The sequence below is a fragment of the Diplotaxodon limnothrissa genome, linkage group LG20, assembly GCF_057381915.1.
Source record: "Diplotaxodon limnothrissa isolate DT_005_m linkage group LG20, D_limnothrissa_male_GT1.1, whole genome shotgun sequence".
Taxonomy (NCBI): domain Eukaryota; kingdom Metazoa; phylum Chordata; class Actinopteri; order Cichliformes; family Cichlidae; genus Diplotaxodon; species Diplotaxodon limnothrissa.
In genome coordinates this window covers 32665849-32737937 of record NC_140615.1, presented here as the reverse complement: position 1 = coordinate 32737937, position 72089 = coordinate 32665849, and the positions used below count along the sequence as shown (strand labels likewise).

At 40.8% G+C, this 72089-nt stretch overlaps 1 protein-coding gene across 1 annotated transcript; it reads right to left on the bottom strand.

The window, feature by feature from the left end:
• Nucleotides 1-30077: 30077 nt before the first annotated feature.
• On the bottom strand, nt 30078-68655 carry tshz2 (teashirt zinc finger homeobox 2). The gene is made up of 3 exons (XM_085344194.1): nt 68464-68655; nt 68209-68377; nt 30078-33115 (listed from the first exon to the last, which is right to left on the bottom strand). Exons 2-3 carry the CDS (start codon nt 68246-68248, stop codon nt 30078-30080), a joined length of 3078 nt encoding a protein of 1025 aa, XP_085200320.1. The 5' UTR covers nt 68249-68377; nt 68464-68655.
• Nucleotides 68656-72089: the final 3434 nt, after the last annotated feature.

Here is a 72089-nt window from a genome sequence, read left to right as displayed (position 1 = left end):
TGCAGTTAATATTCCGAAAGCACAGTTTAAGCAAGAACATTAGAATTCAAGCATTTATGTGGCCCTTGCATCCGTGCATGTGTGACTTGCATGCAACGCCTCGGCATGATTTATGTCCCGAGCAGCTTTTTCTTGCATTGCAAATAGGTAGAGGCTCAGCGTCTCTTCTGCTGTTTTTGTATTTTCTAACATGACACATGAATCCCCGGTGGCCCTGAGAATCAGACAACCCAGGTGCAACACTAATATCCTCCCAGTATCCAAACATTTCCTTTAAAAGTAACTGGCACATTGGGGCCCATAAATTAGAAGTGAATGCTGCTCAAGATGTCTGGCTTCCAATAAGACCGTACCCAGAGCAATAAACTTTGACATTGCTGCTTGAAAAATGCCTGCCCTTTTTCATTGTCAAGTGTTACAAATTGATGAAATGAGTTCATCGATGTTCCCTGGTCATTATCTCTCCAGTGGCACTTTGTTTTACAGACAGTGGGAAAAGGGACAGTGCAGATTAGAGGCCCAGGCACAGTTTATCAAACAAAATCTAATATCATCCATAAGAGAGGAATCTGGAAATCAATACTTCATTACTAAATTGTTAGTGGGGATGAAGAGTAATTGTGTGAGTTCAGAGATGTGTCTCGGCGGCCGGGGCATAGGAAGTTCAATGTCACCCGGGAAGTGATAAGTAAAGGCACTGATGGGAAGAAACATTTCTGTAATGGGGGGTGCTGTAGGAGGGCAGTGGCCTGAGCACAGAACAGACAATAGACACTGGTTTGCCATTGATTGGCTCAGCTATAAAGATGGAATAGTTTAAAGAGCTGTAGAGAGATAGAGGGGGGAGACAGTGTGAGACAGGAAAAAAGAGTTAAATTGAGCACCACCTCCTGAATTTACCCTTGTCTTGTCACCAGTTTTTGTGCATTGCATAAAGTCTTCGGCTGTGGTCACTCCAATCAATCGTCCGGTACATTTGCATCCTGACAGAGATAAGTGCAATGATAAAACAGTTCCTCTGCAAAAATGGAAGACCGCTTGATGACACGGCCATTACTGCTGGCTGAAGGTTCGGCGCTGAAATGGCTTTGTGTTAATGAACGCTAATAAATATCTTTGATGAATAATCAAAGCCGTCGCAGTGGATTCTGTAATGTTTACAGTATTGTACATTCATCTGTTAGGTGTGATCTTAGCAGGGCCCTGTAGCTCCTCTTTTGTTCGCCATGTGTAAGGTCACATCAGTGGAATGAGCACATCACCTCTGTGCAGCCTGGCATGGCCTCATCCCTCTAAAAGCTTGTGTCTGGAGTCCCTCTGACCTGTTCCCCTGCCTCACCATGCTCAGCCATGCAAATCGGAGTGCCTTCAATTTCAACATTCATAAGCCAAAACCTGCAGCTTGCGTTTGAAGCCAGAGGGAGCTTAGAGGAAGCACAGCGCTTCCTGACATACAATAGGGGACTTTTATGTTTTGGCAAAAGGACAAAAAGCAAGGCAATGGTAGAGAAAGTCTTTGTTCTGTGCTAAACCAAACTGTTTACCTGTGTGTGTTTACATCATTTAGAGACACTTGGGGGTAATCTGAAAATGTCACTCAGTCTGTTCACCACTTTGTTCAGACATGGTCCTGAGAGGATGATTTTTGTCCAGCACCACAATGAGGTTGACATTTTTGTTTTGAGTGAAATATCTTGACATCTATTGGATACACTGACATTAAATTTGCTCCATATATTTCAGTTCTATCCATCCATTTTCTTCCATCTATAAAATTCAGGGTTGCAGGAAGGGGTTGGAGCCTATCCCAGTCGTCATAGGACCAGAGGCAGGATACACAACGACAGGTTGCCAGTCTGTCGCACATTGAGACAGACAAGCATTCACGCTCATACCTAAAGTCAATTTAAATATCACCAAATAATCCAAGGTGGGTTCTTTAAAATAGGTGGGTTCCCTATCAGAGAATCTGCAAAGAACCATGCACACTCCACACAGAAAGGCCCCAGGCTAGATCAGTACAGTGTTGCCAACTCCTCAGTAAGGAAAATCACTATTGGTTGTCCTAAAAGTCGCTAAATGACATCATCGTCTAATTTCCATAATTCGTCATGCTAATGTAATTGTAACCTACCTTGTTGGAGAGAGAAATAACATCGTGGAAGAGCCATAAATTGAGTAAAAAATGTCCTAAATGCATTTAGAGTTTATTTAGAACTACAAATTAAATTTCTTTTAGCAATTATTGTTTTTTTTTTAATGTCACAATTCCAACCCTGCTCCTTTACCCGGGCTTGGACCGGCAAAAGTGACCCAAAATAGGCACTCTGGTGGAGTTACTTTGTGTGTGTGTGTGTTTATAAGTAGTTTTAAACCTTGTGATCCACAAAACAGCATAAGAGTAAAAGAAGAACTGACTGCGTTACAGTCAGTGCGGGAGCAGCGGCTTCACTCATGCGCGATTCATTTGCAGTTTGGATGCTTAAACATCTTCTGCCCTGATAGCAGCTGGGGGAGGACTATCCTCCGCCCGTGAGCGCTTTGGAACGGGCGAGGTGCCCACAGCAGCACCCGCTGTTTGTTGAGAGTAAAAGCGATACGCGCTTTCACGTCAAAAAGCCGTCATAAATAAGTCTCCAATAACACCAGAAAAAGTCGCCAGATTTGTCGCTAGTGACTTTTTAGAAAAAAAAGTCGCTAAGGGGGTCTGAAAACTCGCTAAATATAGTGACAAAGTCGCTAAGTTGGCAACACTGGATCAGTAGCCGGGTGCTAACAGCATACCATTGTGTTACCCCAAATATCTGGTACCAAGTATATTTATTCTAGTTACCCCAATTATTGGCTGAAATATTGGCTAGCATATTTGATGAGTCAAACTTGTCCACTTCTTTGTTTCCTGGCAAAAATCTCAGCAAAAATAATGACATTCTCTAATAAGCTAATGCTAATATGCTAATAGGGTTAGCTTACACTATTAGCTATCTTGCACATTGTCACCTTGTATGCTTCCTATTTTAGAAGCCCCAGGGAGCTCTCGGCATAGCTTTAAGAGAGTTTAGTGTTTATCAAAAATGTGGACCAGGAAACCAAAATAATGACCTCAGAGACATCTTTATAACACAAAGGAGAGCGCTTCAGAATCAGGTGACAGTTCTCACGTTTGTCACAACTTCTTCAAAAGATATTTAAAAAATCTGATCGATTATTGATGAGGAGACACTCATTATAGCAGCTTTAGGTCTACAGACTCCTAAAACCTTTATTAAAAATGTAAATAATTATAATAAAGATAGGCTAATAACAATTAATATTGGAACAAAAAGTTTATTGTTACGCGTCTCATGTGGCGTAGATATCTACCACTGCAGATTCTACAGATGGAGTAGCTTTTCTAATTAACAAAAAACACCGCCTCGCTTACACATCAAAAACTAGTGGTGGGAGTGATATAACAAGCTGTTAGAATCCAGATACTCTCATTTCGTGAGCACATGTTTGACTGTTCAGCAAGTATACTGTTCCATTTTAAAAAAGAGGCTTCCCCCGTTGTTGACAGAGATAATCATTTTTTTATCGTGGTGCTTTGACGTCGGTGAAGTGAGGCTGACAGTCCAGTAACAGGGGCCGTTTGCTAATGATTTTTGAGCAGCCCCCAACTGAGTCCTAAATGTCTGCAATATCCATAAACAACTCTATTCTGTCCAATTAGGCAGACAGAGATGTACTGGGCTGTCAGACAGATTTGCATGGCTAAGCACCTGAGATCCAGAGGATGATGAGGGGGATGGTTCACCGGCCAGGGAAAGAATGTGCACAATGGATGACTTTCATTACAGCATTACCGCTTTACATACACACTCATCCAATTACTGCTTGGATTAATTGATCATCGTACTTTTCTTTCCCCAGCACCCTAGTCGGAGCTGGTGTGTTTTTCTCCCTTCTGTACCGACTACACAACCTGCTGCTTTTCTTCCTTTTGCTCTATAGCCCCTGTCCCAGGTTTATAGCCAGGGCTCTTCATAAAAAGTCTGAGGGGACATTTTGAGCAGGGTGGGAGGGTTGAGAGGGGGGGATTGTTAGAGGAAACCGTCACTGGCCACCACTGTGAGGATGGCCATTTGCAGGATCGCATACATTGGGAATAATTAGAATTTATGTGTGCTCGTCAATCCCGCCTCATCCTCTTCCCTGCTGTAGACCCATCAGTGGTCAGAAGGGTTCACCGGAGCATGACTCATCCCTGAGTGCGTTTGATCAGAATGAATTATGCCTTTTAGATTCATTATGGCACTTTATTTCTCCTCTCTGTCCTCCTCCCTTGTCCGTTCAGCACAGGGAATGAAATGTACAAGACAGGGTACATATTTTATTGTATGCATGCTGTCATGCACGCACGGTTAAGGATAAGAAGTAGACAGTGGTGGTTTAAGCTAGCTACCCAGTGCTGCACATTTTACAGAACACTTTTTCCAAAGAGGCAGTGCAGAAAAAGAAAAGCACCAGTATGGACATACTGGAATGTTTATAATATCAGCTCCCAAGCTTGGAACCTTAATGCATGAGAAACATTTGTCAGAGCAAAAAGATTTTCAAAGTGGCATCGCAAAACCACTTTAATATGACAAAAAATCTAATTGAACTCACGCTGTTTAGTGTACAGGACTATGACAAGTGCTAATGGGATCATTTAAGATCATTTAAAATACAAACGAGTCTTTTCTTTCTCTTCATTAATTACTGCTAATTATACGAACAGCTAGCCTTGTCGGGGCAGTGCATTTGGCTGTCTCCGAGTTGTGAACATCAGGTCTGAACAAGAGGATGTCCCATTTCCCTCCTGGATGGCTGGCTGATAATGTGTGGTGATAGTAAGATGAATAAACAACAGCATGCTAGGATCAGGCTGCATTCATAAGCGAGTCTCGTGTTGTTTTACTGGCCTAACTGTGTTTATCTGAATGATGTTTTTGCTCTTCTTTTGCCTTTTTCTTTTCTTTTTTGTAAAGAATTGTCTAACCTTATTTATTAAAATATGGAGCATGAAGTGCTCCCTTTTTCTTGACTGTGTTCTAGGGAATATTGATAGCACTAAGGGAGAGCACCTGGCTGGTATTCAGTGCAGGAGAAAAGCACTTGTTTCCTAATATGAACATTTTTAGTCCTTGTTTTGAAATGCGCTGCGTGAGATAAGGGTTTGTTTTTAAACACACGTTCTGTGAATTACAGCAAAGAAGTGAGAATTATTGGAGATATTTGAGTGAACTAAATATTTTAAGCTGCTTACGGTAATTTATTTTGAAAATCCTTTCTTTCAGTTATGTGCAAATCACAACTGTCCGTTCTCTGAATACGGTTGATGCAGCGATGCGTTGGAGATTTCAGCAGAATAAGTCTGCAATGTCGTTTAGAGTGAGCAGATTGCATCAACTCATTTTTGCATTTTTAATTGTTTTTTTCCTTCTTTTTTCCCCTGCCATGGTCCCATTCCCCTGCAGGGAAAGAGTCCTGTCGAACAGAAAGGTTAGTAATCTTTGTTGCAAGCAAGCTGCTGGATTTCAGATCTGTTAGTGGGTTGTTGTTTTTTTTATCCCTGTTAATAATGTAGTTTTCTATCCTAATTTATGTATGCACATAAGCTTTACATAACCAGATGTTGTTGTTGTTTTTTTTTTTAAATTGAAACAGTGATATCTGAAATAATTATTGCTACTGAGTGGTCAATCTTTTTTAAATGTTGTTTTCAGCCTCTGTTCAGAGCTTCATCAGTAATCAAGGGTTAATTTCACACCTCAGTGGATTGCCTGCCTTAATCTCTATTCAGTGTAATTAAATCTGTCCAATAAAGTGAGCTCTTTTCCTCTTTGTTCTCTCACATCTCCGCTCTCTTTTTTTTTTTATTGTTTTACACCCATCACATCTCATCATCTGAACTACAGGCCATCCAGCCTCGCTTGACAGGCAGAATCTATCCCTAAAATTAAAACATTCCTGACCGAGATTGTAAGGGGGAAAGCGAGGGAGGCAGGAAAAATGAGCGAAAGGGAGGGAGAGAACAGGGGAGTTTGCTGAGCTTGGGAGAGGAAAAGAAAAGGAAGGGAAAGGGAAGGGAAGCTGACACATCCAGTGTCTATTTTACTTTCTTTTTTCTCATTTCAGCAGAATGGAATGTGAAGATTTGACCCTGTCAATCAGGCCTCTTGACAAGTTTAATCACGATGTGCCCTCTGCAAAATCACGACTAAATAGGAATGCAAATAATAGAGCGCTGGGGCCTCTTATAAATGGTAATCAAGAGGACTAATCAACTGACAGGTCCACAGATCTGGCTTGCTCAAAGAGTCACTCAGATTTCTTTTCCTTTTTTTCGATTTTAAGTGCTTGCACACTTTTAAACGACATTAATAAAGGGAGGAGGGAAAGGGAGAATTAACACCTCCATCTGTCCTATTCTTGTTTTCTTTGTACGCGTATGTACGTAACACCTTATTTATGATTGCTTTATATGCCGCCAACTACTTTTTTTCGTTCAAACTTTTTCCCCCGGTGGAGTAAAAGACAAAAGGTTACATTTAAGCCATGTAAAGGGTATATTTCTTTTCAAGACAGACCAGCCACACATTTCTGAACAATGTAAATGAGCCTTGCCAATCCACTCCTCTGTGATCTGCCACAAAAGTCAAGGGCTCCATGAAGACTTTGAAATGTTGATTCAGTTGAGTATGGTGACTTCCCTTAGCACCTTTAAAAATACAACTGATCTAAGTTTTATGTGCGCTTGAAAGTTGTGAAGGTTGACTCTCTCTCCCCAATTGTCAAAGATGTCAAAGCTAAATATGAAATTCCGTCTTGCCCTGACTGCATCAAAAGTCAGGACTTTTTCTTTTTTTTAAGTCCATATATATGAAAGAGATGGTACAAATCTCACTGCTTTGCTATTTCTACTGGACAAAATAGATCACATGTGAAATCCTCCAAACAAATCACTTATACTGTAGTCTCTTATTTGCATGGCACACGTTAAGATAAAATCCAGTCATATTGTATGTGAAATCCTGCAGATTCTTTATGTTTCTGTATCTGTAAATCATTTATTTAGAGGGAAAAAAACATTCCAAAGGGGGTAAATTGGATTTGCAGCAGCGTAATTATACATGATTTTAGATGGTTTGGTTTGTCACTGGGATTAAAAAGGGTTATATGGCACGTCAGCTGGATCTAACATTTTAAAGACTTACACTCCTCTACTCGCTAATGATGGTTTACAGGCCAATTCTCTGGGGGCAGTCTGAGTGCTTCCAAGATATCACATCTTCACAGGCAATCCACATAACTTAGTCTGGCAATGCCAAAGGGAGGTTTAAAGACGAGCCAAAAGAATGAGTAAGAGACATGTCAGAAAACAACATCATGTATAAATCTCTGAAAACAAAACATTACAATATTAAATCCTCTTTTACCTTCCTTCTCTTCCACTGGCTCATTTCTCTAAATTATGAAATTTAAGCGTTAATGAGAATTTTTCAGGCTGTAAATCCCATGTGTTTGATTTCCCATGTTGCATTCATCCACCGAGGCGTGGCCATATGTGCACCAGAAAGTCGTTTAACAGAGATATCTTGTTTTTTTAAATGCTTATATTTGCTTCGTGTTGGATTAAGCCCAGGTAAATTCAGTCACCTTCCTCACCTACAGAAGAAGATCAGCATCCAAACAATGGAACAGGCAAGACCAGACATCATTAGGCTTCTTAACACCTCACAAGACACAGACAGATTGACATCCAGCCAATTTGGCCATGAGCTGCGATAGCTACTAGTAGTCTGCAACCTCACCATGGACTAATGATGGTCCAAGCCTGTCTTGGCCCTTCACAGGCCCTTTTGATCAGGTAGTAGAAATCCAGTGTTATGTGAAGTTCACTATACATTCAGCAGTATTTACCTGCTTGAATCCTGCCGTGAGTCTGGCAGTTGATCAACATAAGAGTTATTTCCACTGATGTACATCATCTTTACGGTACAGCGCTGGTCACCTGTCATCATCCAATCATTGGAGAATGTGCTAAAATTAACAGAGTGAGAAACAGAGTGATAAACATCCAAACAAGGTGATGGCACATTGCTGATGTGCAATATGCAAACCTTTCCTGCAAAAAATAAATAAATAAATAATGATGTGATGATGCTATCATTAGCAGCCAACTTATCTATACGACCCGTTTTGATTAAAAACAAATGGCACGGATCAATTTGCACAGAACAGACCATCAACTCAGGACTGCAGGCAGCTGCATGGATGGTATGAAGGCAAATATAAGCAGGAATGATGCACAGTATTTATAGCATCCAGATAACACTAGGTTGGAAATTGACAGGCCCACCTAATGATGCTCCTCAAAGTGGCATGGATGCAGACGAGTGGACCTCTTCAAATGGGAGGCCAATCCCTGCTGACACAGGGGATAATAGCCCAGCATTGAGCCCATTGTCTGGGCACCACACACCATGGCATTTGGAACTGAGCAGCCCCTGTTCCTGCGGACAAATGATCCGCACTCTGCCAGGGGATGTCAGCCATCACATCTCTCAGTCAGTCTGTTCGCATGAGAGATGATGGCAGAGGGCACTTTTTCTTAACCCTATTAATTTATGAATAATTAGCATCATTACAGCAGCAAATGGGGAATCTATCTATCTATCTATCTATCTATCTATCTATCTATCTATCTATCTATCTATCTATCTATATTTCTCTTTGGACATTGGCTGCTTTTACACTACTTTTCAGTTTTTGTTTGTTAAGCCACTTTACACTGACCTATGAATTATTCAAGAAAAAAAAGGCTGATCAACCAGTGTTGTGTCTACATACCAGACAACTTAGCAAAGAACTCCATTTAAATTGTATTCTTAGGCACTTTGTTAGAAGCAGCCTGTCACAAAAACATGTAATTTGTTCCCATTTATTTAGCCGAATCTATGAAAAATGTCAAAGAAAAGACAGTTGACATAAAATAGCATTTTTTGGACCAACAAGGTGATTGCCAAAGAGCTGTTAGTTGAGAACTTGCCATATCTTGGCACAGTGTGCTTGTGTCCTTAAAAAAAATTGAGGAAACAGGACAAGTGGAGGACAAAAGAAGAAATGACAGTCCTAAAAACGAACTACACCCGAGGAACAGTATCTGAAAGTCACGTCTTTCAGAAATCGGGAAAAAAAAGATCCAAAGACCTGGCACAGGACCTGAGAGATGCATCTGGTCCTTCATTTGATCTACTGTTCTCTAAAGCCTCATCAGAAATTGCCTCACTGGAAGTGTGGCTGTCAAGAAGCCAATCATAGGGAAACAGGAAGAAAAGGTATGTCTAGTCACACAAGTACTGGACTGAAATTCCAGCAGTAGGTCAAATGGAGTGATGGATTTAAATTTTTCATTCAAATTGTCATCAACGTGTATGGATGAGACATACAGCGACTGTAAAAAACAGTGGAGATTCCAACACCACTACCTAAATTTCAATATGACGAAGATCCCAATTACAGTGCCATAAAAGCACACATGGATGGAAAAACACACAGTCATAGATTCTATCAGTCATAGATTGGACTCCCCAGAGTTCGGACCTCAACTTTATTGATGCAGTGAGGGATCATCTTGACAGAGAACGGAAGAAAAGGCAGCCAACATCCAAAGAATAGCTTTAAAATGTCCTTCAACAAGTCTGGAGAACTATTCCTGAAGAAATGACAAGAAAAGCTCGCCTAAGAGAGTTCAGGCTGTGTTGAAGCACATTTTGTAAATTGTAAAATCCACATTAGAGCTGAAAAAGGTGATAAAAGCAGGGTATGCTTTAGGGTGGGCCTACCTTGTGATTCTTAAGTCACAACCAAATGGCTTTTCAGTCAGATTCACTTTGTTCCAGTTTCAAAGAACCAAGATGCCACCAGCAAAAACACCCAGTTTAAGATTTTACAATGAGGCCTCACTAATAGGTGACATCCTTTGTTCTATACAGTCTATGCTACCAACCAATCTGGGAACAGATCCCCTTATATTTCATGTGTAGCAAGCAGATATCTGCTCCACAACCTGGTCATTGCTCACCAATGACGTCTAAAATTACAAAAAACAGGTGACTGCAATCCTCTCGAGGTCATGTTTTTTCTGTTTTTCCAGAAAATACATTAAAAATACAATTTCATTTTTGATTTATAGGGGATTTTGTTTGTTGTAAAATACCATGCTGTGAGTATTAGGTGTGTTACAGCACCACGACTCACCTTACGGCATTCGCCATTTTGATTTCACACATCAAACAAGAAGCAGCAGGGAGTGACGAACAGCAGCCACAACAGTCACCCAGCTGCTTCTTGTACACACATGCAAGTTTCTCGTTTTATTTAACTAACATCTGCTGCAGTTATAGCTGGGAACAGGTGCCACTGACGCAGTAGGTCATGTTGAACAAAAAGGGTTTCCCTATAACAAAAACAACAGTATGAGTATGATATTGTTTCATGCTAAATTTGCAAAAAGTATGATAAAAACTTGGGCTTTTTGTGTAGAAGCAGGTGTAGCCAAAATCATTTTTTTATTTTTATTAGCCATTATTAGACTATTAGTAGCCAATAGCCATTTATCTCCATTCACTAGTATTCATTGAGGACAAATTTGACGACTCCTGTTCACTTCCAGCCAATTTCAGTACAATGGTGCTAATAAAAAGTACACTCGGTGTAGACAGGCGCCAGTGAAACCAAAACCTGCTCAAGTGTGATTTATCAGCAGAACTCCAACTACAAACAGTACAAGAAGAAATCAAAAAACGTAGGTATCAAAAATCATTGTCATTACATACAGATTCCCCATATTTATAATTGACCACCCAACCAAACAACTCCATTGCTTACCTGTTTCACCTTGGATTGCTTTTATAACTGCAAGCAAACAAAACAAATGTTTAACCTTTGACTTTTAAGGACATTAAATATGTACATAATCAAATGTCTGCTATCTATCTGGAGTAAAAACAAGATAATCTGATAATAACTAGTATTTTATATAGCTTATATATTCTGTGTTATTAGAAATATATATATTGTTGTCAATAAGGAAGTTGGATATATATTAACTGACAACTAATAGAAAAGCAGTGGGATTAAATAAGTGTGCACTTTTCCCATGTTTAATGTATACTTTAGTTTTTTCTCTTTTATTCCTAAACAACTTTCTATATATTGTTTATAAATAAACAATTCTGTGTATTTGTGAATTACAATTATGAAATACATTGAAAAATACAGAATCTATCTATCTATCTATCTATCTATCTATCTATCTATCTATCTATCTATCTATGTATGTCTGGATTTGTGTTATAATTGCAAGTAAACAAAAGAAACACTCAACAGTCATTATAAACCCACCCACAGCTGCCACTGGGACCTCCATTAAGCCCAGTGTTCCTGAGATGCTCTGGTCTTATCTGATTCATCAACAAGACGTTGGCTGGCATGATTTATCTATGCCACTTGTTTTCATTTTGCCCGAGGGCTGCTGCCAGCATCAGGGGCTTCTTTTTACAATGTGACAGCTCCATCTCAAGAGAAAAGACTCCCCATGCAAAAACAGTGCATCAAAACAAATAAGGCCCGAGCCACTTAAGAGAAGTGGCTGCGTTCGGGCCCCATTTTCGCTGCATGTCAACCAAATGATGCAACGGCACGCAGAAATCTGCATTACTTCTGTGCTTGTGCCTTTTGTCTGGAAATTACACGTAGGAGCCTAAACACAGAGTTTGAATAGTGTTTCCACTTGAATCTGAAAAGAATTTACCCCAAAATGATTTAAATTGATTTCATTATTGATTATCTGTATTTTTCCACTGTGGGGCTCAATTTACCCACACCCTGTGAATTCTGTACCTCCTAGTTTACATCTCCCTTCCCTTTGCTACTCCCCAAATCTACAGGCAACGGGACGCTCTTGTACATTAAATAAGAACTGTCACCCTGGGCAACTTGCAGCAATGAAGCATTTATTCTGCCTCACATTTCCTGGCACTTGGAATTATTTCCTTCATGCCTGATAACCAAATTACAATATGGCAGGTCTCCCTGGAGCCACAGGATTGTTAGTGCCAGCTCACAACATACTTTCAACTGATGTGGCATTTCATGTACAGCTGCCAATCAAAGCCAGCAGAAGGCTGAGATGTAAATGAGGGCGGGCCCGACGGTGTTCAATTACTGCTCTGAGCTCTGCATAATCCCCCTTCCCACTGACTGACTGACTGACAGCTCCACATTCCTCCTCATCCCCAGCTTTCTCCCCTAATTTCACCACCTTGGTTTTTTCTCACACTGGGACACGGAACCAGACGTTGGAGGGAATTTCTGTCGTTTCCATTTCCATTTAGAATAGCGCCTAAAAATGTATTATCTGACATCTGTAAGGAAAAGGCGTCCGTATTCCGAAAGTAAATTATCGCTAACAACAATTTCCCTAAAATTTGTGACCCAGAGCTCCAAGCTAAGCAAAGTCTCCTATATGTTATGTCAGTGTCTTTCCCTCTGTTGAATATAATTTTCCTTTTCCCATTACAAAACAATGGGAATTTCAACAGCCGAGTGGGCCGAGATACTCTCAGCTGCCTACTCAGCATCAACCTTTGGTAAATACTCAGATTAAAAAGATCCATGAATAGCGGCGGTATCTTTTGCTCTTTCTGTCATAAAGACGCCTTTAGATTCCTCTTAATCCTCGTGTTAAAGGTACGCCAGCCGAATGGCTTAAGCAATGTTCTGCTTGAGACTGAGAAATGATGCCATTAGACCTGCAGGATTCAAAATGCTATGTTTTGTGCAGGAGCGCTTTAATACCGCAATGTATCATCGGACATAATTCCATATAGCTCGCCTGGCTTCATTTAATTTTAAAATATCAAATTGTTTTCCTCCACAGTCACCTGATTTCGCCTGCCATCGTCTTCGTCATTTTCCCCTCTCGTCTGTCTAAAACTGGCACTTTTGTTGCATTCCGAGAGGTTGATAAATCAATCCATCAAAAAATTCTTTGCGGTGAAACTCAATCAAGAAAGGTCATGTCGGCGGGAAAAGAACAGATTAAATTAGCATTGAATTAGACATGGAAAGTGAGCTCTGTCAAAACCATCACTGTGCTCAGCACAATTAGAATATGTTAATTATGCATTTCATTAAGGGGCCTCAGCGCTCTTTGAATGTGAGATGAAATGTCACTGGTGTAGGCAGCCGAAAAATGGAAGATTGCCAGGCACAACTTTCTTTGTGCAATGTGTGACACCTTCATTAACATCAGGGATTGCTAGTCTGATTAGACTTTTTGTATTAGTTTAAGCCTTTAGGCTTTCAAATGCTATGCTGCGTTTTTTTTTCTCCATTTTGATGTGGCAGCTAAGACCCTTCTCTATTTCCAAGCAGATATTGTCTGTGGTTCAATTCTTTGTTGAAATTCTCCAACATAATGCCGTGACATTGGACGTAACATCTCATTGTCTTTGTGTGGATGACGCCATTTACCGCGTCTTTGTTTCACGTAATCTCGGGTCACTTTCAGCAATGCGAGACTTGAAGAGCCAAATTCTCACACAGCGAGCTCATAATTAGGACATTCCGGGAAGCCTTTGAATTAAAGCACTCACGATGTTGACATTAAATTGCGTAGCTGCAGTCCCAATATAAACACTGTGTACGGTTTTAGTTTATATCATCCTGTATGGTCACGCTTTATTCTTTTGATTAACGTAGGTACATGGACGCGGTATTATTTTTAATAAATAGAAAGAAGAGGTGGGCACTTACAGCCCGATACCAATATGGCTCTTCATCATAGCAAAGAAACTCCAGGACAGACTTATTTCTCCGCACTAGTGATTAACTTCTGAGTGAACTCGGGAATATCCCACACACAGTGTAATGGTTGACAGGTCATCATATTGTATTCTGTGGCAATCACGCGGAGAACAGATGATAGGTAAGTGAGAGTTGGATCGTAGCAGCAGCTTACATTACAGATCAGCCAAGTTTTAAAACTTCATTAAAACAAAATGAAAGCACTTCCCGGCACACTTAAATTAAATCGAAATGCTTTGGGAAGAGATGATGAAAGCCAGAAGTGGGAGCTGTCTGACAATTTCAGCGCTCACATACTTTCATCACATAAGATGATTCTTGTGTGTTGGAAGTGAATCGTAGGAATGATTGTCTCTGGAAGACCCTATCTCGCAGATGTAATATAGATGTCTTGAATGAGTGACTACCTGCTGGTCTATCTTTGTACCCATAACTGAGAATATACAATACCTGTAGAATACAGCTCCCACCTGACTAACTACACCACAAGATTACCTTCCTTTGCCCACCACTGGAGGGTTAAGGAGGGGTGGAGGGGATCCATTTCTTTACGTCTTTATGGGTTGCTGTATAAGAGTCATTAATATAAAATCAATCACTGGTTTGATATTGTAGTTTAATATCAAGATTTCATTTTCCATCAAGGACTTTAACAAGTAGAGCATCTTCTTCAGAGTCCTTTATCTTTGCCTGAAAGGATGTATTACACTGCAAGGCTGTTCATATTTTCTGTGGCTACTTTTCACTTTATCCACCTCGCACGGTCAGCATTACGTTCCAGATGAGAGATGGTTCGGAGAAATCCACAAGGATGAGGGTCCTGTAAACGATGAAGTCCGATCATTCACTGTCTCAGCTCGGTTTCAGGTTTTGGTTTATGGGGATCCTGCGGTTGCACTGAAGGCTCTGACATGTGCGGGACTGACTGCTCAGGTGGGAGAAATTTAGTTTGTTCACAACTTTGCCACAGGTGTGTCATTTGCCTTTCTTGTCTCGCTGTCAACCGTTCGTCACGTTAAAACCTCGGCAGCTCTGACGGTTGCGCTCCTAAGAGAAGTGGAGTAATTAAAATGTATCAATCACCTGTTTTAGCTCGCCGAGCTATTTTTCACGAGTTTGATCCGATATAGGCAGCAATAACAAAACGAACAATGAAAGCGTCATGTTGGAAAATAATCTACTTACGGGTCCAGCACTGGAGGGAAGCACTCAATCAAACGTGAAAAATGGAGGACTGTGTCCAAGGCCTAAATGTATTCCATGGCCGGAGAATGAACTTGCTGCCCATGTGACACATGATTTACACAGGAAAAGGCCTGTGACTCTCTACAATGATAGATCTATGCCTAAGCCTGCCTGGGCTTACTCTATGACATATAATCCTTCTCTTTTAAGTTGTAAGATAGAGATAGATAACAAAATGCTGTATTGATTTCCCTGTCTGCACAGCGGCTGGGTTTTTAAGACTGCACATGTGCATGTCTGAATCTGGACTACAGTGACAGCTGTCTGTCTGCACCTCATTGTATCCCTGCTTCTTACATTTGCATTGTTAGATTTAAGTTAATCTCAGTGCATCTTCCACATAAAAAATAAAAGATCTTTCATAGAACTGTTTATTCACACATGACTCTAGCATATTTGATATGTTGCAGGCTGTTTGAGACATATATCTTGCAGTGTTTTCAACTGATCATCACAGTGCATGCTATTCACGCTTGGTAAGGCGTCTTCTTCATTGATTCAGAAACTGTTATGATATTAGTTAGCAGCGGGATTAGTTTGCATACTTCAACAATGCAGAGAAAGGAGGATATTCTTAAAACCGCTGACTTGTTTAAATAAATGTAAAGTAAGATTATTTAAATACTTTATTTGATGCACTACTGCTGTGTGTCCACAACCAAATCTAAGGTGGTTTTTATGCCAGTGAAAGCAACAAAGTGTGTTGCACGTTCACAGTTTTTCTTGCAAAAATATTCACTTCACTTGTAAACACTATGAAGTGTCACACAATGTGTGACCTGCCAACCAATGTTCCATCATATACGTGATATTTTTGACAATCTGATTTTCTTACATTAGACAGTAAAAAAAAAAGGTTTACAGCAATGACCAGTGTGAGAATGTTGGTTAGGTCAACAAAAAAAAAAAAGACCAGCAGCTAGGAAATAATAAACCCACATTGGATTTCAGAGATACCTAGAAATACGCTGCACTGTTAGTAATTTGCAGAGTACCGATTTTTTATATAGCGATGGGAAATTTACTCTGAAAGCATAGTTTTGCAACCTACTAATGTCCTGACCTTGATTATTGAGCATGCATCATGACAAGCTACCAATTATTCCTTACTTTGAGGATGAGAATTACAACGAGAGTACTGTGATAGGAACTCTAATTTGATTAACTGACACTACTTGGAAAAGCTGGCTTCTTGCAAAATGAATGAATTGACAATGTGCATATGAAAACACACAAAAATACACACATACACAAAACCAATTAGAATATCATATACCTGCAGACAAAATGAAAAACAGAAAACCAGTCAGATAAGCTTGTTCAAAAAGTGACCAGTTGCTGACAGGTTACATAAAACAAACAGTAATAATGATCAAGTCAAATAAATAATAACTGGGTGTTTGAACCAAATCAATAGCATGCTACTACTTCCTTAGCTTTTCTTAATAAATAGCCAAAATCAATACTGACTAAAGCTAGTCAGGTTTACATTCAGATACATTCACTGGTGGGCTGACATACAATTTACTGAAAGACCCCTAACGCTTAAACCTGTCCCAAACAAAACAACCCCACTCTTTGCAAGAAATGTTACATTATGACTGAAAGAAATCTGGATTTTGTATTATGTGAACCGTAAAAGTGTCAGTTATATCAGACAGGCAGCAGTTATCTAAACCAGCTGTCCCCAACCTCTTTTACACCACGGACCGGTTTATGTCCAACAATATTTTCACGGACCAGCCTATAAGGTGTCGCGGATAAATACAACAAAATAAAACCAGTACTGATACCAAAAAAATATTTATTCATAACCAGTGATGGGAATAACGGCGTTACTTTTTTCAGTAACAAGTGTGAATGTGTGTGTGAATGTGTGGATGACTGGATATGTAAAGCGCTTTGGGGTCCTTAGGGACTAGTAAAGCGCTATATAAATACAGGCCATTTACCATTTTAATCTAACTAATTACTATTCCTATCGTTACAACGCCGTTACAGTTACTAACAAGAAAATGCGGTCCATTACTGTTTTTCAACAAACAGATGGTTGAAGCTGTGTTCAGCTTACAGCATCTTATATCAGTTGCACGGAAGTAGCTGACTACGTAAGTAATCTGAGCGCTACAGCTTTAAGCAGCTGCGCGTGCTCCCGCGGACGGTAATCACGATCACTTTCTAGCACAACACCTGGAGCGAAGGGGCAAAACAATCACATGAGTGCTGCTGTTTGACTGAGGAAGAATAAAGTAGGCGTGGTAAGCCAATCACATGGCCACTTAAAGACGAAGCAACAAGGTGATATATACCAGTTTATAAATTGTGTTGATAGGCAACGTAAAACCAGAGTCATGATAAACAATATATACGCGGCGTTTTTCCTCAATAGTTTCGTCACGTTTACTGTCTAAGGACAGCGCTAGCAAGCACTCTCTGCTTATGAGCAAAAACACACAAACAAACAAACAAAAAAACAGGGGAAGTTTTAGGAGTGACGGCAAGAGAGAGAGAGAAAGACAGCAGAAAAAGAGAGACAGCGAGTTTTGAGATGTGAGAGATTTGTGACGTTTAACGTGTTTGGAGTGTGTAGTTAATGTGTTGTCTTGTGTAGTTAGTGTGGAGTGTTGTGGATAGTTTTGTGTTGTGTGTCAGAACAATGAGGCGACTGCTGTCTCCAGGTAGAAACCTGCTGCTGTCAGATCTGCAGGTATCAGGCTGTGATGTTCTCCTTTATAGTGGACAGAAATATTTGGAGTGGCACAAATAATTTGTGTGTCTTATTGAATGCAGAACAGCTGATTGTTCTGTAAATAGTTTGAAATGGTTATTTAAAAAATCAAGGTAAAAGGTAAATGGATGCAAATAAATTTGCTGTTTGCAAAACTTGTGCATAGGATTTTAAAATTGACAATTTATATTTGCATTTAAAGTTATGAAATATGATTCATTAAACATGTTTGTGGTTGTTACAGTAAAAAATATAACTTTTTCTACTCAGAGTTTATGTTTTTTGTCTGATTTTAGATCAACTGTGTTAATACAGTATGTCAAAATGAAAACATAACTGTAAATTCAGACACGTGAGGTTGTGCTGAAAAGGATGATCCCAAACAAGGCAAATAAACTGTTTTTAAAGGTGAAATGTGGAGGGAAAATCAAAAGTAGTTAAAAATGGCCAATTATACTCTGGAACCCAGAGGGTTAAACGTTTTTTAAAGTAACGCAATAGTTACTTTTCAAGTAATTAATTACTTTTAGAATATTGTAACTCAGTTACTTTTTTGAAGAAGTAACTAGTAACTATAACTAATTACTTTTTCAAAGTAACTTGCCCAACACTGTTCATAACACGTGGGTAAAGACCCAGGGAAACCGAGCTAACAATAAAAAATAACTATAAAAACCCTGAAAACCATAAATTTCACACCCGAGTCTCAACTCTGACAGCCCAGTACTAAATGGTTGGGACCGCTGATCTAGACAATAATCATCCACAAAAATCACTGAACTATTTACAGATCAATAAAGTCAAACTGACTTGTTTTATTAGTGTTAGAATTGTAAGACTTAAGTTATATCAATAGATTATACTACATTATAATGTTTTAGACGAGCACAAATGTCATAAATGTAGCTACTATCATGGTCATATATACACTCACCACCGCTTAATTAGGTGCATCTGTGTTGGACCGCGCTTTGCCTTCAGAGCTGCCTTATTTCTTCAGGTCATAGATTCAACAAGGTGTCTGTATTGACTAAGAGTGTCACACAGTTGCTGCAAATTGGTTGGCTGCACATCCATGATATGACTCTCCTGTTCCACCACATCCCAAAGGTGTTCGACTGGATTAAAATCTACTGGCTGTGGTTTATTTGACTACACTGATCTCGTTGTCATGTTAAAAAAACAGCTTGAGATGATTTGAGATTTATGGCACGGCACATTATCCTGCCAGAAGAACCCATAAGTCTCTGTGCAGAAGTCTCTTTATTTTCCTCCTCTGACCAGCATTAACAAGGTATTTTTATCCAAAGAACTGCCGGTCACTAGGTAATTTCTGTCTTTCGGACCATTTTCTGGAAACTTCACAAATACTTATTACGAAAAAACTCGTCGTAGACTGTTTATTTGTTTATTATTTTATTCATTTATTGTGTTATTTGTTTACAGGGTCATTTAATTTCATGGCCGTAATCTCCATTGTTTTAAAAAACTAAAATCAGAGAAGCATTAACATGTGCTTTACATCTGACTCAGTATCTCAAAAGAAACTCACTAAAAACATTTCATTTTGAAGAAATCTGCCATACATTATCAAACCGCAGCGTGTCGGGTTGATGGGAGATTTACTGCTACAACAATGTGTTTTCTCAGTCTAAAACTGTGCCCTAATCTGGGCCAGGAAAAGTGAGTTGCAGCAGCACATCACGTCACATTAACACAACCTGATTGTCACATCATATTTAATTCGAGTTATATGACAGAAAAAAAAAAAAACATGTCTAACCATATTCTTATGCATGCTCTCTCATGCTCTTATGGGTCATTAGACAACATTCAGTAGTTTTTGGATAGGTGGTGAAGGGTGTTTTATTTATTATTTTCAAACTTTGCTTGAGGCCCATGAACCCAGGCTGTGTTTACAGGCTGAGAGAAATAGCTTAAATCTGCTGGCGTCAATGCTGATTCATGTCAAATTGAGTGGCAGGTGACCCGAGAGCCGGCAGCCAGACAGTGAGACGGATTACAAGTGAGCAAAACGCCAACAACCTCTGGCCTGCTGTGGGGCAACAGATGACAGCAGAGGAGGGCAAGAGGTGGAGAGCTCTGTGTGCAACCCCCCCCCAGCTCTCCATCTATCCATCAACCCATCCCCCTCTTGGCCACTATCCATTCAAGCTTACTGATAGACAAGGGGAAATGAGAGCATTCACTTGTTAAAATAATACAGCTATGTCAGATGTTGAAGTAACTTGTTACAGATTCGTTGTTTTACTTTTTAAGTGTCACTTCTACCAAGACTATAGTGCATCTGGGTAGAGTTAGACTCCGTAATGTTACAGCACACGTACAAATCACCAGATTTTAAAATTGCTTGTCAATCAAAAAGGTCATTGTAGTTACATTATGCGGTCGTAGCAGCAGAAATTACATTGTAGCCAAATACAAGTGAGGAATAAGTGTTTGTGGCTTCAGGACTAACAAGGCTGCAAGTCAGGAAGCGGTCCATTAATAGAAAGGTGTGAACACTATATGCTCCTAGTGAAAAATGTGGACAAGAAGAGAGAGGGAATGAAAATGCTCCTGCTCGCCTACAAATGTGCAGTGGCAAAACGTAAGCATGCATGTGCCCTTGTTGACGGCTGGTTGCAGCAGAGCCAACAAACCCCGAATTCTCCTGACAGCGTCTGAGGGGCCCGAATCCAATCCCCTCCAATGCCGGTTGTTAGTTTACAGCGAGGACGACCTTGCACGGTGCTGACAGTCAAATTCTTTCCAGGCTGTTTCCTTGGATTTTATAAATGTTATATCTCGCTGTGCCACGATGTTACAAAAAACTGCATTAAATCGTTTGCAGCTGAAAGTCGATAAACTGAAACGATTAAAAGCATCAATATTCTATAATGTCTGATTAAAAAAAATCAGCTTTCGAAAAATTTATATTAGTAAAAATAAGTAATAGTAATTTCGCACCCAAAATGTCCCCATCTGGACCAATCAGCAACAAATGTGTCACTTTGTTTTGAAATGTAATTTCCCCTCGGACCAATCAGTGTAATTCTGATTGCCGAAAAGCAGCGGCGATATGAATCATTTTCCACATTTTGTCAAAGTGAGATCAGTCATGTCTGATGTTTTGTGTCTGACACATAAATGAGCAAACAGATGTTGCGCTGTTTCTATTGGGCTCATATGTGTAATTCGGAAAATCTAAAAACACAGCTGTTAGTTTCATAATTTTCAAGATTTAGCTCGATATGAAAAGAAGTGGCTTCACGACTCTTATGTTGCATTAAACTTACCTTTAACATATTTAAAAGAGCATCTTCACCCTGGCCCCATGTTACTGTCAGGCCAGCAGAGCATTTTAGTGTCCATCAGCTCATTGTGCTTTCTGTTTTGGTTTTCTCTCACCGTTTCCATCAAATTTATTTAAAGCTGCAAGCAGTTGCTTATAAACCCAGGCTGTAGCTCTTATCAGCAACAAACTGGTGAACCTTGGCATCTAAAGATCCTGATAACTTATTCCCACAAGCTTATAACCTTGAACAAATGCAGCTGTCGTCTCCTGGATGTGCAAATAGGCAACTGCTTGTTCACAAATGCGCCTTATCAACTTTATAGGGAAATGATAACAAGGTGTGATCCTAAAGTCCTGCACCTCCAACTATAAAATAATAAAAATAAATGAACTACCTGGCCCCTCCAAAGTTATGTCTTTGTGGACGTTTGGACCACCTCCAGCCTAGCTTCTGTTTTTAGAGCTCTCCTTGGAAACGCAGCTCTGACCTCTCGCATGTGCTCGGCTGCAGTTTCGCTACACGCGTCAAATATGAGCAGAGAGCAAACATCGACTTCTGTGTGAAATGGGTTCGACTTTCAGGTTGAGAATCATCCCTGGTGGATGAGCTCCGGCTATCATCCAGAGCCCAAACAGGAGTTTTGGGCTTTAGGTGGAGCATCAGGTCAAGAGTATAACCAGGAGAACGGCTGTGCACTGTGAATTCATCTCCCACAGTCAGACTGTCAGTGCAGAGTGTTGCTGTCATTCAGTAAAAATTCAGTAGAAGCAACTTCATCTGTAAGGCACACGGCGACTTCATCACAGCGCAAGACGTTGTTCAACTATCAGCTGACCGCCTTTTCTCAAAGTTTAGTCTTGTTAAAAGTGAACTCAACACATTTGTTTGGATTTTTAGCAAGATGACATCTGTGTACAAGAACGGTTTTATTGTATCCTTTTATTTCTTAGAAGATAATTAAATCAACAAAACAACAAATGGAGAGAAGAAAAATGTAAATTTGGCCACCCACAGTCAGTCTTTTTAACCAATAAGATAAATAATCTGTATGCTACTTCACTCACACCATTGGTAATGCTGATATTAGATGGTAGTAAGTTCACCAGGCAATAAATGAGACATAATTAACTGATAGATAAGAATAAGTATCATAGATATGTTGTAAATAATTATAACAGGAGGTCCAATAATACTGCTGGCCACTACATGGCTGTCGGTGCAGCACCGTTTATTAACCAAATAAGCTGTCAATCAATTTCTGTGGTTCTGGTTTTGTTTTAGATCAATTTAGACTGAAGTAAAATTGTCATTTCAACCATGTTTGCTTGATGGCCACGCCAACATAACCTTTTCTTATTGTCCACCATGCTCACCTGATTTAAATCCTTGCTGAAAGGCCACCATGACATAGTGGACGTGATACTGCACGCATCAGGGATGCACAAGTCCACAAGACCTCCAAGTGGCAATCTAAAAATAGCAGCTAAAGTGGGGCAGAGCTGCCCAAAGAGCCTTCAAGTGAAGACCAGCCAAATTTATCTCAGGTATGTTTATTGCACCAAGTTTAAGACTTTTTGCATCGTCCCTAAGCAGACAAATCAGTGAAGTCTCGACTTTCCTCTCGGTTTTTCAAGTCCTCACGTGACCACAACAGCTAGCGCAACAAACTAGCCAATTTTCTTCCAAAGGAGCTGCTTTATTTTCTGAATACTTTTACCATATCATTACAAATATGTCACGTATTGATGGGTAAGTTACAGTAAAAGTCAAAGTCTTCCCGGTTGACAGCAGGCTCTGGGCTGTTTACAGGTGTGAGTCGTCATATAAGCTGCTGTTTTTTCACTGTAGCTAACATCAAGCTGGAAATTACTGCAACAATACATCTGTGGGTGCTTAGTGCTACAGGAAGCTGTAGTCATTTGTAATCTTTCTCCTTCTGGCACTGACTGTTTAGTTCAGTTTATCTTTGAAATCCCCTTGACACACACACTAGCACTCTCTGGTATCAGAGCCTTACAAAAAAAAGAAAAGGTTTCTGTTGGCTGGAATGTGACAAAAAGTGACTGAATTTCTGCTTGCTCCCAGCGAAATCTTCATATCTCCTGCTAGGATATGTTTTGTTCTTAACCCGAGTGTCTGTTATCGGCATTAAAGCTCAGGATGTACTTGGGAAGCTCAGTTTCACATCTCTGGACCCGGTAACCATTTATCTTCATTAACTTGTAGTTTCATGCATTTTTATTTGACAACATTAAGATTTGATCTGAATAAGCTTAAAACTTTGCTTCACAGTTTAAGCACTGCACTTAATGCACATGAATTTAAGAAATGGGTTGGGCAGTTTTAAGTTTTAAGACCACAGCTGATGCAACACAATAGAGATAAACTGTACCAAGCAGTTCATTACTGTTGTTATATAAATGGCTGCCTATATTGCCTACAATTCCTAAGCAGACATGAGGACCTGCTATAAATATCTGATAAGCTGACTTCTTCTGTATCTACACTCAGAGATGTTCTAGCTTGCAGTCCGATTTTAAGCTGATTTAAGTGACAGAATCAATGGGCACAACTCCACCTCTCTCTCAGGTCACACCAAAGACTGTAAATAGAAGATAGAAGCTGCCACCAACTTACTATGTTGATTTAAGAAAATTTAAGCCTCGTGTTTTTAACATTGTAGCCACAGTCATTGTTTTTTATGGATCCAGGTGGGACTATATTTAGACAAGATGGAGAGTTCAGTTATCAGCTAATGCTAGCAAGCTTGGTTAGTAAGGTGCAAAGTTATGGTTCAATAACCTCAGTTAGTTAATGCAACACCTACCAGCGGGCTTGTCAGCACCCGCCTGTCACTTAAAGTGCCCATTCCCCTGGTAATGAATACACTGATCCTTAGTGCAATTTAAATGGGTGAATAAGAAAGAAATTCACTCCCTGTACAGCCTCAGAAATCAAAAAGTTACATTTGTTTCTGCTGCAAAAGTGGACTTTTTAAAATGGGAGCTGACAAGTCTATGTGGACTTGAGCTATGACATTTGTACAGTGAACACTGTTCAATTTGTGTATAGTCTCAGTTGCTAGTTTCATATTGTGTTGATTACTATATGACAGCAGTCCCCAACCCCCGGGCCATGGGTCGGTACTGGTCCATGAGTCGTTTGATACTGGGCCACGACAGTTGAGACTCAGGTGTGAAATTTAAGGTTTTCAGGGTTTTCAATTGGCTTTTATCTTTTTCTTTTTTTTAGCGTTAACTCAGTTTCCCTGGGTCTTTTCCCGTGTGTTATGAATAAATCTTTTTATTGGTACCAGTACTGGTTTTATTTTGTTGTATTTATCTGCGATACCTTAAAGGCCGGTCCGTGAAAATATTGTCGGACATAAGCCGGCCCGTTGCGCCAAAAAGGTTGGGGACCGCTGGAATATGATATTTATTTTGTAAACTGAGGTCCTTGTTAGAGTGAAAAAGGCCCTGCTTTAGGGCGGGGCCAAAGCAGACAAATGAGCATGTAGTCTTTTCAAAACTCCAAGATGGCGGCATTCAAAATAAATGGTTGTAGCCATCATTTATGTACAGTCTATGCAGTGTTCAAATGAGGAACCTTCAAAGTCCATTCACAAATGTCTTTGCATGGTGTAAATCATTAATGAGGTTACACTGAAGTGAAAAACAAACAAACACAAAAACATTTGGGATTCATAGTCTTAAAAGAGTGCATCAGACCTGTTTCTGTATCATTATTAACAGAAAGAAACACTTTTTTCATCATCAACATCTGGATTTTTATATTGCTTTCAGTTACACTTTTATGTGGGTTCAGAAAAAGGCACCTGCTGTTAAAATTCCAGACTAGACAATTTTTGCCTCCAAAAATTTTGCTGCATTGACATTAATTTTATTACCAGTGCCCTGGTTTTACTTCCAGTCATCCTTTTTTTTTTTTTTTTTAAATTGTAGTTGCATTCCCTGTAACCATTTTTTTTTTTTTTTTTACACAACTGAATAATCCACTGAGTCAAATTTGGAAATTCCCTTTTCATTTGTCACAAGAATCAATATGACGTGTTTCCAGATATAATTTCTATTTACAGCTGAACCACAGATTACTCAAAGCACAATCCTGTTAGATGAGTTGCACACATTCCTACCGCCATATTAAAGCCTCCTAATAAGCCTAGGTGTCACCCCTGTCTCTGGTGTCTGGCCACTTTCTTCCTTTACTCTGCGAGTCCAGAGATGCTTGGGAGGCACAAGCAGCCAGTCGGCAAGAATTAGAGCAGCGTCCATGATTGTGCTGACGTCTGCAAGGGGCTAGGCTGGAGATTAAGCCCAATAAAAATGTGTGATTTGTTGCTTTCATATTTGGAAGATGTCAGCTTCAATTTGAGCTAGCACGCTGCCTTGAGGCAGGCTGGGTGAAAAATATGAAGGATGCGCTGATGAACTGCTGGCAATCAAGTGTTAGTTCTCTCATCCACTATATGATGGCAGTGAAAACCTCCACACATTGTTACACAGCGGCTTGGCAAAATACTGATGGCATCATTTTGTTTATTATAATACATTTCAGTTTAAAATGAAGGGGATTTAATGTATTTAATAATCTTTTGTTCAGTCATCCATTTACACTTTTGCCAAAGGCTTCTCGTGCTCCCACAACTACCCCAATTTGGCAACTTTAAGCCGCCCTGTTCAGCGTTCGCAAGCAACATGCAAACATTTGCTGGTTCGTTTTTGCCATTTTTGTCGTCCACATTTATATTATTATGACTATCCCCGCTCTTATACATTTCTGTAAACATCTATTAAATGTTTACTTCTTATAAATTCTAATTGTGTTTTTAGGTAAAGTACTACTTAAATTTGACATTTATATTGGAATACAAATGTAAAAACTAATGAATTATTTACATGCTAAAGTACAGCCCTAAATATCCTGAATGAAGCCCGTCTCACTGACAATGACTCAAACATAACAACGTTAGTCACCCATCCTTTTTGGAGCACTGGCAGTAGTGGTGTCTAAAAGACAGAGGGGGGGGGGGGAGAAATAATTAAAAAGCCAAATGTGCAAAGATTTAAGATCGCTTGAGCATTATCAGGAGCGTGGCTGGACCGACTGTTTAAGATTCTGAAAGTTTCAGAATATCTCATGCATTATAACTGAAGCACCACCCTGAGTTCCCTGAGTTTAATCCTTTTTGCAAGTGCTTCATCAACCTTCAGCTTTTTTGACAAGACAGAAGTTTCAGCATGTATGATTAATAAGATACAAATGTGCAACTGATATTTGATAAATGACTTTGGTTTCATATTCATGATGTACAATGAATATGCAGCACCAGGGGCTTAGGCCTACTTGATTGATCAAATGTATTCCATTCATCACTTATTTTTGCTTAATTAGCATATTTGAAGCAACACCATTAACAGTGGAGGACTATGGGCTATTTGGAAGATATGATGTATGTAAGGGAGCAGACATACGTGCATAACTCTTTGTCTTGCAGTGCTCATATTCTCAGGAGGTAGAATTCATTAGAAGGCAGATTTTAGAGCTTATTATTAACCACAAAAAGGAGGAAATAAAGATGGAAGGCAGGGGTGTAGCATTAGGATACGTTGTTTTTATCCCTCTACTACTTTTATATTTAGAGTATGTTCTTCGCCAAATTTAAAACTAATATCATGTCACCGTGTCTTCAATAGTACATTGTAGGGCAATAAAATGTTCTGATATGTAATATGTGATAGGAATAGAGCAATGCGACGCTCTTTGTTGGAGATTTCTCCGAGGGACGTAATAACCTGAGGACTTTGGGGAGAATAAATGGGAGTAAAGGGAGTTAGGATGTGGGTCATTATAGCTATAAGTTCTAAAGCCCTTCATTAAACACATGAGCTCGTCATTACGCTGCTGCTGCTGCTGCTGCTGCTGTGTGATGAACATTTTGAACCCTCCTCCCTCCCCGCCACCTCCGGTTTACAGGCCAGATGATGCAAGTGAATCCATGCTTGTCTGGCACGGGGCGAAGCAAAGTCAAGCACAGTGTAAATGTTTTGTGTGTATCCAAGCAGGCAAATTCTGATGCACATTTGCCCTATTACAGCACATCAGCATCAGAGAGACGCACGCCAGTGCAAGCAAGGAGCGCACACTTATCATTATTTGATAGCATGTTTAATGACAGATTGACAAAGGATTCGTAGATGCGAGCTGGCGTCAATTTTGCTAAGGTCGCTTATCACTGCATCTGCGACGCAAGTATACTTATGTGCATAATTTGATTTTTCAGCCAAGCCATTAGGACTATTTTAGAAAGTATCTTCAAGGAGGGAATAATAGAAGCACTTTTGGTATTTGGACACTGAGACATTTGCAAAGCCTTAAAACATTTCAAAACAATTTCACAGCTGAACTTTTGTAAAAATCAATGTTATTAATAGTGAAAATAACATAATAAATTGGCTTCATTCCATTTAGGGCGAGGTGTGACCGCATCCACTGTTCACTACATGTTTTCTTAATTCTATTTCTTTTTTCATTAAGAGCAACATGAACGGAGTCATGCTTCATCACTGGGCCATCTACCCAGCGCTAATGTGGAACTGCAACAAATAAAAGCTTATATTGTGTTTATATTAGGTCCACGTATGAGCGCGTTAGCGTCACTGATACGTATGACAACCAGGTTTTTTGTTTTTTTTCCACCGTGCATGTGTCTGTGGGTGTGTCTGTGTTCAGTAATTAGCCATGACATGTTGCATGTAGAATGCAATTAACAGCGTTAATGTATGCAAACACTCAAAATGAATATAAAGCACCCAAAGAATAATGGGGTTATTTCACCTAATTATGATGATTATGGTACCTAAAGAATGTAGGTATTTAATAAATCACGCATTAGAAAGAATAATGTGTATTTGAAAACAGCGGATATGTATTTTGATTTGCACCTTTAAATTATTTCACGATAAGAATCTTATTAACCTTAAAAAATGCACATCCATACGAGCTTTTTGTGTACCAACAATAAATCCCACATTGACTTTGACTTATTAGGGCAAATTATAGCCAGAGACAACTAATTTCCTTCTGTGGCTGCACTGATGACAGCATTTTTCTTTAGTTAGCCTTGGGTAAGTCTCTACTAGGTTGTGCTGATTCTTCAAAATGCACTTGTAGACTAAATATGCTCTGAATAACTGCTGTGGATAGAATTACGGCAAATCAACGTGCATTTGAGATAAAAATGGAAAAAGTATGTGCTGCAAAATGCACAGCCTCGCTTTAATGAACAAAAAAAACCCCAATAGTATTCTCATTGTTTCTCTGCAGAGCATTCTGCTGCAGCTTAAGGACAATGCTTGCTTCAAAAAAAAAAAAAAGAAGTAAGTTGCTCCTTTAAAACATAATGGCCCCACAGACAAATCAGAGATCCATCGGCGAAGAAAGGCACTAAATAATTTATAGCTTTAATCTGCTCACTGAGGTGTGTGGTCTTTGACAGTAATTATAAATGCAGGGAGAAATTATAGCTGAATACTTTAACTGCATTAGGAGTCATCTGATGAACAACGTGATTGCCTGCTCATTTCCAACAATAGGGGGCAAGTTGGTGTCACAGCATTCAAATCACCACAGTGCCCATGTGCTTTTTCCCATTTACCATCAAATGTCAGTTGCCTGTTATAAAATAGAGATTTGATGGGTGGAGGTAATTGAGGACTTGATTGCTTGAAAAAAAAAGATGAATTGCATAAAATGTTTATGAATTTAGGAGGCAATTATTTTTAATAGCCTTGAAATAATAGAGCTGGAGGAAATATGTTTAATTGTTATGATACCATCTTGCGGCAGCATTCACAGGAAAGCAATAAAGTCTGACAACAAGATCTTTGAAGTGTATCTAAAAGTCATAAGGTAACAAATGAGTGTGGCGTGCTCTATAGTGTCGTGATGTTGTTCTTTGTCGTGTATAGGTTCTGTGTGGCCTGCGAAGATTTCAATGAATGTTTCACAGTATTTTACAGGTCCACACATTCAGCTGATACAGTATGAATAACCGGAAAGGCTTTATTGTGTGAATTATATTATTATTGTGAATCATATCAGCTGATTATTATGTGTAAAAGTAGGAAAATAATCAAATTAAGGGAGCCAAAAAATACAAGGCAATCAAATGTTAACTCTTTATTTGAATAAGTAAAAAAAGGTGCAGGTATCACAGGTATCATCTGCCTTTTTGTTATCCTTGTTGCATGAAACACGTTTTTTTTTTCCTTCTAAAATATATTTACATGTGAAAGAGCCTTATTTTGAAACTGTCTAATTTATTTTTGAGTCATGTACAGGATCCGAGTCTAAACTGGTGATTAAATTTTTATTAAAGTGCTTTTCCCCCCCTCGTCTATCATTGCAACACGAAACATCTTTACATAGCAATACACTGTACAGGTCTGCATGAGTGTGATCGCGTTATCAGGCTACCTGCTTCAACAACTGCACGTCTGTGCGGCTGCACTGTATCACAGAGGTTGTAAAGTACAGTTAGTCATTATTTTGTCTTTGAAATACAATTGAAACTTGACATATCATACAAATAAATAGTAGTCATAGCCAGGGCTATTGCATGCAAACATCAGCAATAATGTTTCTTCAAGCAGTAATACATTTCATTACTGGTGATGCATTTGAGCAGGGTGCAAAAGTATCTCTTAGTGTTTCCTTACACAAATTCTAACCAGTGTGTCTTTGCTGTAATCCATTAATTTTTTTTTAAGTCGTTACAATGCACACTACACAATGATAATTGAAAAATGGTTGAAATATCTGACCCGTGTATTGAAATAAAAAGGCAAGAAAAAGGAAAAAAAAAAGGGTGATGGTAATATGAAAAACTACTCCTTGTCCATTTCCACATATTGTGAATGGTTGTCAGGGGATTTGCTGTGAGTTTTACTCAAATGGAGTTTGACTGCATGATTACTTGCAAATGTCCGACAGCAGAGCTTGCATTTGAATTTTGAGTCAATGTCCTCCTCCGCGACTAGAGCCTCTGTGGCTCTGACGCTGAGGGCCTTCGACAGTTCTGGCTCCTCTACCTTCGTCTGATGCTCTACCGGCATTTTGCACATGTCTTTGATTTGGAACCCGAGATGGGATTCCAGATGGGAAATGAATGCGGTGGGTGACCTAAACTGGGAAGCGCAGTCATTGCAGTAGAAGACTGGGTGGCCCGTGTCCATGTTCTTCAGGAATTTGGTCCCTCCCGTTTTCCGCAGCTGGTACTTTACATTTGCTAACCAATGGCTTATGGTAGTCATGGACAGGCCAGTGAATTTGGAGATGTGCATCCGCTCCTGAGGGCCGAGGTCCGAGAGCAAATACTTTCCTTCAGAGGTCTGGAAGAGGCTGGAGGCAAACTGAGCTTGCAGGATGAGAAGATGGCGCGGATTCCAGTTTGACTGTCTACCTTTACGCTTGTGGACGGAGTACACCTCCGCTGAGACATCTTCGAAGCGCCTGACATCCGATTCCAGTTTCATAGATGGAATCCTTGATGGTATTGATGGTTTTGGAGTGGTGGCTTTCGGAAGCACTTTAACCATATCGGCGATATCAGACAGAGCATATTTCTGTGGCATCGGTGCGGAGGGCTGCATTAGCAGGGAGCTCGCCTTGTTGTGTTTAGATTTCGTCAGATCTATTGGCTGGTCATCGTTAACAAAGAGAAAGGGGTTATCAGGCTTATTTCTTACAGGATTTCTGAGCATTAAAGCCGACTTCTCGCTGCTACGATTAATGTCTGCAAACATAGACTGTGTGTGAGCCGATAGTTTATCTACTCTTGAGTTATTGGGCTTATTTGCTTTCCCCAGATGATTGTTCAGAACTGACTGCAGTGCACTAAGAGGGTTTATGCCAAGTATATCCGGAGTGTCACAGAGAGGCTCTGAAGTAGTGCTGCGTCCATTGCTGGCAGTGGGGCTCGGTGTCTTGCCTCTGTCGGAGAAATCTGGGCTCAACTTTCCTTTGATCACTTCACTCCCTTCATTCACACAGTCTGTATCAAGCTTTGAAGAGGAAGAGGAATCGTCCTGACAATCGCTGTCATCATTCTCCACCAGATCAAACTTAATATTCTGACTTTCTTTACCATCGCTAATGCCAACCTTTTCTTTTTTGATGTCCACAGTTTGATGCTGTCCCTGGGGAGCCTCAACTCCCACAGCACTGTGGTATAACTTCCCCTTTGGGGCAATCGGTCTCAGCTTGTGGTTGAACGTCTGCTTTAGCTGAGTAGGTGGAGATGCTGAGAGAGGGGCGCTTTTGATGATGCCAGAGAGCTGATAGGCAGCATGAATGCTTGGGTAGGCACTCCAGCTCGGTGTCCCTGTTTGAGCTTTATTTATGGCAGAGGCCACTGTGTTGGCTAAAGATTTAAGAATGTCCCCTCCTCCACCTGAGTCCTGTTCAAGATCCTCCTCACGTAGATAAGGGTACTTAAAAGTCCCATTGCCGGCCTTTTGATCCTCACTCTCTTGCTTGTCATCTTTAGTATCACTTTCTTCCATTTTGTCTGAAGTACCTTCCCCCTGGCTATCCTTCTCACAGTTCCCTGGGGAAGGATTTTTTGGAGACGCTTTTTCTCCTTCAGTGTCACTGACAGCAGGCTCAGCCAAACCCTGGATCTTCTCTATGGCCAAGGGGTCAAGGGCTAACTGTTTGCCCTTTTTAGAAGCTGAGTTTGTAACTTTGATGAAGTGTCCAGTAACCATCATATGTGTGGTCAGTTGCTGAAGGGTGTCATGGGAGCTTCCACACTCCATGCATTTCAGAATCTGAGATTTGCACGTCTCAAACTGCCAGGTGTAACTCGCTCCATTCTGATATCCATATCGATTGTTGTTGGCGTTTGCAATGCTGGCAGCTCGTTGTGCCTCAGTGTAGCCAGACACACCAGTCGTGGAGTCAGGGGAGCAGGGCCTCGTTTCGAAAGCCCGTTTCTTTGCTGGTGGCAGTAATTTGGGTGTGATTACTGGGATCGGCTCTTTTAAAGGCACTTTTTGGTAATGCTTAGTTTTAATCATATGGACGCTCAAATCCTGGAGCGAGTCAAAAGAATGGCCACAAAACATGCACTTCAAAACTTTCTGCGCATCCTCCTTCCCTTCCATGTCTTGCAAATTTCGTTTCCTAGATTTGGAGGACGAGGCAGAGGAATTACTCTGTTTGCTGTGGTTGTTGTCTTGGTAGTGCCCGCTCTTGTTCATGTGAACTGTCAGCTCAACCAGAGTGTCATAAGCAGCGCTGCAGTCCTTGCAGCGAAATCGGCTGGCTCCCGTGAACACCGAGCCACAAGGTTTGGTGGTTTGCCTGTAGAGGTGCACAGAGCTAAAGAGGTTGGGTTTGGTTGCAGGCTTTGGGGAGAGTGTCTGCTGCAAGGTCTTAGAGAGCGCGTCCTGGTGCCAGTCGAACTCACTCTTGGTGCTTCCATTGGTGCTGTCACAGTTGGCTTTGCTGGTGTTTTTGCCAATTTTCAAGTCCATTCCTATCCCCGTCCAATAAGAATCCGCGAGAAAGTTTGCATAGGCCGCCCTCATTTTCTCTAAGCTGCTGCCCGTCTCTTCTTTATGCTTGGAGGTGCTGCTTTCTTCGTCTCGCTGGCTCTCAGGTGGCGATGAGGTTTTGAAGTCTGAGAGCCTGTCACTGCTGTCGCTAAGGCGCGATTCCAACTCTGCCTCTTGATTGGAAAGGACACTAATGGGAGAGTTCTGGTTGCTGTAAGTGTTAGTGCTCTTGTTGTCGAGCTCTCTGTCCTCAGACACTTTGGGGCTGGTCTTCTCCGAGCATTCCTCTTCAGTCTGAGTGTCGTTATCTCCGTCTTCTTCAGCGATGGAATCCTGAAGAGCGGCATCTTCATCGGGCACGTACACTAAAAAAGCAAGAGAGATATAACATTAAAAACACACTGTGAAACAACAGTTTCGTTAATTTATAATTTCTAAACAATCTATACAGTGAAAGCAAAAGTCATTCCAGAAAGCATAATGGCGATTGCCTTGTGCCTTGGGAGGCGGCTGAGTATAGGTGGACATAATGTTTCTGCTAACAGACTGCTGCTGGTGTAACAGCACCATTTGATTCACGACAGGCCATTGACTTAGCGCTGTGTCCAAGCTTTCCCTGGCCTCAAGTTGAGATGTTTACAACAATCATTGGCCACTGAGTGACAAAAGGAAATTGATTCTTCTGGGGCTTGTTGAGTGTTATTGCAAATGACCTATTCCACGGTGATTATAGATGCCTCAAAACTGCAATGAAAATGTAAGCCTGCTGTTCTGGATAACATCTTAGACTCCCTGAAGCCACTTGTGAGGAATGGCTTAACATAAACTGAGATATTATAACATCCCTCAGTGATTTAGAAATAAATTAAAAGCCATAGCTGAGAAAAATGAGACTATTCGGAATATTCTTTCAGCATTCTGTAATTTGACATCGGGCAACTGATTTTGTTGATAGCAAAAATAAAAGTATATTGTAAATACGGACACTGGTCCCGATGCAAATGTTGATCACGCTGGTGGAAAAAGTGATTCAATTATCAGTGCTAAAACCAGACAATTATACAAAATTTCAAAAGATTACTGGCAATCTGTCAAGTCATTATATTTTCCCTGACAGTCTCATAAACAGCAATTACTTCTTTCATTATTCACCTGTTCATTCTCTCAACTCATAGAGCACAAACATTATTGCTTCAATTAACAGATAATTAAACAACAGTATTTCTAATTGACACATTTCCCATCATCCAATTAGTGGAAACTCTGACTCAGCACAGAGCCGTGGCTGCAGGGTCTGCGTGGCATATGAAGACGGCTACAGAAGATTATTACAACCTTTCTGACAATAACTGTTTCTGATTATTTTAAATCTAACTACCCGGCAACCCACGCCAACAATATCGCAAACAAAGTTTGCATATCTGTTGAAGACATCCTGCAGTAAATGCAGTTTGTCAGAGTTGTCACACATCTGAGATATTTTCCGCCTCGTAGTCGTGCTGGAAAATGTGCATTTTGGGAGAGACGCGGCAGATGTGCTCCGAGTTAAATATGAATAGGACATAACAGCCCTGTCCAGGCACTTATGCATTTCATGTGGTTAATATTTCTGTTCTGAATAAAGGGGCACTCCATGAGGGGATGACTGAAGCCGAGCACTCAGAAGTCCCACACTGGGCAGCCCATAGAATGTCTTCGTCTTCTCTGCCTTCTGAAAGTACGACTTTTTTATTATCAATATTTCACAAGTGCCTCAAGAGAAACCCGGGAGATGAACTGCTTGCTAGCTAATGGATGGAGATGGAGATGGGATTCGGACTTTCAAAACAAACATCGAGCACAGGGCCTGGCGAACAAGAGCCTGTACACACACACACACACAGACTCAAGAGCCCCTATGTGCTGTGACCTTGATCTACCGCAAGAGAAATGTTTTGATTGGCCAGCCGAGGTCTGTGATGGCCTCCGAAACACCCTTGATGCTAAGGGAGAGAGTTGTCAAGAGCACAGAGGTATGTTTTATTTATAGTCTTATATATAGTATTCACAGTGAAGGAGAACACCAATGGCTTTGACAAGCAGCCAGTTGATGTCATCTCTCTTCAAAGTCATCACTAAAGCTGAAAGTATAGCAAGAATGTTCACCAAAGTGGGGAGAACAGTATTTTCCGGTCTGGTGGTGGTTAAAGGAAAATTGTTCACTCCTTGATCAGACCATAATTTACAGTGCAGGCCATTTTCTGCACATCTCCTGTGCCTAGAAATTTACTGCCCTCTTAGTAAAATAATTGTGCATTTGACAAAGAAGGGATAAACACTGGGTTCCTGGAAATACGACAAAGCTATACCGACTTTAATGTGAATGTTTGTCCTCATCTTAGTATTTGAGGATGAAATTGACAGAGATTAACAGCTGCCCTTCCTGCTGTTGTATGCCTTTCTATCAGATGCCCCCAGTAGCAGACATCCTGAGGCACCAATTAACCTTCTAGAGGGGATCATTCCAAGATACCCACATGTCTAACTCCGCTTCTCACACAATTTGTAACTGTGCTTTGCCAGCTCTTGATCTACCACAGAACTGCTGCCATGCCAAGCTGCATTACTCTTTAATCCAAGAGCACACTCAAGGACAATGTGAAAACAACCAAACACCTACAAGAGTGATCATTGTATTGTGACATGTTTGTCAAGTGATACGCTTCATAAAGCAGCACTGTTCAAAGCATAAGCACTAAGTTGTGTATCATCTTGTAAAACAATAGTGAACAGCTATTTCTAGTTCTTGGGCACAGTTCTTGTTTTTTCATAAATCAGAAAGAATAAGAAATGCTGGCTTTGAAAATGTTGTCTCGGAGTCCGAACGAGGCAACTCGTAGCCCAGCTAGCCTTAGAAAACAAGAGGCTGGCATGCCTTGCTTGAGATTTAGCATGTCATAAACTGCTGTAAAGCCTCCAATCTGTGTCACTACAAATTTATATCTTCAGACAGAGATATGCAAAGGTCAAAAAACCTGAGGTGTCCATCATAAATCAGACGGTTGAAGTGTTTATAACCTTTATCCGTTAGAACAGACTCTTGGCATAGCGAGGCTGGGATTTACAGAAGCGGCAGCCTGTTTCTGAGCCAAAAGCTTTTTCCCCATACATCCAGAGAAAAACAGCTAACTGCACAGAAAATAATAGATTATATTTACTGCTACCTTCATGGTGGCATGCTGTCCAACAGGGCCGGTGTTAAAAGCGTACATGAGATTATATTTACAACTCAACTTTTCAGCATTAGTATCTTCATCGAGCGAAATCCCCTCTCCCAGAGGAAGTGAGTCTATTCAAAATGCGTCAGTCATTGTAGAAATGTATGTGACAGCTGTAAAAGGGCATTCTGTTTCCGATATTAACATGCCAGGAGAAACTTTTGTAATGGTGAGAACATCAACATTTATCCCTTGGAAGGTCAACATTTCCTTCATTAATCTGACAAGCCACAGAGAGTTAGCAGCCCGAGGAGCTTAGCTAATGGACAGCTGCAATACCCATCGCAGGACTTTGTGAGTATCCGAGGTAACACTATCTTCAGAGAAGATTGGGTAATTCATAGGTGCCAGTGACAGGTCTGCACGTCTGCGCCACTTTCCCCAGTGCTCCCCGGTTGTCTCAAGCTACAGTTTTTGCTGCTCGCAAATCAATATCTCTTTTTACTTCTCATTGATTGCATAGCGGTGGGACCAACCTAAGCAGGACTGTTATGACATTTCTAGATTTCCCCCTGTCCTTGGAACAATCAATTACACGCGCATGGCAATCAAAACCTCTTTGCAAAATGAACCTGCTCCATGACATTTTCATCTCCCGGATTTATGCCACGTGAAGAGAAAAAAAAAGGGAAGAGAGAGAAGGAGATAGAGAGAGGCCTGCTGGATCGGCAGAGCACACAGTAACAACGCAGGTCAGGACTGAAGCTTCTCTCCGGGTCGTCTGTAAATGTAGTACTATGTATCTGTTTCCACTTTGTGCTTTCACTCACATCTAAGCAATGTACCCAGTTAACTGTAGCTTTACGTGGCGCAGCACTTAGTCACCGTCTGCTCATCTGTTGTTATAAATAGGTGGGAAATGTCACTCAGAAAGTACTTGCTGTACAAAACATAATTGCAAACAAAGTTGTGAAGTTTTTTCCTCTTTGTCAATGTTGGAAACAGCATGATGTGTTTATAAAAGTCACCACGATGCGATTTCTTCAGTGAGCTATCATTAGAATGAGACGCGCACATGCCACAAGGTTTAATATTTGACAGTGATATCTGACAAACTCGGTGAGAAGTGCACGTCAAGATCAAACAGATACATTGTCAGACATCCTGATGATAGTCCTGATGACACATCTGAAGTTAATTCTGAACTGAATCACATGAGAAACGGCGAAGACCTAATTCTGAGCCCCGAAGCCATCTGTAAAGATCTGTAAACACCTCTCTCTTCATTGTTCCCTGTCAGGAAACAGTCTCCCCGAGCCCAAGGACACTGCAGAGTAAAGAGAGAACAATCACACGCAGCCTGCTCCCTTTGACAAAATTTGTCTGGAGGTTAATTGATATCACAGAATGAAACAGTTTTTGAGTTGCTTTTAAATCAGAATGTGTCATTAGATCCTGTCTGACCTATTATTTAGTTTGAGCACTTTTGTGTTAAATGATTCCAACGATGCAGTTAACAGACTTGGAAACTCTGCAGACAGACTGAGTCTTTATCGTGTTGTATTTAGCTGCAAACAGTTATTAAGAATACTGCAAAAAAAATATATAAAAAACTAGATAATGTGAAGTGGCTTTAAAAGCAGCCACGAGTCCCTGCAAAGTAGTTTTGCTGGATCTTTCTCAGGCTTTGTCTAGAAATCCATGAGACAGAAACACTGTTGTTAATTTTTGTATGCATGAAGGAGATGTAACTTAAAGCGCATTACGTACTTGACTAAACACAAGCTATTCATGCAGATAAATGCCTTGCTTTCATCCACCCTCAACTTTAATATTTAATAGTCTAATATAATCAAATAAAAACTGGAAGCTCAAAAAAGACACGGACAACTTGAGGACAGATTGTGAACACAACAAATGGCACAATGTGCTCAGATGGACCCGGAGCCAGATTAATATGATAGGATCGCAAATATGACACCATATCCTGCCATCTGGCTGTTCATTTGGGCAAAAATGATCACAATAATTATGGCAATTAATCAAAAATGTTTTCACAACCAACATTCTGTTAACTAAAAACACAGAGAACTTTGGAATGCACAATCGCTAATAAACACACACACACTCACGCGCACAAGTCGCACAGCTTTCGAGCATGTTTAGTTTGAGTTATGGGACATTTTTATGTAATGACACAAATGTGGGAGTTAGTAAAAGTCTGTTCCTGCATGTTGCATGGATGCTAATCATGGTATTTACTGAGCCACATCAGATTGCAATGTCTAACTCCAGGAGCCCCTTCTCAACATGAAGTCACTGCTCCTTTTGATGCCTACTAGAAGCTTCTGCTCTGAGATGCATCAGTCGGCCGGCTGCCTAATTGGAAGTGAGCGGTGGGAGAGCATTGCAATCTGCACTCCAGCACCCAAGTCATCGCTTTGAACGTGCCACAGCCGCCACATTATATGATGCTGCCTGGTGTTGCGTCTCACCAAAGGGTCCCCTGTCAGCACCAGAGGAGACAATTATACATATAATGTTTCCTTCCTGTCTCGTAGGATTTTTTAAACACTGACGGCACAAAGCCAGGTGCTGTATGCGCATATGATAACAACTGGAATTTTGAATGTGTCAGGCAGCCTGAATTTTGGAAATAGTTTTCAGTCTCTTCAATATTACCAGTTCTAATGCACTGCTAATAAGCATTGATCCGAATCTGTTTAACACAGCTTTCCACTGGTCTCTGGTTCAGTATGAGCTGTACTCATACTGTGTATCTAAATGCATTTAAGAATAATCCAAAAACATATAAATCTCTAATGCTGACCTTTCTATTTTTCACATATGTCGTATTTTGTAGCACAGCATCGATACATTTTCTTAAGTAAATTATGTGAACGGTTCTTCCTCCACTAAAACGACTGAATTTCATTAAAACGAGGGGGCAGATTTTTAAAAATCCATAACATTTACTTGGCTAGCTGTAATTAAGAAGAGCTGGAAAAAAAGCGAGTTAATGCTTTAAATTACTGGCTGCTGAATAAACCGTAATGAGGTATTTTGTGTAGCTAGCAGCACAACCAGAATCCGCAGTCTCTCGCTAACAGGTATATATAAAAAATTCAAGAACATGTATAAGCTTACAACTGAAGAGGCTTAAAAGCCTCTGCGTATATTTGCCAGATTATGGATGATCTTTTCTGCCCTAACTGATAAAGTTCCAGTTGGTGGAGCAGAAGCGGGGCTGCTTCAGCTCCAGTGTGTTTTCCACTAGCGGGAGGGGAGCAGCCTCGCGCCGCTCTGTCACTTGGTTTCTGAAGAGCCCGTGACACGGCTCTCCAGGAGCAACATGATGAGGTCTGATGGTTCCTTTCTGCAGAATAGCAGTTTACCCCTCATTCACCCTTATCAGAGAGTGAACCCATCATCTTACAGTACGCCACTCAAACCGCTTCGCATATTGGAGCTGACCAGTCGAGCAAACAGGGCGGTACTAATAAAAGACCATCTTGCTTCGGTTCAAATTTCCCTGATTGAATGTCAGTCAGGAATGTTTGCGTGGCAGCGGGGAGGAAAGTGGGCCATCGTTTAAAGGACCACTGCCTTGAACACATAAGGCCTTTGTTCGAGTTTTATGAGATACTGAGTGAAAGGTATGATGGCCTGCAGTCACCTAACGTGCTGTTTGTTTTTCATGCTCACTGGCCTGACTAAATAAAGAGGGTTTCAATTCCAATTCAATCATTTTCTGATGTTTTAGGAGCATTTTGTTATTTTGCATCTGAGTGGCGACATCCCGGATGCAATTATCCTTATTATTGAATTGAACTTTTATTTCCTTGTGATCGTGTTATTTCATAATATAATACTAGAGCATCAAAAACCAGTGGCAAGTCTTTTTGGACGCTGTTCCATTTAGTTTTCCCTCGAGAGCAGTAGATGCATATACAGCGCATACAGTCCCCGCATCATAAACTTTGCATGAACCCTAAACACTGGCCCTCCCAAACAGCAACAGCCCTCCATCAAGGTCAGGCCTTGATGAATCTGATAGTGCAGCTGGAAGAGACTGTGTGTATTCTATTAAAACAATCTGCATTTCACTAACTCCTCCTGCCCGCTCTGTCCCTGTATAGATCTTTCATTAGATTCTGGATGGGCTCCAGCCAAAGCTTTTCTTGTACAAGCAGTTTTATGCCGTTTTCAGCAAAGGGAGGCATTTTTTTACATTCCAAGTTCATTAATAGTAGATTGCCACTTTTTCCCTTCATTAAATACAATGAGGCTACAGAGTGAATTTGCAGCTGAAGCATGGTACTGTCAGTTTCTAGTGGGACCAAAGGCTGCTTCATGGCAAGCATAAAGGGAGAGAAGCAAGGCAGCCAAACCTGGAGCTCCGTGGGACAAGACAAGCAGCAGTAAGAGAGGCAGAAATGCTTCAAAACAGCCCGCTCCCTCCTATTCAGATTCATTTTAATGGCAAATTTGTTGTCAAGTGTCCTCCACAAAATGATTAGGGCCCGCTGTTTTCTGAAAAGTGCAAACTTCTGGATTTGCCTGGTGCGCATTGTCACTTTGACAGCCCATTCGGAGAACAATGGCTGCCCAAATAGTGAAATGTGTTGGCACCCAATAGTTGAAAGTTTCCCCTCAAAACAGGCTTTCTGCTGTTTGTGGGTATTCTGCTGTGTTGATATCTAGATGTTGATTAGAATGAAAAAAGAAGCCAGTGAATTGGGCTCCCCAGAGCAGGCACATCAACCATTGTAAGAGATTGACAGTCACTCCATTGAGCCAATTATTTCTGTTCATAAGACCTGTTTCTATAAAAACTGGTTAAAGACTACAGTCATTGTGAGAGTGTCTGAATTAAGCTACTGGTAGAATTTACAGAAAACCAACAGCATTTTAATAGCTGGACTAAGGGTGCTTTTACTGCACGAAATAATTACAGACATAATATTGTTTCCATTAACTGTTAGACTTTTCCGAATGAAAGCATAAATGGCAAATTCATCCACAATGAAGGAAACATAATAAAGCCAGGCGCAGCGCCCTATACGTGCGCGAAATACGTTCATTGATAAAACACTCCAAACATATCAAAGCTGTTCAAATATTGCCACTGGAAAAGTCGGTGCAACAAAAATATTTTCTCTGCGCTATATCCTCATTTAGCCTACGAGTCAGCGGCATGACATTTCTAAGGTGTTCGGCTATAATGGAGGAGGAGTAGGTGCCGACTGCAAGACGAGTGCAGAGCCTTTTTATTCATTGCATGGGAGAAAGTGGTTAATTTATTGAAAAGAAGGTAGGCGGACGAAGCAGCGGCACGGAACTGATACCCTGCGTGGCTGTAGGTTGTGCACCGAGGGGGGAGGAGAAAGGAGTGGGAAAAGGGGGAGAAAAAAAAGGAGGTTGAGGGAGGCGGAGACCAGAGCGACAGAGGAACGGTTAATGGAAATGAGTGACAGGCTTTCAGAATGATTTACAACGGGTGGCGCTGCGGCAGAGCCAGCGCTTGATGGATGATCCTGAAAGACGGAGACGAACCATAAATCATGTCTTTGAATCATTGACAGAGATAAAGGAGGGGGAGAAAAAGCAATGGCATTGACGTTCATTCTTCCAATAATGTACATTGACGAGTTACACTACGGAGCCTTAATTAAAAAGTGAACACGGGTCTTCTCCCTCTCTCAGCTCCCCCTCACCCAGCCTCCCCCCGGCTATGCTCCTCTACCCCTCTTTTCTCTATTGCGATATCAATGGTAATTAAAGATGCAGCATCCCCGGCCCCCGTCCCATAGCCACTTCCTCCAGCTTCCCACAGCAGCCAGATTAGATAAGTGCTCTGCTAAAAGATAATGTCACCCCTCAACAAATATCAATATGTGTCTGGCCCATTTGTTTCTACATCTGTAAACACACACTGAGATGAGGGGGATGTGGGGGAGAAAGAGGGTTCTTATCCGGCGCCCCCACCAAACAGCCGTGTTTCTTAAAAGACAAAAATGGACAAAAGCTAACCACCAGTAATTGCATACACTGCTACTGTGTCGGTTTTAGCGTATAAAAGTCTTATTACCCAAAAACACTGAATCCATCTTCCCAGCATCCCACTCTTAAACATTGTGTAGCTCTGTCTTGAGTGCAGATGGCACTTTGATAAGCAGGAGGAGCCCTGTAAGAGCAGAGAGCCTGAATGAGTGGCATTCCACATCAGCTGAGCTCCCTTAAAGTGCACACAATAGAGCAATGAGGTGAAAGTAATCCTAAACATCTGTCTTATGTGTTCTACACGCACTGGCTGTTTGTTCAAGTTCTAGGAAAGACATTAGCGAGGGGGGCAGAGAGAGAGCGAGAGACGGAGAGAGAGGAGGATATATCAATTCATGCACTAGTTCTCCAAAGGGATTAAGCCGGGCCCCTGTTGTCTGTCCTCTCGCTGCTCTGGCAAACAAAATGGAGAAGACTGCCCCACTAATGCAAATACCCTCTTTCGTGACATACTGTAGCGAGCATGTGCCTGCTACAAATTAATACTTACAACTACACCATAACGCCGCGATCGTCGTTAATTATTCAGGCTTATTATAACCCAGTTTAGGTTAGCGCATTGTAAAGCTGCTAATAATCACGAGTGTTTCTGAGGCAGTGTGAGAAGAGACGGCGCGGCTGGCCTAGTCCGCTGTCCCCAGATCAGGGGGCAGCCGGTCAGCCCAGTGCATATAGGGATATTCAGCAGCAAACACTGAAAGACACACAAAGCTGTCACTCTCTCCCTCTCTATCCCCGTCCTGCTGTGAGAAGACATTTTGGCAAGCCAAAATGGAAATGAATACACAATGGTCATCTAACATTGAAAAGCTGTGGCAATAATATTGGTCCAGCAGAAAAGGGTGCCCTGCCCAGTGCGCTCGAGTGCGCGTGTTCATGTATATGCGCACATTTATGAATGATTCATGCAGCGGCTCAACACAAAAGCTCGCGCTCCGGCTTCGCACGATTTGAGAATCATTTTCATTTGAAGGCTTGAGATTGTTCATATCATGTTTGATCGCATCCCTGCATCAAAACACAGTTTGATGGACAAGAGAAATAATTACTTGTCATTCACGTGTCGGGGGTTTCTCTTCTCCCCTCTTTTGTTGCTGTTAAACATGTTCCTCTGTTAAACACTTTTTCCTCCACCAAACTCCAAAACAGTCTGACTCAACTTTCAAGTTGCGCTCCGAAATGGAAATGAAACAATTTCATTACATTTACAAAAGAAGAAAATAAATCTCCACTTTTCTGAAAACTGAATGAATCAAATGGATTGAGCATAATGAACTTCTTGGAGTCTGTGTCATTAATGGCCGATAGCTCTCTCTGATCTTAAACGGTCTTAAAAGATGATCCATACAGTAATGAAGCCAGCTCTGCTGCTGGCCTGCTGCCTAAAATGGGACATAATCAAAGTCGCAGGGGATAAGCTGGGGCTACTGTTACCACATAACATCCCTCCTCGTCCCCATTGTATGTTTTTTTAAAGACTGAGATCTGTTTGTCATTACACTGTAAATTCTGAATAGTAAATATTCAAATTCATTGCATGTGTTTCAAGGCCGGCAGCTGGGACTAGAGAGCAGCAGGAAGGCTTATAACCTACTGGGTCTTTTGGAAAAGCAGCATGCACTGTCCAAGGCCCAGCCTCCTCCTGACTCTTCTGCCTGGACCACCCTGCTCGCTGCGTTACACTACATGACAGGACGATGCTGCTAGTCCTTGGACCCATCGCATTGTTTTTCTTGGACCATAGTGAAAGCAAATAGCAGCTAAAGGGCCCCGGCGCTCGCAGTAAAAACCAAAAACCCATGCAGTCATTCATCAAAGCCCAGACAACTCGCTGCTCCCCCACCAACTACCAACCCCCCCAAGGCACGACCATCTCCCCCCACTCTGGGTTTTAACTAGGACTCCAAATAATTCCAGAAATGACAAATGATACTTATATCTCTGGCCTGTGCCGAATCAATAAGCATGCAGAACAACTATCCATCTTGAGAGGTATCGACATACGCGGCTCGACATTGGCTGAGAAGCGCTTGGTGGCTTTATCCGGGATTGGAATGGGAGGGACGGAGGAAAGCGGCACGCTCATTTTTAAATTACAATAAACCACCCACCACTGTTAACAATCAAAAATCTATTAGAGGAAGCGCAGCATCTCTTCGAAAATCACCAAGAAGGAGGATACGTCCTAACGGTGACCGTTTGTGAAAATATGCATGACCTTGTGAACTGGGACGAGGGTTATTCTGACAGGCACACCTGCACATGTTTACATGGCGCTTGTGTGCTGGGTATGAGCTGATGGGTGGCGATACGGCCCCTTTCTGGTCCCCCGGCTGGATCGGAGCAGCTGACAGATAGCACTTCAGAGCAGCTTTAGCTGCAGCTCCCCTTGAGGGGCTGTGATTGATGACTCGCACTGCCACCTAGATCCATTTTCTCCTCCAATCTGACTCCTCACAGGTAAAGTGGAGGCCTGCTTCTCTCTCACTCAGTCTCCCTCTCCTTCTCTCTCGAGATGAGTGGGCTCATTTTCGCAAAGGAGTTTACCAACAGAGCGATTAGAAAACATCTACTTTGAAGAAATTAAAAACAGAATTGTACAGAGGAAATAATTTGAGCTAAATGCCTCGCAAAGTCATTTTGATCCTGCACATTAGAGATCAGAAAAGTTAAGGGGAAAAAAAGAAAAACTATGAGATGTTTGCAGGCATAATGTCATTAGCAGGGGAAATGTTAAGACCCAGGACCCCTGCAGGTCTGAAGGCATTTAAGAACAGTTAGCTTAGCCATCTGGTAGACAATTACACAGGAACAAACACACCGCCTCAGCAAATAAAGCTTGGCTCATCAATCACAAGAATGGCCAGAACTTGGCCTGTTATTCCCTCTGATTTAATAACCCGGTGAACTGCAGTGCTATCCAGCACCAGTCTTCAAGTCAACTGAACAACATTTCAACATGAACCAACAGCAGTAGGTCGTGAAAAAGCTTCAATTGGAAGTGCGAGCAACCTCGCAGAGGTGGCAAATTATTAATTTCATTTTAAATTTGCAATTAAAAATGTAGAAATATTTCAGAGCTTGGAATGTAAGGAAACTAAAAAAAAAAAGAAATTGTGTCTCATTTCTAATTTGCACCGGGCTCTGAATATAAACGGGAGTGAAAAAGAAGTGCAAGGTTAAAAGTAAAAACATTTAAAACTGTCGCTGTTTCCAGTTTGAAGTAGTTTACTTAATTAACATTTGCCCCATGCTTTTAATTGCAATCACGCTCCCCCGTGGGACCTGCATGTGGATTGTGTGGTAATTGCAGTTGTTGATATGAGATGGTGACACAATGTCAAGTCTATTTCTGAAAATTACCGAACAAAAAGGAGGATGATGCACAGCCACTAAATAAACCTCTAAATTCACTAACGAGGGGATTTTATCAACTTGAGACACAACGGTGAGGAACTACTGACCCAGAAGAAGGATTCAAAAACAGACGAGCGCTGTGCTGGTCTGTGCTCCACTGTGGTGAATGAAAGAGATCCCCAAGCATAAAAAGGCTAAGAATGCGCCTGAATTTCACCTGGATGCGGGTCAGTCTTTGTCAGTTTCACCAGGGTGTTTTCTGAGCCAAGAACATATTCATCTGTGTTTCTGGGTTGTGGCCTAGACGGCCTGTGTGGGAGAAAAGAAGTAGGCCACCGCTGCGGTCTCCAATTCTCCTCAGTACACGCGTCACCTGCCAGCTCATGTGGCCCAGCTGAGATGTGAACAGGTCTGGCAAGAACCAAATGTTTTCATTTACCTCAGGGGCATCTACACTCTTCTTTAGCAGGCGGTGGCAGGCTAACATGTCAAGATATTGGCCCGGGACTCAGGGCCTCTGGGAGGGGTCATGCACTCAGAGCTTGGGTTCAGAAAACATCAAAATATTACCCTCCGCAAGGCGGAAGGCAGTCCAGACCTCTGCATTGAATAAAGCTGCAGCTTTAAAGGTAAAGATTACAAAATAGCATCGATATCAGAGGTGTTTTTCAATGGAGTTTATCTTTATCTACACAAAGACAGACCAAAGGCAGCTTTGAATCGTTTTGTTTTATAGCAGATACAAACACCTCGAAACCTGAAAATGTACTTCATTACACCTCTACACTCAGATTTGATATGTGTTCACGTTGTTTGATGGATCCACATTCTACTGGGCAGCAGGGGGTGGCGGTGCTTCTCAGGCTAACCTCAACACGTCTATTTCTAGCTGAGGACTTGCTGACAGCACATTTAACTTTGTGATCTGCACATGAGAGACAGCTAACAGTTGCTGACAGCTGAAACACACCAAGAACCATTTCCCTATACAATACCTTATTGACACTTTTCATGTGATGAGGACTTCAACTAACTTTCAGAACAAAAAAAAAAAACCCAAGAATGGTGGGTGCAAAAATATCATAAAGGAGAGGTTGATTTCTGGGCAGCTTATGGAAACCAGTAGCTCCTTTGGGGAGGGATGGGGGCAGCGGCTGTCTATAGAAGCCTGATTTATGATCTGCTCAGTTTTGCATGTGTGTTCACAGGTTTCTGGGAGTTACACTCAATTAGAGCAGCAGGGGTTGGGAGTATGTTTTTCAGAGGATAAGTTAAAGCTTGACACGTTTATTTCTGCCAGTGCAGCTGAAGAGCTGGTGACAGCCTTATCAAAAGTCGTTTTCTTTGATCACCCAGCTCAAAATGTGGGAAATAGTAACCGTCCCTGACAAGTGAAGAGAAAAATCCAAAGGAACACAAAATGTTTATAAAGCACAATCTTAAATACCAGTCAACAGAACCTGAAGGAGGAAGAAAATAACTGTATGGTGAAGATGAAAATGTCATCACTTAGCAGGACAACAAGAAGCTGACAAATGCAGTGCTAATCAAATTTGTAAATTCAAATTAGCTTAAATATAATTCTTGCAAAGTGGGAGCACGAAGCTGCATCAAACCAAAGACTGAAGAGTGACTTAATGGATTCAGCAGGACAAAATCCCCAATTACAAGTTAAATGCCATGTCCCTTCACAATTTATATAAAACCAGTAAATCTTATTTTTGAGACTTTTAATGACTGAGCCAGCCAGTGAAACAGGGGAACAAAGTAGCTGTGCAAAGGAGTTACTCATATCCCTGTTGAAAAACTCCTCCGTTTAATGATTCACCGCTAAGGAGAGTCCACACACTTCCAGAAGAATTCAAATCCCTTTTCCCACAGCCTCTTTCAGTCCGTATGATAAATGACACCCGTCATTCCGCCGTTGCCAAACAGCACAGAGGGGAATTGTACTGATATATGATTCACAAGAACAGGAAATAAACTCTGCCTTTCTCTGTAGCTCTCCCTCTTGCCAAGTAGGACGGACCTGGACAGTGTCAAGGATCTCATGGTGGAGGCAGTGGGAAGGCTGACGGCACTGAAACCCAAAAAGGGAATAGACAGTGGGTTTCCAAAATGAACTCTCCCCTCTCTCAAAAACGCTGGAGCTTCTGATGACTGATGAAAGGCACATGAGCCACGGCATTGAAATAACAGCGGCATCTATGGGAACCAGCTTCCATATATGTGTACATATATAGAAATTAAACAGAGGGCACATTAAAGTCTGCAATTACCAAAGAGGGGAAAAATATAGACTGAGCAACCTCCTTCTGCCCCCAATTACAATACAGCAAGTGAGGCTAATTACTGCGCCTTGATTATTTCAGATTTCTGAGTGAGCGAGGATGACAACGGCTTAGAGAGATGGGGTGCAAGTTCAGATAAGGCTGCTGTACATGTATATATAAATATAAGATACATCATATAGATAGATTACTTTAAAACTAAAAACATTAGGCTAATTAAATACTTTCCACTGCCTGTTCCGGTAATAGCGAATGAAGCTGTTACACCAAGTTGGTGTTCTTCTGTCAGAGACAGAAGGAGAGGCACATCCTGCTGCTGTGCGGCTGCTCGCCTTCAGGCTAGTCCCTTCAGGCCAGCGCTCAGCAGTAGGCCTCCCACTTGGGCTCAGAGCGCAGGGATGTGCCCAGGGCCAGGACCAGCAGCACTCAATCACCCAGACAGCGACATCCTTTCGCCATCACCATCAGAGAGGCCCCATTGGGGTGGGTTGAGGGGGGGGGGGGGGCTGGGGTTGGGGGAGATATTTATGGGCAGAGCGTTCACACATACACACCCATGCAGCTGCGATTCCGCTGATATACTGTCGGCTGGACTGCGGGACGGAGCCATATAGTTCATCTCCTCCTCATTTTTAGCCCCTAACCAGACCCCTGTAAGTGCTCCTCTGAGCTTTACAGGTTAGGCCTGATGCACGAAGCAGACAACGGCCGCTACACTCTATGTAAATCAAGCCCTCCAATGTGCAACCGGAGTTAGAAGCCAGTTATCGGATCTCATTATAAGGCATTGCTTTGTTTTGAAAATGTGAACCAAATGACCGAAATAAGTTGCAGCAGGGAGGCAAAGCTATGCCCAAGCTGCAGGATTTTGGAACTATTTGTTACTGAAGACACTTTTGAGTGAAGCCCTATATGATGAGCAGCATATGTTTACCTAGGAGGTGCATTTTAATGCCTCTTTACCTTTGATTTCAGAGCAGAATAATTACAGAGGAAGCCATGTAAAACCGTGTGGCAGATTAGGGAAGTGAGTTGGAAATGGGTTCAAATTGTCGTTCCGAAGTAAAGAGGCTACTTTGCACCACAAGGGGTTCCTTTCCTCAGGCAGGCCAGGGGATTAAAAGAAGCCATAAAAGGTCTCTGTAATGGCATCAGTAATGTCTTGCTGCCATTAAAAACGGTGAGAAAAACATCTGCTTTGCATTTTTCACTCCCCTGCTACTCATTTGTCTTTCAAACTATCTGAGAGAGTGCCTCGGTTTCACCGTGCTCATATTTCTTCAGAATAAGGTTATTTTACTGACTTCATCCGACGAGTGTTTGCCTTAAATCAGGGCTCTATTTTCAAATGCCAAAACAACGGCAAACTGGCAGAGGTCACATGTTGTGAAAGATTGTGTTTTCTATACCATAAATTTGCAATCTGGCATCCCCAGATTGTGTCAATTTGATCGCAAACAGCAAGATTTTTAGCGCTGTAATGTTTGCTTTGTCTTCAACTTCAACCAAAAGACACATTTCAACACCGTCTTTATTCACACCCACATAATAGATCACATAATAGGAGCCAGATTATAGTAAACACCTTGATTGCTTTACGGCTAGCCCCTAACCATTAGCGATGCACTGTATCCTCCTTCACTGGGCTTCTGGGAAGCCTGGGCCCTGCAGTAATCTTTTCTCTGCTAACCCTTTAATAAACCATAGCCTGCTTCATTAGCTTCCCCTCACAGAGTGATTGATCGGTGCCAGTCACAGAAACCCCATCCCTGCTCTGCCTACCTCTCCCCAACCAACTAAATAAGGCACTTTTTTCAGTCAGCTACCACCCATCACACTATTAAAGGAGAGTATTCAGCGTGAGCCAAAGAGGGAGTGGCATCAGCCGCGGATGGCAATGCAACAGTGTTCCTTTTGTTCAAAGGCTGGGTCAAAATCAATTTATGGGATGCACTATACTGGGCTCAGTATATTAGATTCTTATGGGTTCAGGTTCTGTCTCCACACGTGAAACGAAAAAAGGAAGAAGGAAGAAAAGAGATTCGGTGAATTTTCAACAATGAGCTGTTCACATTACACTGACAAAATACATTAAGAATGCAGCCTGATGGAGGGGGAAAAAATTAAATGGGATTAAAGGTGCAGTTTATAGACAGAATGACTCATTATTTTGTCTATTGCTTAACAAGTCTCACATTATTTAATTACATTCAGTGTGATTCTATTTCACTCACTTCAAGAAGTCATTTTTAGGATAAATATAGAGACGGAACACTGAAAATCACATCTATCAGACAAGTTTGAACAAAATTCGATCACGTCCTTAAATTACACATTAGATCACATATTATATCACTTGAGAAGGAAATCAGTAAAGTGAGCCCTTAATGGCAACATAAGAAACTGCACTTGAATACTAATTCAAAGCAAATTGTCCATCTGATAAAATGCACCACACACCACATGCTTATCCAGATAGCCACTGAGCAAGATCCATTTGCAAGAAGACAAACAATGCAACATTTATTGAGTTAGGATACAACTAAAGTAAATGTAAAACCCAACCAGAGGGAAGAAAAAACATGTAAGTGTATGATAAGAGCGGATAATAGAGCATTACTGTTATAATGACATATCATTTCCCTGCCCCCCCATTAGGAGCTGGACTCTGTTTTTTTCTTTTTGCTTTAGTAATACAGACAATGTATGTGCTTTGTGATCCCTCACCGCTCTACAGTGGAGGGATAGAGAGATACCGAGGTGCTAGATACTGCTCAGCTGCAGTGATAAAGTCAGTAATATCACTATCTCGCCCTCCTCTCTCAAGAATTGCTATAAACCTATTTCGAAAATTGCACCCATATATTCAGCGAAGACAGTGAGCTCATCCCGGTGACAGTGCAAACTTTTAGGCTGAATTATGCCCGTGTCATTCAGAGGGGTTTATCAACGAGGGTCAATAACTCAGAGACCCAAATCTGAGATAGGCCAGCCCAGTGCCTCTTCCCCTAAACTACAGGCAGCTGGTGTGCTGCCACGGAACAGCCTGCTGCTATTGCTCAGGACACAAGATGGTGCCCAGTCGCACTACTACAGCACTTGAAGCTCTACAACTCCAGCACAAACAGACACGGGAACACAATGTGAAATACGGGGAGTCATTACAGCTGAGACAAAAAAAACTGTAACAGACTAAGGCTGCACGACGGTGAATCTATTTGTTAAACTGCTTTGGTTAAGTGATCAATTATTCAAAATTCAAATAGCATTAGAGTAACAGCTGAAAATCACAGCAGGGGGATTTTTTTTAAATGTTTTGCTTAACGAATCTATTAATATAATTATAGTTTATTTCTGATCATCAAATAATCAACTAATTGCAAAAAAAAAACGTTTTTTTTCCAACTAATTCCAAGTAGAGTTAATAAGGTCTGTAATTTATTTAAATAAACAACAAACATATTGACTTTTTACATCCAATTTTCACATCTATATATAATTATTCACTAAGCGTAGCCTACACTCAGATAATGTTTAACTGGATTAACCAATTAAAGTATTTTGGTGAAGTTTTGGAAGATGTGACACATACTTACATATATATGAGTTAATGAGCTGCTATTGTAGCTGGCAGCAGCAAAATAAAAAAAGCACCGAACAGACTCGTGTGCAGACAATCAACGATCACACCAGGCTCACATGAAGTGTATGGATGTGTAATGTCACTTGACAGTTGACACATAAAAAAAATTTAACTAACTCTGTTGCCTTTAGGCAAGAGAAAAAGAAATCAAGATCTTGGTAAATAAAATTTAAAAATTTTAACAGGTTCTGAGGCCTTTTTAAGGGAAATGAATAAATTGTTTCATAACCTGCAGACACCCTAATTCATAATGCACCGAATGTGTAAGGAAAATAAATCCAGGACTTGTTTTCTTGTTACAAACAGTCTGTGCAGTATGTGCCTTTCTTTTTATTTTCACAAGAAATGCAGATGTCGGTCATGAGACATGAGAAGCGTTTAACTTTGCTCTTTCTTAAATGACCTTAACAACCACAATGACTCAACGCTGACAAACACTGAAGATGCAGACAAACGTTTCTGCTTTTCTAAAGGAAATCTCGTGGCACATTTGCTCCAAACCTCGGCTTTATCACTACTATACTAAAACAGAAATACACAACGCCATTTTGCACCATCCTAGGCTCAAAACACATTTCACCCTGACACTTATCTGCAATTAGCCATGTTAGATGTTTGTCATGTGCAAACACTTAGCAGAATTTGACATTCATTTGATTCTAATGGGCTTTTCAGTAGGGGTTTCTGCCTGTAGGATGTTGCAGTGCAAAAGCCTGAATGTTTGCAAAAAAAACATTTGTCACTTGAGGACAGAGTAAATTGGTAACATTTATTGTTAAAACAGACACTTTATATTTTCCTCAGTAGGATAGACTGGATTGCAGTGTTCTTTTAAATTGAGAGCTTTTCAGTAGGACTTTTTACCCCTGCTTTGTCTGTAGTCTGAAGGGTGATATCACCTGCAGCTGTTTACAATTAGCTGAATTGTGTCCCTTTGCAGCGCTTAAGTTTTACTCACCCTCTTTAAAAGCTGTATTTTCCAGATGGCCTAACATTAAGTTCCTTTATAGATATATATATATGTGTGTGTAATCCTGGAGCAACTTGACCTGCACAGCCTAGAGTAAGAATTTTATTAATGTAAAGAAATGTGGAAAAAGTTAACCCATTTAAAACAGTTTAATTGGCTCTGACCGCTCAAACACTCTAACAAAAGCGCAGCCTCCGCAGCCACACAAAGTGTATTAACTTTCTGAAAAGGCATTATATAAATGCACAGGTGACACCACGTCCACCAAAATATAACCTGCACTCATGGTGAAAGAGGCACCGGCTGCAATACACAAACTACTTTGCTGCACCAGTCAGCATTAAAAGTGTGTTTGGGTCAGAGTGATACATGCCCACACTCTCTCTGCGTAGAGTTGAAGCTGCACCATAAAAGAAACCGAGGTCTATCAGACACCCACAGCCACAAGCTATTTTGCATCTTGCAGACCTCAGATGACAGACCGTTGCATGAGTTTCCACACGCTTACTGTAGAGAGGGATAATTCTGTTATCATATGTGGCCCAGATTTGAAGCCAAACAATACGGATGAAGTTCTGAGCGCTCTAAATTCACTAGTGAAAACCATCAAGTGCCATCTTTGAGAGTGAGCTGTCGCGGTGACGACACGAGACAAAACGGCAAGTCTTCAGATTCAATTTTGTAATAATAATTCTTTTTTTTCTTTTTTTTAAATGTCTGAAAACAGCTTTTCGTGATTAATAATTTATTACGGTCGACTTCCTGTGTTTGGTACAAATCTCAGATTTGTTATTAGGAGCTAGAATCTCACCTCGTATTTCAAGCAAAACACAGTGCTGTTTTTCTAATACCTGTTAATGTGCTTTGCTGTTAAATACAGGGAAACACAAACACAGCATTCTGGGTATAAGTATAAACTCCATGAATGGTGTGTGGGATGCTTGCGAACTGCATATACACACTGCTGCATACGCCTGTAGGGCAGGAGTGCATTCCAGTGTGTGGAGCGCTCTTTATCCAGCCAGAGGTGGAGATGATCCTCTCTCACAGTGGGACCTTTCCTTTGTGTACATGTGTGTTTAGGGTTGTCTCGGCAACTGAAAGCCCGCTCCTTCATTGGGCAAGGCCTCCCCACCCTGAGCACTGTTGTGCATAGCGGAGGGCAGGATCCTGCTAGTGGAGCTAATAGTCTACCTGAGGTTTAGTTAAGTAGGCGCATGTGTGTGTTGAGTATATATGGCATCATCAAAGCATGCCAATAATTACAGAGTTGGGTTATTACTGTACGCGACTGTTATTTTCATTAACATTCATTTCCTGTCTCCGGTAAGAGTAAATACCCACCCACCAGCTTAATCACAGGTTTATTTCAAACCAGTGCAGTTATCTCCATGATAGCATCCAGCACTCATAACTTAGGAGTGAATGAAATGTTCATTTTATGAGAAACAGACCTATGGAAAAGACAGGTAAATACAGCTTACAGTGAAATTGGAGTAATTGAGCCTAACTACGAGCTAGATTTATAACAAAATGGATTATCGTACTGATGCACACTAAAGTTTTAAGGAATCGTATTACAATAACATTAACAACCCTGGGACTTCCTTTTTTTTTGATATGGCATGATACTAATAACATGGAACTGGCCATGTCCAAATGGGAGCATGTTTGCAGGTCTTTGCAGATTTACGTCGCATTAAAATGCAGGCAACCTTGGCAGGAAATAAGAGATGGGAAAAAAGCCAGCCTTTCATCATTTTCCCCAAATCAGAGGAGGAAATGAATATGGATGCCCTCAGGCGTGAGGGGAAGGAAATTCAGGGGCTGATGAGGTCCCTAAAGGATGCGTCTGGACAGTACCGGAACTTTTCAGCTGGGTCGCTGCCAGGGTGTGAGGGCTGCCATGAAGCATGTAAGAAACACATGCAAACACAACTGTAACACATGCAAAAACCCAGGAACAACTCAAAGAAAGAAAGCATACATACAAAAAGGTTGCGCGCTCAGAGGCTGATGAGTTAAAGACCCTTGCAACATCTCTCGCTTAGCGAGCTAAATTTCAATGAGTAGAAATCCGACTGATACAAAGAGTGTTTTTTAAAGACACAAAGATGTCAATAAGCTCCAACTAAAACAGTCCCGTGTGGCACCTCAGGTTAATTCTCATATTTCAGTGGGACAATCTGAAAGTAGCTGTGTAAACACTACAAAGTCACCCTCAGTCACAAGTCTCAGAATGAAGAGATACATTTCGTTATCACACTCTGTAAATAGTCATATAGCACCAACGAGTGCTATTCGCCTCGCTGTGCCATGTGAGGATGTGGCAGGCGAGGCTTTAGAAAAATAGAAGTGTTTAGACACACTGAGGCAGCAGCCGAAGATCAGTCTCAGCCTCAGTGAGGCTGGAGAGTCAGGACGCCCCCTGGAAGTTGGGTAAAACTGATCCGCCACATCAACAGCTAATTCACTGAGGGAGACGGGAATTCCTGGTTAGGGATTAGAACAGATTTCAAGGCGCTAAAGTACATGCAGCATGTAAAAGGACTGAGCTAAACTACATTTCATAAGATGAAATTACAAAATAAGATATGGATGAAGTGTAATGTAACAACTTTTCATAATGATGAGGTTACTTATGGGATGTTTAATGCCATTTAAGCATGCAAGGTCATTTGCGCCATCTTCCTGTTGCTAACAGCTAGAAGTACTTACTTAACTACTTTCCAGTTTTCTCTTATTGTTATATCCATTTTCCGTCGCTGCTTGTTTAGGTTTAGGAAATATTCATGGCGTGAGATAAAATGGGCCCTGTCTGCACTCTGTGTGGTCACAATGGCAGTTAGGCAAGAACGAGATTACGGTGCGCTGACGTAAGAGCCAAACGTACATGAAAGAAGACGAGTGATTAACAAACTTCGAAAGGACTTGCGTAGGTTTTTGGCTCACATGGACAGATGGTGTCACATCCAGGAGGCGAGGGAATATGTGGACGGAGTTTGCAGAAAGCAAGGGAGTATGAGAGGCGAGGCTATGCAGAAAGGAGGTGCAGAAGGCTCAAAACAACTTCTTCAAAGAAGTTTTGAAGCAGATGTCTCTTTTCACTGCTTTCGCCTCCACTACAGCACCATCTACACACACACACTGATTAGACAGCAACAAAGGGCAGGGTGATGTTGACTCAAACCCACTCAAACCGCAAGCCAGTGCTGTACCAAAGATTATAGATTACTCGAAGATCTCGCACATATGGAAAATACCGGCTGGCTTTCTTCGGTGACTGTTACGGGCATGTCGAAATTAAAGTGGGAGGAAAAGTTATGTGAAATTAAAAAATGCTTGAAACATATATTTCTGTCACTTCAATAGACCGAGGAAGACTGCATCAGGTCTGAAAAACCCAAACCTATGAAAACAAGCAGAAGTCACAATACTACTGCTTTTCTGAAAAGTTTGGAGAATTTCCCAAGATTTTAACCACGTAAGCATCAGCCGGACGGACCACCTTAAACAATTAACCTGCGTATTTGGGTTTTTTTAATCAATGTTTAAAATTAATCAGTCCCGTCTCAATATTTCACAGAGAGTGCATCATTTTCATGTTTGAGAAGACTACAAAAAAATCTCATGGGAGCTTACTGTGTATTTTTAGTATTTAAACAACAGTCGATGACATTCTTAAATAGATATAAACCTAAAAATGTAATTTTTTAATCTGGATCTCCACACATGTAATGCTGAGCCTTCGTTTAACATCTCAATCTGTGCAGTTACAACGTTAACTAATGTTAGCTCTTTAGCTATAGTGCAGATGGGGAGCTGTCAAAAGGATCACTTAGATGACAACTGATATCTTCAGCTTTAATTAGTTAATTAATCAGACATGGCTTATTTAGTGTGCCATTAGTACCATGAGCAACTGCAACTACAAAGCGGTCACCTTTAAATACTTTTGGACAGAATCAGGGTAATATAACTATTTTAAGTCAACGTGGTTTGTACTATACAGAAGATTTTTTGTAGTTACTCATAGTTTAAGCAAATAAATATTCACTAGTAGGTGACCAAATCTTGTCTTATTTATTTTTTAATATTTCTTTGATATCAAAATAATATTATATTAATGTTAGTATTTCATCTATTGGATTGCTTTTCACTCTCATCCAGGTCAGGTTTCCACACAATCAAACTCTCTATAATACTGATGATGAAGCAGGTTTCCAGATTCATCACTGACCAGCTGCTGTACCGCTGTGTCCTGTGCAGGTCACTCTGTATTAAAGTCAGGGCCTTTGGCTAAAGCAATGATCTGTGTGTGACCTCTGTTACATTTTAGGGATGAGTGAGTGGGCCCCAGGCGACAGTTACCAGGGATACAGTACGCAGCACAGAGAGGACATGTCAGTCACCAACACAGGGAGCTGCAAGGACAGGTAGGTATTCAGATTGAATAGGAGCTGGGTATAACAAGAAGTAGTTTTGACACAAGGACAAATGACCACACAGACGGAGTAAAGCCGTGCAAATGGAAATATTCGACAAGATTCATATATGCCAGTTTAATAAGCAGGTTTAAAATTGACAGCTGGGTAGTCTTAGGTGTCAAGAATAAAAGTTTGGAGCTCTGGAAGCAATCCAACAAATGCTTCGAGCTCTTTTAGACTTTCTACGAGCACAAGGAGTACAAAGCGACAGGCGTGAAGACACACAGTGAGAGGCGACTACACCGGACAAAATGTCTTTAAGGTTCCCAACAGACTCTGTTTCACCAGACCGAATAGCTTTCCTGACTGCCACAGCACTGACCTCCCACTGACACAGAGAAAATGACCACTTTCTACAACTTTAAAATGGCCTGGGGGTGGGTGGGGAGGGGGGGGGAGGGGGGGTGGCATGAGAGTACTGAAAATACAACAGACAATTGCTGACTCAATGTTTGTCAGGATATGGGAGGGAGGAAAACGTGTCCTTGACACCTTAAGCGGTTTTGGATTGAACACAACTTATTTTGACAGTTAGTTCTATATCATTGACTTTTTTGACGTCACACGTGATGTCCACTTGTGACGATGACCAGGTGCGGCCAGGTTTCCTGCGCTGTGCACGTGTTATCATTATCAACCTAATGATAAACAGCAGTAACACAGCACCATTATTTTCTACACTCCCCGAGGTGCAATGCAGGCCTATTAGATCCTTAAGCTGATCTGTCTGCACACACGCACATGCACGACCTCACACACTAAAAGCCATAAAATATGACTGTAACATATCATACTATTATAGTTTGCTTTTAGAGGCCTCCCTGTCACTCTGTTAATCTAAAGAATGCTGTTCTGGTTTACAAGTAACAGCTGAAAATCAGGCAGAGAAACACGGTGCCGTCCTGATGGACAGGAAGACTTATGGCTGGCCTGGCTAGCAACCTCTTGAATGTCTGGGCTGAGATATATGATGAACAGGCAAACGTGGGAGGACATGGAGTCCCTGGAATTCTTGCAGAGGGGGCGAGCGTGATGAATCTGCATCTGCTCCTAACAGTACGGCGAATGTAGACATACTGTAGTTATCATCAGTGAGGTCATAAGTGGTGAGGTTATGTGTTTGGTGGAAATGCGTAACCTTGAAAACATGAAAAAGAAGGAAATGCACGTCACCGGCGGCCGTGGGTTTTATTGAAGCTAAACCCATATGCCCACAGAGTTTCTAGGAGGCAGTCGCCAGCTGGACGTAGTATACTGAAAGCCAGACTTCTGCCGTTGCTCAATCAGTTGTGGGCTTAGCATCATGAAATCTGGGTGACGATGACATCACCCCGCACCCGCATGAACCGTTTGTGTGACGTGTCAGTGCAGTTCCTCTTTGTTTGCTCTCAGTCAAGACACAGTTGGACCATAATTAGACATGCTGCTTCCTGTACAAAGACTTCCCTGTGTAATATTAATCATGTGAGGATAAAGTTGTAAATCCATCCTCTGCGGAAATTCCCCCTCTTTCATCTACTCTCAAAATGGAGAAAAGGCTTCTTTTCTCTTATGGGAACAGAACGTCGGTTTAATCAGATGTCAGCAATTTGAGAAGCTGTGCAGGCCTCGAAATCTGAAAATGATAAGGATTTTAATGTAGCTTTTTTTTTTTTATTCATCCAAGGCTGTCAAAGAAAGCAAACAAACAAAACCCTAGAAGGGTACTTAGAGAGCACAGACCGATACCAAAGCCAGTGCCTAGTCTCCCAGTTTAAAAGAAAGTGATGCGGATCCAACCCAAAATGTAATAGGCTGTTTCTTCTCCCATAATCCACCTCTCCCCCAGGTTTCATCGAATTCGGGCGGGTAGTTTTTGCGTAAAGCAGCTGACAGAAAGACAAACAGACAGCGCTAAAAATCAAATCACACTAACTTGAGAATCTGCCTCAATCTGAATCTGCCCCGGTGACCTGATCCTCACTGTTTTATGATACTGTAGAAAAATATTATGAGTAGATTTTATGTGGTATTTAGTGAAATTAGTTCATCTTCATGGAATATCACAGCATATAAAATGCTGCAGAATAATATTTTTGGTTCCCTAGCATTCATTTTCTTCTCTAAATTATACCATTCGTCATGCACTCATTACAAAGACAGTCAATTTTGAACCAATTCCAATTGCCTTTAATTTCTAACAGAAATAATACAAGATGCACATTTTTCATCTGCCTGACATCCATTGACTTTATTATTGTATGAAAATGCCAGACTGTGGCTGAATAAACACAAAGAAAAGTCAACATTATTCACATTTATAGATGAAGTATATTGGTTGGTGTTGCACTCTCTGCAAAATCTATCACAATCAAAGTCAAATGAAGTAAAAACTATTTTTAATCCTCGTGCGAAATTCTAATACTTGTTTATGTAGTGCTTGAAAACTTGTTTATTTCAGGCACACACACACAAACGCTTGAGATTAACTTAAAGGCAGACTGCAGGTAGCAATAAGAAATCATTGCTGGTAAGTGCACACAGACCAAGCCATAGGCTACAACACTGACATGTTGTGTGCTTCTCCTTAATCAAGTTGTAAGTACAACAGAATTATTCAACATTCATCATGGATACCTAAGCTGTCACTGCTGTTTAATGAGTATCAATTAAGCTGTTTCAACAGACTAGCTCAGCACATACTGTAGACACAAACAGGCAGGCACAGCCCTAAGGAGAAGGTTCTTAACACGATGCCGTGCAAGTCTCAGGCACCGTTTAGGTACAGCAGTAAAGCTAAAACAAAGAAAATGTTTGGTATTTTTACCAAGCAATGTCTCTTAGTTTTATGGCAAACAGGTAAACAGTATCTGCTTCCAAGGTTTTTTTTTAAACACTTGTGTTTTTCTGATTTTTTCCACTTTTGGAGTCTCCCATGATGATGACGGTGATGCTTTCAAGAAGGAAATTCTTTCTTAGCGCTCTGTAAAGATCTACAGGATGCTTAGGTTGTGGCTAATATTACTCAGTCGACAAAAATAGACAAATTTTATGTATGTGGAAAAAAATGAAGCACTTTACTGATTGATTTTTATTTGACAATATTTTTGGGGACCGTTTTAATAACGCAAAATAGAAATATCACCATAATAATTTAAAAAAAACACACGAAATATTAGTTACACAGTAAAGTGGAAACTTTACTGTCATTCTTTATTCACGACCACGTTTAGGTTTCAGCCAATCTGCACCTCAAAGTGTCACGGGGCCAAATGGTAATGTGTTTAATAGAGTGCATGATCCACTGGACCCCCCGCCACGAAGAAAAAACAAACTCTTTATTCCTGTCACTTTACATTCAGTTTGACATTAAAACGTGTCTACTGCTAACAAAAATTGTCAAATGAGCCTTTCAGCATTTGAAAGCTGTGCTAATTAGCAAGCTGAAGTTTCTACTCCCCTAAATCAGTGTTTCTAGTGCGAGAAGAGTTTGTTAGATAACGTCACTGAAAGCACTAAGAACACAGAATCATGAGAGTGCTGTCTGGTTTCTAATTCAGTGGGACTAATATGAGTTATTATTTCACCACTTTACATTATGTGTTTAATTTATAATTTAAGCTTTCTGTATCTGTAACAAGTAATACGTAAGATGACTATTAAAATCATTTGATTAAATCTTGTTAAACCGTCTGATAGTCTAACCAGTGTGTGGTTACTCAAATATAAAACAGTTTGACTGCAGCAGATTTTTTGGGATGTTTTGATAGTTTATAAAATCCACAAAAATTCAAATTATATTATTCCATCTTAACTGTGGCCAGGTCTTTTATTGCTTTTTGGGCATTCAATCCCTGCGGTCATGCCACTGAAACACATCGGTATAAATTAGACAATTTAAAGTGTTTAAATGCAGTTAATTATAGAATGAAGATTACAAAATACCTCCAAATGACATTTCAGCTTGTTTTCCACAACCGAGTCTATATAATGTGTATTAAAACGAAAAAGATCAGAAACACAGGAATCATTTTGCATTCCAATACGATGGAATACAAAATAGGCTAATTAACTGATTCATTTGAAAGTTTACCAAAGACATTTAAAACAAGGCAAGAAAATTTCTCATTACAAATCTTGATTGGCAATAATAAGAAGTGTGAGTTAATTCTATTTTTCTTTGTCTGCCTAACTGTAACCGAATAGTACAAAATGCGAAAGCCTCTGCATGACCCCCGAAGAGAGACGGACGATCACAGGCCACCAAGGTCAACAGAGCCGGCAGAACATTGACTTGATTCATCAAATTAGCTCCTATGTAATTGTGCTGCATGACGACTCATAAAACACGTAGGCTATAAAGCTGTCAGGAAGCCATCAGCCTCGTGGTAAATGAAGTTACACAAGGTGCAAGGTTCACAACTTCATGCAGTGCTAGAGTAAAGTGTCCAGCAGCAATTCCTCTGGTCATAACCTCAAAGGCTGTGGCACAGGTGTGGATTTCAGTCGGGGGGAGGCACAAAAGATGCATCCTCCTTAATATTTAGAAGAAATGCGTTTGCACAGACTTTTACTTTGAAAACAAAACAAAGATATATATGTGCCACATGTTTTCATCGTGCAGAGATTTTTAACATGAGCAGAAATTTTGCTCATGAATAGATAATCATGAAATATGAATAGGTGCCACATGCACGTTAAAACTATTTGATTCCCCCAACAAAATACACCAAAAAGGCAAGAAGAGTGAATCAGGCCTGTATTTGGAGTGTCTTAGGATTCAGGATTATTTAAACGATGACAAATATTTGCAATTTATTTGGTATAGTTGTTAAAATATGTATTTTGTTTATATAAATAAAGAAAAATTCCCTTTACATGAATGCAGAAAATGGAAAATTTTGTACATAAAGATTTGCTGGAATGCATGAAACGGACTGTTTGAAATTTCCTGTGGCAGGACCACCAGGACCTTGACTAATGTGTCCCATCCAGAGTTCAAATGAAACCCATGCCCACTGAGCCTGGCTGTGTGCCAGCATTTTGAATTTTGCTTGTAATGTGTAGCTCAGTAAAGGTGAAGGTAAACCCAGCCACTCAAAGTAATTAAATAAAAATGAAATGAAAACAAACAAACAAAAAACCCAACTAACATAAATATGTAGAGTTTCTTGTGACATTTTCTTCTTTTTTGAGTTAATGAGGTAATTACCACTTAGAAGTGTACATCACTGTGCTTATTTGGTGCGTGTTTGTGGGTGGTATGCTCTATACTGTGGATAATACTGCAGGGTCCAGAGCGGGCCTCTTGATAAGGTTCTGGGTTTGCAGAGCAGATTATGGACATTAACGATGTTCTGTCATTCCGAGCTCTTTGTTTTTCTCCCCACGGGATATTTAGTGTCTAGCTTACGATTTGATTATCTTTGAGTCAGAACAGCTAACTTGTAAAAGCACGAGTGAAGTTGCTGAGTTGATGACCAGCACGTGTACATTTTGACATTCGTTTCAATGTGAAAAGAAAGCTCCTAACACAAGAGCAAAAAGTAATGAATATTAATTCCACTAATTAACTTGATGAGATAATTAGACACATTACCTGTCCAGGCCTTAAGTGTTGGAATAACAATGCCGCACGTTTATTTTTGTGTTTAAGAGGCGGAGAGAGAGAAATATTCACTGAAATAGTCTCAGTTAATGAGCATTTGATTTTAGCTGGAATCAAACAGCTGAATATTTTTTTTATTTTGAAAATATTTCATTTTTAATAAATACAGCTGGCTGCCTATTTTTTAAGCTCTGTCAACTTATTTTGGTTTACAGTCTCAGATTTCCTTTACCCTTTGCCTTCCTTTGTTTAAGTTTAGCTAAATAAATACATATACTGGCAAACACTTTATAAAAAAACAAGCAGCTATAAGCAGCAGCAATGCTTGTGAACACATCGCATATCAGGGAAACAATCACATCTCTATCTACTGCTATCTAAAAGACTAATTGATAAAGACTTGATAAACAATTTTCCAAACCTCCAGAACACCTGAACGCATATTTAGTGGTCTGACCTCGCAGAGGCTCGTGGAGCATGCACTGTGAAGGCAGCTTACCTTTGTAATTGTTACAGATCACACCATTAGCACAATATTGTCATAGCTCCTGCTCCTGCAGTCAGTAGCAGCCGAGGGTTAATTTGCATAATAAATCTTAATTGAAGCTCATTAAGGATTTGATAAGAAGCAAATCAGGTACACCGCGGATAACTTAAGATTAATGCTTTCTCTTTTTTTTGGTGCTTGCATATTGAAGCGAAATGTCATATTCATTCATTACTGGGCATCTTACATCACTGTAAGATATATGATATAAGTTAAAGTAAACTTTTAACACAGGAACCGGTGAAAAACATCTAAATGGGGATCTTTCTCTACTTGAAACTATCAGCCACGTTGCTGCTGAGCTAAAGCAGCGCAGGAACCCCAGATGGTCCCCACCCCTGAAACCTGAGCAGATGTGATTTTTAAATCTGGAGAGGACCTCTTTTTAAGAAACATAATATGTTAAGAGCTTTGAAAAGCCTCTCAGGTTAGGTTAACCTGATCCGGCTGTGATTGTATATAAAAACCTCCTAACCATATGGCCGACACGTATGCTCTCTGACTGACTACACATGTAGGTCAACAACTACAAGATGGATTTCTTCACTTACATCTTCTCGACTCTGCGTGGACACAGATGATGTCCTGACAAAGCGGCATAAACTATGGTAGGAATGTATATCATTACAATAATACGAAGCATATGAGCTGCAGTCCGCTTTACCATAAACCATATAAGACACACCATACCTCCTCTGTGTAATCAATACCAGGTCCTCAGTGCTACTGTATTAACTGTAAACTCGCCTTGCATTCTTATCCTCTAAATCCACATAAATGAACAACCAAAGCTATAAAGTCTCCTCCCTATTTTCCTCTGTAAATCATTACATCTTTAGGGACCTGGACAAAATACCATAACATAATTTCTTTTGTACTTGGAATGTCTAGCAGAAATAATGAGTTTTAGCCTCCTTGCAATAAACTCTCCCAATATTCCAGTTATTGTCAGACTTAATGAGGAAAAAAAAAAACATAACAAGAAATAGTCTCTTTTCTGCAGTGATGATCACGTGGAAACATTATCCACATGAATCACCCCAACGGCATATCAAATTGTGTCATTTGCCTGGAAACTAGTGCAGGTCTCTGAGGGAAGGCAAGGTGAATGAGCAGTTGCTGTAGAGAGGTGCAACACTGCACAGGCACTTGCCTTGAGACCAATCATAACAGGCTGTTTTTTCCACACAGGAGAGCGCAGCGCGGAGGAGAGAGATCACTGTGCTGGAGGGCACAGGAGTCTTGGTTCTTATCACCTAGACAGTGCACCACACTGTCTGCCTCTCACGCAAACAAAAACCTTCCCAAACTATTAGCCATCTACACCTGTCAACTAACTAGCACGCAGGAGAAAATGCAACGAGATCACGCTGGAACCACCTGACTTGATCCCACCCCCCCTCCCTTTTTTCCCCCCACCGTGGCGAGAATATACAGCAAGAAAACTAGCTGATGAGGAGAAAGTTATTAAAGGATATCTCTATGGGGAGCGGCTGCAAGTTAGAGAATTGCAAGCTTTGCAACAAAGTGTGCACATAGAGTCGGGTTTGCTCATAAGAAAACAAAATTTCAAGGCTGGATTTGATCAAAACAAAATATTTGCCCTGCTGAAATAAATTCACAGAGATATGGTGCATAAAAATACACTGATTTAATGAGTGCTAATGATAATATCCTTTGGTAACTATTCAAACAAGAGTTTTGCACTCAGAATGAGCACTGTTACAAAATGACTACTACATATTTTTTATTGTAAGGGGAGGTTTTTCATCTTATTCTGCAAAAACTTTCATTATCTCCTGTATCAAAATGGCAAAAAAGGCACATGGAGGCTTTTTTTTTAGCAGTAACAATCACATGCTTTCCAAGGCCAAGAAGATGGTTTGCCTCATTGTTGTCATGCACTGTGTCTTTTCTCTGGAAAACCATGTAAGATTATGGGGTGTACTCTGTAAAAGGGTCGGGCAGTCACCATATGTTGTGCCATGCATTGATTCCTAACTTGTAGCCTGATGATGCAACCGTATCAAGTATGGGGAGAAGCTCAGTATGTCAAAAAGCTGTACTCTAGAGTCAGAGTCACAGGATAAATATAAAAAAACAGACATACACGAGATCAGTTAAATTATCGAAAAAAGTTCAATCTAGCAAGACCATCATTCCTTTTAAATCTTAATTAGTCAAATAAATGTAAGAAAAATCACAGAAAAAAGTCGGTACAAAGGCTTTAGACAAAAGCGAGTGAATACAGAGGAATGAGAGCAGTAATGGGATTTTAAAAAAATACAATAAGACTCTCTTGTACTTGCTGCCATTTTCCTCGCAGTTTTTGTCATACAAAATGGACTTCCTTTTTCTACCTAAACTGGATAAACAACATCTGCCTTGATCGTAGGATGTTTTCTGAACAAACCACTTAGGAGGAATTTCTGCTAGCCAATTCCCACAAGCTGCTGTCAGTCACTAGCTGGCACTGCAACACTTAATGCCTTTGTCTGTTCTCCAATTTATCTTGTTAACAGCAAATTGGGCTAACAGTTTGAGGCAGAGAGCTATTGTAAAAAACAGAAAGAGGAATACTCCCACGGCCGCAAAATAACATATGGCTCCCTTCACTCAAAAATGCATCCCGTGCACTTATAGGGCTTTACGTTTACACCATATATAAAGCCGATACACAAATTTCATCCTGGAATCTGCAGCCTGATAGCCTCGGCCTTAGTGATGTTTTCTCAGTAATAAAGTAAAGGTTTAGTGCATCCTATCCCGGACTGGTGAGTAATTGGCGTTTTAAATTACCACACAAACCCTGTATGTAAAGGAAGTAAATCAGATACAACTGTGGTCTCACATTTACAAATACGCCTATTAATAATACAATCCCCAGTAGAGAATGCAAGAGCCCTGAGTGCGGCATGTCCTTTGAATAAATGCTCGAGCTGGAAATTGCGATTTTTTTTTACCCCCTCACAACACCTTGCAAAACACTATTTCCTACCAAGGGGGGGATACTGCATCTTTAAGAGCCCTACAAAAATGAAACCTATTCCTTTGCATCTTCCATGCTCTTATTTCAATACTCCTCTCTCCTTGTTCCCCCTCCACACATCATTAAACATATTATTATAACATGACTGTCAGCCTGCGCCTCTCTTCGCTCCATTCTTGCTCTGCCAGGTAATCAATTTGTCGTCACTCTCTGTAACCCCAGTAAAGTCATCAAGTGAAATGAGTTACAGCTGCAAAGAGCCTTCAAGAATACAGGAGGAAAAAAAAAAAGAATGCGAGAAAAATGACAACACAGCCCAGGAATATTCCACCGCTTGATAGCACATCCCAGGTCTTGAAGATGAAATATTAATGCACAATTTGTTTATCTGCAGGCCCACATCTCTCCAGTGCCGAGCTGTTAATTTTCTATCGGCACAGACAACGGATCAGTCAGTCATGAACTCTTCACAGCCATTACCGGGAGACATTTTGATTAAGTATTCCTAATGTAGTGGATAGGAAAGAATGAAAACACTCTGCCTGCCAACTTTTGATTGACCATTAAGCCACTGATGAATGTGCCTGTCAAAGAGGAGACAATTACCTCAACAATGAAGAAACTCTTCTGGAAGGCTTATTTCTCTATAGGGCTGACACATTTACCAGAGTACAGGCGAGGCAGCTGAGAGTGTGTAAAGGGATCACTTAGGCATCTACTCAAAAGTTCTCTGAATAAAACTGGGGGCATTGTTTTTAAGAAAAGAGGGCTTTTGGCGACTGAAATGTGGGAAAAATATTTAGTGTGTGACTGTATGGCACCGAGTGTCAATGTGTGTGTGTGTGTGTAAACTGAGAGTGTGCCGGGCAGATAAGGGTCTCAGTATCTTAAGCGGGTATAAAGAGACGCTATTATTGGCAGCGAACAATCACCATCTGGTTGCTACATCCGCAACCATAATAAAGACTGATAACTTCTCAGCACACCACAACCAAGTAATTGCATCCTCAAACGCTGAAATACCCTTGATCAATCTAGTTTTAATGCACCGGCTCGATCGTAATGAGGCAGCCTTTTTGGGAACATTATAATTTACATTAAATAGCACAATTGCTAACGCTGCTTAAAAAGTGGTCAAAGGTAATTTGTGACCTTTTTGTGTAGTTTAGATTTTTTTTTTTTAAATATTATAAGCAAAAATTAAGTTTAGTGGTATTTTTTGAGGGGGTCCTTTGGGATAGAAACGCTGAGATTCAGCTTCCCTACAGTGCTGCATTAAAAAAGAGAAGCTGTAAACACAAACATTTACAAAACCGTTTTACAACTAACATGCTGGCCTCCAGCACACACTGCACGGGCCTCCATATAGCGTCGTTTGTGTGCTTTAACAAAACAGCAGAATGTACATAAGCATTTGACTAGATTACCCCGCTTCACAAAAAGTAAAAATGTGTGTGTTGTGGAAGTGTGCACATCCTGTTTTGCCTGCCAGCAGCAAGGATGGAGTGTATATGGGTGCCTCTGTGTGTGTGTGTGTGTGTGTGTAAGAGAGAGAGAGAGAGAGTGTGTGTGAGTGAGTGTAACCCATTCTCCATTTGTCCATAAGATTATGAAGAGTTCATACAGAGTTCATCTGCTACGGATCCAGCAGCTCCACATCTTTCAGCCCCTCTCCACACTTCATGCGGGTCAAATCAAATGCAGTGAGAGAGGGTTAAAAAAAAAAGTATGGGCAAAGAAAGTTTCTGATCAATGAATGAATAAATGCCCCTTGACATGGTATGAGTATTTTTTTTTCTTTTTTGGAGGGGTGGGGGGCACCTAGAAGGCTTTATTGTCCTTCCTTTCCCCCTTTCTAGTGTTTTCCATTATTAATCTAATTAATCATCCCAGAAGTGCTCTTAAAGCTGCAAGTCTTCCTCTACTGTTTTATAACATTTGACTTTTTACAGTAATTGATACCAAAAACTGGTGTCTGAGGTCCCTGATGAATCCCCCTCACTGGGCTTCTAGAAGGTCCCGAGTGAAATGAGAATTAGTTTCATTTCCGTATTATTAAATTCACTTTATCTGCGTTCACGTTCTTCTCTACAGGACATAGTAACCCATAGCCACATGTACATTTATAGAAAACCTGCTCTGATGGGCTCCTCGGGACAATCTCTTACTAAACGGAAGGATCTGATTCGTATCTCTTCGGGGGTCCCACATGATAAAAGTTTGAAAGGGAAACCCTGTGTTGTAGACACGCTATTCGCAGAATCGTAAAACAAATATCGACAAATCTCACACACAGGTTCTTTTTTGACAAAAAAAAAATCTCTTACCCGCAGCCCGTTTGGGTGCCTGCTGTTTCCTCCGTGGCATTTTTTTCTGGAGTCGCAGTTCACTACTGTGCCCAGGTGAAAACTGAATGCGGTCTACGATAGTCCATGCATAGACAGAGAGTGTGTGTGAGTCTTTATTGTGGCTCTCCGACTACTTCAGTCTCTCTCACTATATAAAGAAAAATCCAGTTAGGAATCGTTTTTAGAGAGAGCGGTGGGGGGGAAACAGATGTTAAATCGGGATCGTTCTTTCACCTTCTTCTTCCTCCTACGGGCTGCGAATCTTCTTCTTTCACGATCCGTTTGTGTCCATCAGTGCCACATATGTTGATCGACGCGTGTCAGTCAGTTCCGCAGGCTGTTTTCGGTGGCTAAAATGTGTTAGGAATGCGCGTAAAAAGCGTTTGGTAATGGTACAGTATATTACGCACGGTGCAGGCGAGGGGAGAGGCGATGCCAGCAGACATCGATCCATAGAACAAACTGAACATTAAAAACTCCTCCCTCCTCGCCTGGACTTGATGATGGCAGCGAGACATTTGTTACACTAGATAACCATGAGTTTATTAAAGGAACAGAGGCCAGAGAAAAGAGACGGGAGCACAGGCTGTGTGCTGCTGGGCTGCTGCTTTCTATCACTCTGTGCTCGGCGCCTTTTCATGCAGCTTTTCTTGTTTTTAGAGCCTTTCCTGCAGCTTCCGCTTTGCTCGCTGGATGAAAGACAAGTTTGTAAGATCTCCAGCAGATATGAATGAACTGCCGCAGACACACGGTTATTGTGTGGGTTTGACCGAGTAACTCGCTGAATGTTGGAATAAACCTACTTATGTGAACAGGCTGATTCCAAAAAACAGCCCGCTCTTTGCAGGAGTATCAAAATGCACAAAATTGTTTTGTTTTTTTTTGTTTCGGTTAATACTTTCCAAGCTGAATGCAGTTCTGGAGGCCTGATGTAAAAATGCTTTATATGCGTTGTAAATGCTTCATAAAGTCCCTATGAACGTGTAATTGGTCTGAGATTATGTATGGCCATGTCGATGGCATTGTGGATACTCAAATTACAAAAGGGTCCTGAATCGATAATTACAAAACACACAGTAAAAACTGACATTTCAGGACACTGTTTACATAAAGATCACATTAGACTTAGTTCCTTCCTCTTAGTTCTCTAGTCCTTCCTGTATCTCTGATTAATCTTCTCATTATGGCTACAAATAAGAGGCATCAATCCAAGTGAAAACATGACCAACTATTTAATTTAGAATTACAACCTAAGAATATTTTCACTATAAATTAATCTGCCCATTATTTTCTTGATAAAGTGTACGATGAAAGTAAAAGCAGCAAAGCTACAGTGACACTGACTTTTTTGTTTGAGTGTAGTCTGCAAACTGTGAGGGAAAAGAGTAAAGAAAAAAATGCTCACACTGATGTAATCACATTGCTTTTTTCCCCTGACCAACACTCCAAAATACTACAAACTTTACTTTCTGAATAAAACAAAGAAAATCATCACCACTGCTAACATGACATTTTATTCTACTTCTAATTTGATCCCATTTTCTAAAAGTGACAAAGTGGTAGGAAAAAAATATTAGTAGCTCTGCTCTACTTCCAGGAAGGGGGTTTGTATGTTGCCAGATTTTTCTGAAACAATCTCAGAAGGCATTTTTAACTTTATTCACTTTAAACCGAACATTTCTTTGCCTTAATCCTCTATGACTAAGGAGCATAATAGTAAAGACTCTCTTTCTCTTTAAAAGCAACTCGTGACCTAATCAAATATGAAGTTGAGTTGATGGATGACTTCATTTCAGAGAGACAACACCCCTCTGAGATCCAGGCTCTCCCCGCATTACAAATGGCTTCCTGATAATATTCCATCACCCTATTTTGTGTCTGTCACTCATTTCGCCAATGATACCAGAGACCTCCCGTGAACTCCACCTGAACCTGTGCGATCAATCACATCTCAGATCAAGCCTGAGCCATACCTGTCTGACAGCTCTTAACACCCTGTGTGTACACAAAGCATGCATGTGCGGTGACAGCCGTTACACCAGCGCCCACCACAAACTCACCTTATCTCTCCCAGAATGGCCTCGCTCCGCTGCCGCCTGCACCTACTGAATCCCGTATCTCCACACCTTCATTCACCGAGCTGTAAAAACAAAAAAGTTTCTGATCAGCGCTTGTATTTACAGCTTTTTACACACCGTCCATGCATGTGGATGTGGTGCTGGAGCATGACTGGCGGGTTAAAAAAAAGTTTCTGATCAGCGCTTGTGTTTACAACTTTTTACCTACCGTTCATGCGTCAGTAGCGCACACATGCAGATGGTTGAATCTGCCATCCTTTAAGTCTTGATGAGCTTTTTTCTTCTTCTCGTGTTTGCAGTTTTTATGCCTGGATACTCGAGGATTTTCCGGGATACAACTTCAACAGATTTCACTTAAGTGTGATCCGCCACTGTAACCGCATCTGACAAACATATATCTTGTTAGTGCTTTTTCACAGCCACCTGTGGCTCTCATTACAGTGAAGTTAATATAGAGCACACATGCTGAGAAACTAGACATCAAAAAACAGGAAAAAAAAAACTTGACTAGTTTTTGACGACAGGCTTATAAACCGTAAGTGGAATTAAAATCATATATCAAATTTACTGCTGAAAAAAAAACCCAAATCTACAAAACTAATTGAAATTCTTCCCAGTTACACAAGCAGATGTTTCCCAAGCTGGAAATCGGATCTTAATTCAGTAAATCTTTTGCCTCATATCTCATCACGAAGCGAGGCTGCGTCTCCGACAAAGAACAAAAAACAGAGTTTTTGCATTCTTGAAATTTTTGTTTGGGCTTTGACACCCATGTAATCCCGATCAGTCAGCTCTGAAACCAAAAATGTGCCCACATTCCTTGGAAGTCACCCATAGCACTGTTTTTTGGAGTGTCAACAAAATCAGTCTTTTATTTATTGTCAACAAAGAGGCTCAACAAAGTGTCTTTTGACTGCAGCCAAAGTTCTGACCTCTCATAGTTTTTACTTTGAGAGGGTTTGAAGCATCTTCGCAGTCTATTTTGGACCATTCAGAGCTTGTCAAACACCGCTTTTGGAGTGAAGTTTGAGGTTAACCTTGAACGGTGTGCCTCACATACAGTCGGTGTTGTAAACTGAAATAAAACTGCATAACAGACAGCTGTTAGGAGTTTCACATGTTTGATATCGGTGTCTGAAAAACCAGTTCTCATTTTTTTCAAAAAGAACATTATACGATAACCGTGACTCCCGATATGGATCTAAACAGCTAAAATAGATTAAAGTCAGTAATACTTCACAAGATACTAATTTAAGCAAAATATATAGCTTGAAGTGCATTTTCAGTTTCTCCTAGCCAACTGGAACACTTTCGCATCTTTCAGCGTGTGATTTTGGTCTCACCTCATCATATGCATCTCAATAAACAAACTGTACAAAGGAAGCAAATAGCAGAGACAAAGTAACTGCTTGGACAGCACAGTAAAGCCCTGAAAGCTAAAAAGGCACATATTTCCCACAGGAGATGATATAGGCCAGACAAGGGCTTAAAGGATAGCGAATACACAACGTTAATGCTACATCGTTTATCCTGATCGCGTAAAGACGCAACTGTTTCCTAAATCTTATAATATACATATGTTGATTGTGTTTTTACAGCTTGTTTTGCTGACCCAAAGTGACCCTATTTGTTATGTTTAATATACCCAGAAAATGAATGGATGTCTTTCAAATTCCCTGATTTGTTTCTTTGTGAAACTAATGGCCTTTAAAGAAAATGAATCGCAACTCTTTGGTTTGAGCCAGTGCAGCGAGATAGAGGACAATACTGCAATTAAGACAT

Excerpts from the sequence above, each read along its gene's own strand:
- tshz2 (XM_085344194.1), bottom strand. The coding sequence starts at position 68,248 with ATGCCACGGAGGAAACAGCAGGCACCCAAACGGGCTGCGG. Across the intron at positions 33,116-68,208 it reads GGCACCCAAACGGGCTGCGG|TGTACGTGCCCGATGAAGAT; the intron begins GTAAGAGATTTT and ends TTGCTTTTTTAG.